The sequence below is a fragment of the Pollachius pollachius genome (assembly GCF_949987615.1).
Source record: "Pollachius pollachius genome assembly, chromosome: 2".
Lineage (NCBI taxonomy): Eukaryota > Metazoa > Chordata > Actinopteri > Gadiformes > Gadidae > Pollachius > Pollachius pollachius.
Window position 1 is genome coordinate 4,501,618 of NC_136935.1, and position 72,089 is coordinate 4,573,706.

Sequence of the window (72,089 nt, forward strand, 5' to 3'; positions counted from 1 at the left end):
GCCTCCATCTGGAGACTTGAGAATCAGTAACGTATCATTCAAAGGCACTAATAGTTCCCCTCAACCACCAAACACGGACAATCCTCAACAGCCAAACCGTCACCTGGAGCTTGAATGGGATAAAGCTGACAGTTTCACCATGAGGACTTAATCCAAGTAAACAAGTTTGGAGCTCAGTAAATCTTTAACCATGTGCTGTTCCCTGGCCCTCTCGCTCAAGAAGGCCCCTCATGGAAGGAGAGGCCTCTTGCGCCATCTTCTCACCAACCCAGTGTTTTTATTGTCGGTCCCCACAGAAGGAGCTGGTTTACAGGCAAACATAGCCAGACACCAGGTCATCTGACGAGAATGTGGAAAATACGTGCTCATGTACCCAAGCTGTCTCATTAACACACTGAAGGAGATGGTAGACACGTCTGTGTGTGTGTGTGTGTGTATTTGCATGTGTGTGTGTGCGTGTGTGTGTGTGTGTGTGTGTGTGTGTGTGCGTGTGTGCGTGTGCGCGTGTGCGTGAGTGCATTTAGGATTTGCTAAACTGATGTCTCATTTCTCTGCTAATTACCTGCTAATGAACGTTTGTAGAAGCTATAATGTAGCTTAATCACTCAAGTGATGCAGGGCCCACATTAACTGTCCAACCACGGGATGGACGGCATGTCCAATAAAACGCCTCAATTGCTCCGAACAGGTTTCTTTAATTGTAACCGATTTAGAAGCTCAGCAATCAATAACATTAACCCCCGTCTGGCCCCGATATGATGGTTAAAAAAGGAACAACCAAATCAGAAGAAAAGGACAACACTTCGGGGATTGTCTTGAATGAGAGTCGACTGAAACAAAAGAGAGGGAGGGAGGGAGGGAGGGAGGGAGGGAGGGAGGAGGGAAGAGAGAGAGAGGGAGGGAGGGAAAGAAGGAGGGAGGGAGGGAGGGAGGGAGGGAGGGAGGGAGGGAAAGAAGGAGGGAGGAGGAGGGGAAACTGGGTTTGGAGCCCAAATCAAATCACATCAGTAACCGCTGTGCCCCGGGGCGAGGGCAGGCTCAGTCAGCCGTGCCGTGCAACTGGGATAATTAGTTTTGGAAAGGAATATCAACTGATATAATTGAGCATTCTCCTCTAATGAAGATCCTCCGTGTTGTCACTGGCGAGGCGCTAATAGACGGAAGGCCGGCCTGGGAGGGGGGGGGGGGGGGGGGGGGGGGGGGGGGAGAGAGAGAGAGAGGGGAAGGGGGGGAGAGAGGGGCGGAATGGGGGAGGGTACTGTTGGGTGGAAGACCTGGCGTGCAACCGAACGTTTTTATTTTTTTCCCCTCGCCAGCTTTGCCATACTCCATCAAGGAGATTTAATGTTATTTGTTGCCGGACGCGCTGTTATGTTTCGCTCGGCGAAAGAGAGAGAGAGAGAGAGAGAGAGAGAGAGAGAGAGAGAGAGAGAGAGAGAGAGAGAGAGAGAGCGGACTCAGCAGGAACGGCGCGGGAAGTGTGCTTACGACGCGCGTCTGCGCCGCCGCGCCTCACCACCTAGTTCCTGCGAGGCTACTTTGAAGTTTAGCGAGGAAATGAAAGGAGCGTCCGCGGTGCATTATGGGGGAAAAGCAAGATAAGTACAAAGAAGAAGGGAGAAAAAAATGCCATGTCTGAAACTGTCATGAGTGCAGGGGCGGTGGGGGTTAAGGGGGTGTACAGGTCGTGTTGGGTGGGTGGGTGGGTGGGGGAGGGAGGGAGGGAGGGAGGGAGGGAGGGAGAGGGGTGTTCAATTGAAGAAAGCAGAGGGTCGAGGATTTCTGAAGGCTGGGACGTCGGGGGGTAGGTGTGTGTGTGTGTGTGTGTGTGTGTGTGTGTGTGTGTGTGTGTGTGTGTGTGTGCGTGTGTGTGTGTGTGTGTGTGTGTGTTGCGGGGGGGGGGGGCGCCGTCATGGTGAAATGAGTTGAGGGGGATAATAGGAAAGCAAATTGGTTTTGACAAGTTTGCAGGGCTGGAAGTAATGCAGTCCTTTTAAAGAGGAGATGAGGAATATACAGAGCAGCCATGAGATAATCAGGGCCCATTCAGCGGTTGGAGTGAGGGCGGAACATTGAGCTCGCTGATCAACCCCGTTGGTCCTGCTGCGCACTGGCCACTCCCGGCACCCGCCTGTAGGGGGCGACAGGTTGGAATGTGCTGCTTCACCGTCCAAACCGTCCCGTTGCAATTTGCCTTGATTGGGACCGTCGGGAATCGTCGCAATGAGTTCCAGCCACTTGTTTTCATTCAGAATAGCCTGGCTACAGCGTGCACCTTCTCCCGTGCTCATCACGCCAGCATGGGCTGGCCCTATGCCATTTCATTAAGTACCCGATCAACGTGAATGAGACAGCACAATGTCACATGATCAGAAATGATACTTTTCATATAAGACAGAATCGAGACAGAAATAGACGTGAACTCCGTGCACATTGATGAATTCTGGAATGACCCACATTCTCCCACAGCCCTCCTTTGCTGGAAGGTTTCACTGGAAACCCTGTTTGGATAGGACCAAACCCCCATCCCACATGGTGACAGAATGACACGGAGCAACAGGCTAAAATGTGTGTGGGCTCAAACGGAAGACTGAACCAATTTTAGAGTTCTGGGCATGGAAACGATGTTGAGTAAACCCCAAACGGGCCACGCTCCACAGGGTAGCGAAGTACTGAATGGACAGACACCGCCTGTTACCAAGCCATTTCACCACAGTGAAATGAATGTTGGTTGGTGAGGGACCTGTGAGCTCAGCTCAACCTTGTTAGGCCTGTTTTATTGTGGAGGAATTGAATGCAACTTTTACGTGAATTCTTTTCGAATTCTCATAACTTCATTTAATTGCTTAGAGCGGTTGAAGGTGACAGAGACAATACTACAGACAGACACTCTACCTGCTAATGTCATGCCCTGACCAGGGGTGGAAAATGCAACCGATCAATGATTGTGTATTTAATAAAGAGAAGTGTTTGCCTGAAGACACAATCCCCGGGTGTGTCAAGTGGACAAAGGGAAGTATGGAAAATTAAACTGGTAAACCCAATTAAAAAATGAACAGGTGGTTATTATTAACGAGATGCTGATAACTGGAATACAGTCGATGTCGTGAGCATTGGTCACATGCAGACCTTTCCTTTTAAAATCAATAAAAAAATAAATAATGACTGGCACATGAAAAAAATATAATTGGACGAACAGGCAATTTGTCTGCGAGTTAATTGACCCTCTGATTAGCTTGTTTAATTATGAGCAGGCAGGTGGATTTGGGGACAGGCGTGGATGTATCCTCCGTCTGTCATTGGAGTCTGTCTGGCTGAAAAAAACGATTGCAAAAAAATCAATCATAAAAACAAATAATTGCTTCTCATCAGCCCTTATCCACAAGCCATTGATTGTTTTTGTCTACTTCCGACTGCTGTGTGTCATAATATATATCTAATAAATGTAGCAAGCCAAACAGAAGAGCAGAAAGTTGCAATTATAAGCCAGGTTGACCCAGGTCTGCTCCCAGTCTACCGGTTCAATATATATCGCTGGTGTACCAAAGCCTTTATTATGAAAAGGCCCCAGCTCCCTTAATCTCTACCGAGAACTTTTGCTAATTGCACCTATCGGGTAGTCTAAAGTTCTGCCTTCTCCACTAGAATAAACTCTAGACAAAAACACCATATCTTATTTTAAAGAGAAAAATGTATTTTTTTTCCAGTATAACGGCTCCATTTCCTTTAGAGTCTCTGTGTCCATGGCAAAAATGTGGAATTCTTATAAAGGCGTACTTTGTTTTTTTTTTATAAAATGGCTTTTAAGTCAGTTTGTCCTTGAGGCGCTGTACGCATTATTCAATTCCGCGACAAAGTAGCTGAAACAAAATCAGTGTGTGGTCAACTGTGGTTGAGGTGAACGAAATAGAAATGAGAAAACATTTAAGGTCTGGTTCCTCTTTCATCTTCTATATCCTTTCACCTCTCGCTTAAATCCTTACCTTGTGTGTGTGTGTGTGTTTGTTTGCATTCATGTTTGCGCGTGTTTGTGCGTGTGCGTCCCCTTTTTGGATGGAAGTGTATTTCATCCGAAGAGCAGCCGACTTTGTTATTTTGTTCATCATTTCTCTAAATCCTGCCCACGCCTGCATTATTTCAGTCACGTTAGTCTCGATTCCTCTGTCTCTGTTTAACAGCAAAGTTGGCGTATGCTAGCAGCGAGACCATTGCCGTATCGTGGCTTCCCCCACCCCGCCGGGACGAAGGCCTCCTCTGATCACGAGGGCCTGACACGACATTACAGAGAGCCCCTCTCCTCAGGGAACCAGGAGCCAGGCCCGGTCTCTATATGAGATAAGGGATCTCACCAGCCTTAACCCTGCCCCCCGTTATTCCAATCAAGTAGATAAATAAAGGTTTAATTAAGAGACGCGGCTTCTCTCCGGGGTTATGAAGGTTGAACATTGGGGATAAGCTGATGTGGGAGGGGGGTGGGGGTTGCTTCCCCCTGCCGAGGGAAGCAATATTTGAGCTTTGTCTATAGGAAGAAGACAAACATGTAGGATAAAATTACATTTACCAGATAGCCATCTACAGTGAGCCCTTGCGCTCTACGCGTTTTCAAAACATCCTGGCGGTTCATATGTTAAAAAAATCGGTTTAAAAGCAGAAACCATTAAGTATCACGCTTTACAAGACAACGTATAATGTTGATAATCAATATCATTATATTCTGTTTTGTCGTTTCTCTTGTGGATGGCTCAACGCGACTTCAGGTGAAGCCTCCTGATTAATTGCCAGTGGAAAATTAATTTGGAAAGTAAATCTTCATCAACAAAATATTAATTTGCTTTATCGTAACCAGGCGAGAGTGGTTGTGTTTGCCTTGCCTGGGAGCTGTCCACACCTCACTTCAAGATAGATCAATGGTTGGTGTTTTAAATGGTTCAGAATGTTATGGATTTGAGAGGAACACACAGGAAATTTATTTTGTGATTTAGCCCGGTCAATAACCATAATATTGCAATAACGCAATCATATCTACGATAAGACCCATGTATCTCAAATCAGGAGGTTGTAGGTTGTAGGTTACGAAGCAAAACTAAAGAAATACTTGTTGAAATGTTGGAGACGATTGGTGGAAAGAACTAAGTCTTTTAACTTTCATTGCCACCTACAGTCAAACCATGTTCCATGAAAACCAAAAACCAAATAAAACTGAACACAGAGAAGCAAACGACATAAATCCATTAGCAAGGGCGTAGATCTCGCAGGGAGACAATAACTTGCAACAACAACTTACCTGGCAACAAAGCCCCTTCTGATTCTGGAAAAACGCTGGCATATCGGAAAACAAAACAATAGAGGACAAATGGAATTAGATGAAATCTGGCTGACTGCTGACACGGTTTGGTTATACGTTCTACTCAATGTCGATGTTAACTGGGTGGTATTGTTGCCGCCGCTGTAAGTGTTCGTATGGATACAGCCCTTTTCAAAACATAATGGTATACTTTTCCGGGACCACTGCAGTCATTATCCCCCACATGCCTTCGAGAATTGAAACTCCGGCATTGTGTTCTGTGATTGCAATGAAGGAAGGTAAATGGTGTTTTCTTTTCCACAGTTAATAATTGGCCTCTGGGCACAAATAGCAACTGAAATGGTGTTATTCCTCTATATAGTTCAATAATACAGAACTTCACTTATGACCCCACTGGTTCAGAAGTCTGACATTTCTGATTTTCTTTTTTTGACTTTTTTTTGACTTTGAAACTATTGAGACCAAATCCTTAACCAATATTTGAGTTTCTCCTTAACCGTCGTTGTTTCGACGGTTAACAATAAATAAAAATATGCATCCTCAACACACACACACACACACACACACACACTCACACACACACACACACACACCCCCACACACACATTAATTAATTCATCCTTTCATTCATTTTTACAAAGATACAAACGTACGTTCATACAAAGACACACGCACACACCCCCCTGCCTGCGAGAAGCCTCCCGAATGTCCAGCACAACCTTTCAGTTGCTCAAAGCTCAGAGTGTTGGGCTTAGAGCCGTGGCCAAATTGCCCTCCTCAGTTTCACATTTTTTTTATGTCTCTTCTGGCTCCTAAGTGGCCTTTCAAGATGTTCTGCTAGGCCATTAGCAGCACTTCACCATAAAACTGCAACATTTAGGGAGCTCAAGCACCCAGAGTTATTCCTGTGTGCTCTAAGACTGCTGGGCTGCTGCAGGGACCCAAAGTAGGTCTGCTCTTAGAGACAAGCATGTCACCAGTGCTGTGCGTGTGTGTGTGTGTGTGTGTGTGTGTGTGTGTATTAGAGAGAGAGAGAGACATACGGAGCGATTGTGTGTGTTTGAGTTGGTGTGTGTGCGACGGTGTGTTAGAGTGAGAGCAAGAGACAGGCAGAGTGTGTGTGTGTGTGTGTGTGTGGTTGTATGTGTGTGTGTGTGTTTATGATTCTGTGTGTTAGAGCGAGAGAGAGACAGGCAGAGTGTGTGTGTGTGTGGGGGGGTGTTTGTGTGCGTGTGTGTTTGTGTGAGATGTGTGTGTGTGACATTGTGTTAAAGAGAGCGAGAGACAGGCAGAGAAAGTGTGTGTGTGTGCGTGAATGGGCATTTATGCAAAATGGTGTATGACTTCATGCATAATGCACATCATTGCTCAGAGTGTGTGCGTGTGTATGTGTGCATATGTGTGTGTGTGTGTGTGTGGGGGGGGGGGGGGGGGGGGGGGGGGTCGGAACGACACAACCAGCGGGACAGCGGCTATTGCTGTGAAGGGTGCATATTAGGGGTCTGGCCGGCCTTGAGTCCCATGTGGCCGCAGACCTCAAACACTCGGTTAGCTGGGCCCTGATTGCCTCGGGCCCCGTGGCGTTGTCTCCACCGATAGCCCCCCAGAGACCCCCGGGTCCTGGTGACCCTCACCCCCCCCGTCTCTCCTCCGTCGTCCTTCCGACCCGGAGTCAGGCGTTCACACTGCAGAACCCCAGAGCTCCGGGCCATGGTTGACTTTCTCCGCAGTTGGCCGCAATGTAGAGCGCAACAGCCAGACCGAGGCTGCTGCCCGCCTCCCCGTCTCCTCCATGCCTCCTCTCCCCTCCTCCTCATCCCTCTCCTCCTCCATGTCTCTCTACCCCTCTCCTCCACGCCTCCCCTCCTCCCCTCCCAGTCTCCTCCACTCCTCCTCTCCTCTCCTTCTCTCCTCCAGGCCTCCCCTCCTCTTCTCCTGTCCTCCCCTTCTCTCCTCCTCCCCTCCCATCGTCTCCTCTCTTCTCCTCGTCTCCTTCTTCTCTCCCCCTTATCCTCCCCTCCTCTTCTCCTGTCCTCCCCTTCTCTCCTCCTCCCCTCCCATCGTCTCCCCTCTTCTCCTCGTCTCCTCCTTCTCTCCCCCTTATCCTCCCCTCCTCTTCTCCTGTCCTCTCCTTTTCTCCTCCTCCCCTCCCATCGTCTCCCCTCTTCTCCTCGTCTCCTCCTTCTCTCCTCCTTATCCTCCCCTCCTCTTCTCCTGTCTCCCCTTCTCTCCTCCTCCCCTCCCATCGTATCCCCTCTTCTCCTCGTCTCCTCCTTCTCTCCTCCTTATCCTCCCCTTCTTTTCTCCCCTCTTTCTTGGAGCATGAGAGAGAGGGGAGTCGGAGAGGGAGAGAGGGAGAGAGAGACAGAGGGGGAGAGGGAGGGGGTAGGGGGTGGGGGCCATTGAGAGAGAGGGGGGGGGGAGGGGGAGGGAGCGAGAGAGAGAGAGAGAGGAGAAAGAGAGAGTGAGTGAGTGGGAGAGATCTAGGGTTGACCGATTTAACAGCTGCTGGGCAGCGTACTTAGAAAGTAATATGTTAAAATCTAATTGATCGCTCCATTTCCACCTCCACGCACTGTGACAGCTCGGCCGGCACACGGCTGAACACCGGCAGATGCTTGTTCCTATAGAGAGAGAGGGGGAGAGGGAGAGAGAGAGAGAGAGAGAGAGAGAGAGAGAGAGAGATAGAGAGAGAGAGACGGTAGTGTGGAGGTGCAGACTTCATAAGATCAGGCCAGTAGAGGATGTACTCCTGAAGAGCTACAACTCCTGGGCTGTTTATATACACTGAGTGTGTTCCTACCTCGGGACCGAACCGCTAACCTGTGTCAGTTGAAAAGTCATAATTGTGTCCCGTGCAAAAGTGCTGGAACAGCATCATTTCATTTTTGGATCATTTCTGAGATTCTTTACATGTTTTCTTTCCCGTATTATTATCCTATTAATCTTCCAAACTTCCACTCTGACATGAAAGTGACATTCCCCCCCCCCACCCCCCCTGAATGGATTTAGTAAAGGTGCCCTTGCTGTATTTGTGTGTATGCCTGTGTGTGTGTGTGTGTGGGTGTGTTTGCCTGTGTGTGTGTGTGTGTGTGTGTGTGTGTGTGTGTGTCTGTGTGTGTCTGTGTCTGTGTCTGTGTCTGTGTGCGTGTGTGTGTGTGTGTGTGTGCGCGTGCATGCCCCTCTGACGAGACCTCTGGCTCCCTGTTTCATTTTCACTTCCCTACAAGGTCCGGGCTTCCATTACCCCGAGGCGGTACAGAGAGGTCCCACCTGCCACAGCCTATGTACCAGAGCATATGTACCAGCGTCCACCTCTGGCCTTGCGCGCCCCCCCCGACTCCACCTTACCCCTTAACACACCTCACACACCCTCCAGGCTTCCCCAGGGATGGCGATGGTGTTTGTACCGGCGGAGAAGGTGTGTTTGTGTGTGTGTGTGTGTGTGTGTGTACTAGCAAATGTGTATGTTTGTGTGTGTGTATGTCTGTGCGTTTGTGTGTGTGTGTGTGTGTGTGTGTGTAAGAGAGGGGGAGTGTGTACTACCATGAGTGTGTGCGTTTGTGTGTGGTGCGTTTGTGTGTGTGTGTGTGTGTGCGTGTGCGTGCGTGTGTGTGTGTGTGTGTGTGTGTGTACGTTGCCTTTGCCGCGTGACGGCGTGGCAGCATGGGGTCTTCCTGCGCCGGGAGGCACTTAATGCACAAATCATTTCACAGCAGAGCAATCATCCGGCCACCGGCCCCGCCCGGGTGCCCCCACCCGCTGGGTGGCGGGACGGGGACGGGGACACCGTCACCCCGCTCCTCCCTGCCCCACGCAAACACGGGCGCAGCAGCCTGGCCGCGGCGCGACGCCCTACAGCGCGCATTATCATCAGCGCCGCGGCCGGGAACACTTGAGGGCTAGCCAAGACTGTACGCTCGCGCCCACGTCGAGAGGCTGGCGCGCGCCCTCACTGTACATTAGCGACGCGGAGCTAAGGAGCTAATTATAAAACCACTCTGGGTGGCATGCCGTCGCCCGGCGGAACTGCGGCGCTGCGCCACGCAGAGACGGGGAAATGAGCCTGTCACGGCGGCCCCGGGGCGCTGAGACGGGTGCAAATGAGGTAAGGCCGCGGCCCACGCCGTGGGGGAGCTCCGCGCCGAGAGGTGTCGCGCACAGCTCGCGTTTTGGACAGGCAGGGATGCGCACACGTCCATCTGTGCCCACTCGCTCACACACATCGTGCAGGGCATGCACGTGTAGACGCACACACTCAGACACATGCAGGCATGCACGTACGCATACAGACACTCACACACACGTGCAGGCATGCACGTACACACACACACACACACTCACGCACACACATGCAGGCATGCACGTACACACACACAGACACACACACACACACACACACACACACACACACACAGTCGGTGACGGATGGCTCCGACCGAGGGGCTGTCAGACCCAACTGGGTCAGTGTGTGCCAGAGAACACGCGGCGGCCCACGAGTGGCGTTTGACCAGCGGGTCACGCGACCCGAGGGTTGATCAACACCCTACGCTGTGTGACGAAGCCCCAGGTCTCGTCCACCGCTGAGCCCTCCTCTTCCTGCCGTATGTCTATGACGTTACCACCAGGCCTCTCAGAGAGTTGGGGGGGGGGGGGGGATGGTTAGTACAGGCCAGGGGAGACAGACAGACAGACGAGGTGGAGAGACGCGCTCCAGTCATTAGTCAGGGTTGGAGCTTGTTCCACAAAGACTACTGGCACCGACTGCCCCTGGTCACGTCCTCGCACACAAACTCGCACACACGTGCACGCATGCCCACACACACAAACGTGCACACACACACACACATGCACACACTTACTCACTTACACATGCACGCATACACACACACACGGGCACACGCACACGCGCACACACAGAGGCCAGCGGGCTCTGATTCCACACGGTTTTAATATCTTCTCTCTGTTCTCTTTTTACCCTTTTTCTTTTTCCTCCTCGACGAGCTTCATCTTACCCCCCCCCCCCCCCCCCCCCCCCCCCAACTCCCCACCCCTCCGGCAGGCTATCATTAGCGTCGGCGTGCAACGTAATCTTTTCTTTTTTCCCGCCATCCTGGTGATTGACAGCAGACAACGCCACAATTTAAAACCAATTTGCATATGCGGCCGTTTACACTCCGCCGGCTAATGGTCCCGGCTGATTCCCAGTGCCCGCCTGTTCCCAAATTAGCATGCTAGCTACATGCCTGGCTCTGGTCGTCGGGGGGGCTGCTAATCAGCAGTGGCGGCGGCGGCGGCGGCGGTAGCGGCTGTGTGAAGGGAGGGTGAGAGAGGAAAGACGGGGGGGGGGCGGCGCTGGCTTCACTTTACTTCCTCGGCTAGTCAACAGCTTCACCTCGGAACGCCGGGAACGCCGGGCACCCCGCTGCCTGCATGGCCGCCAGCGCAGGAAGCGTCTGCGAGATTGACAGCGACGGAGGCCCGGCTTACCTCCGAGACCGCACCCCAACACGTCTTCAATTAAAAGCCTTCCACCACTCCTTCTATTAATAATAGATGCCTCCGAGCTCGGAGGAGACACACAAACACACACACACACACACACACACTGGCCGATCGGTGCATTAGAGGTGTGTGTGCGTGTTTTGAGACCCTGTCTTTGAGCCCGGCTCGTCTTTCACATGCGCAGGTGTGTGTGTCTTCAGAGTGTGTGTGCGTGCGTGTGTGTCTCCTCCAAGCTCGGAGGAGACACACACACACACACACACACACACACTGGCCGGTCGGCACATTAGGTGTGTGTACGTGTTTTGAGACCCTGTCTTTGGTCCGTCTCATCTTTCACACGCACAGGTATTATTTTACTTTCGCTTCAGTGTGTGTGTGTGTGTGGGTGTGTGTGTGTGTGTTTGCTCTTGTTTACGCGTGTGTGCGTGCGTGCGCGTATGAGAGAGAGCGCGTTCCAAACACCACGCGTGTCGGGCCGCATGTCGCCCCCCCCCTCATCAGAGAGGACGCCACGCCGCGTTCCGTTCCGTGCGCGGGGCGGCGCGGTGTCCGGTTCCCTGCGGTCGCCCACCTCCTGTCTGGGGCCGCGGTTACCTCATCAGGAGGACCGGCAGCAGAGAGCTTCCAGAGCCACGCCGTGGAAACTGAAGAGGACCACATTGGATTTCCGCTGGAAATCCGACGAGAGACGCTCCTTTCGCCGGCCCGTTGCTGGGCTGGATGCCGGGAAGCCAGACCCCCTGTTCGGGGAAGTGTGTGTGGCTGGCGGCTAGCGGCCTGCCGGCCCCCTGACCTCCTGTATAATGAGCAGCGGACCCAGAATGCCGTCGGAGGCGCTTTATTAAAGTGGGCGAGCGCTTTTGTTATGATCACGGGCTCAGAACACGAGCCTCCTATAAAAAGAAAACGATAAAAAAATAAAGCATAATGGCATGAAGAGTGTACTGGACGGGGGAGGAGGGGGGAGGAGAGGGGGAGGGGGAGGGGGGGTACATACGCCTCATCATAATCACAATACTCAAGACACATTGCCTTTTCAAGGAGAAGGTCAACGCTCTTTCAGAACAATTTGATTGTAAAAACTGAAATGCAAATGCAGCGGGACAATTGAGCGGACAAAACACACAACGCCTAATTTGTCTTGTTAGAAATGTGCGCGTAAAAGACGACCGCGGAAAAGGGCATGACTTGAAAAAATGTTAAAACGTGTTTGCCTGGTCACGGGATTTCTGTTTCGTTTCGGGAGACACACACACACACTCTCTCTGTGGAGCATTAAGGAGGGAGCAGCTCTTTGATGCTGGTTACGGAATCCGCTGACTTGAAGGAGTTCTGTCCTCTCATCCTCGTAGCGCACGACGCTGCGTGAGGGAGTCCGTCGTGTTTCCTTCTAGTCACACACCTCCGTGTTTAAGCCACGTCTCCACAATGGAGGTTCAAGTGATTCCCCCCCCCCCCCCCGACCCCGTGCACGGCCTCGATCGATACACTGGGCTCAGGGTGTCGCTGATCACCACACGAACGGACCCCAGGAGCCGCTCGTCTTCACCTGCTTCTGGTTTCGGTACCTTGGAGACCGCGGGTTAGTTCTCTCTGCTGGGGGGGGGGGCGTCGCCTGGTGGTCTGCGGCCAGACGGAGGCTCTGCCACCCCGAGAGACGGGAAGACAGGGCCCGGGATGGGGTGGGCGACGTGACCCAGGGAGACCCGAGCAGTCGGAGTGATGAATGGGGGCCGTTTGACTTTGAGAACGGTCCCCCCCCACCTCTCATGGTATTCTCCATGTCTCCAGAACCTGAAGCCTTTTGTGTTTTACACATTCATACATTGGCATTCTTTCAGACGTGCAAATGGACAAGATTACGATTTTAATAATTAGATCAAAAATATTGAAATTAATATCAATATTAATAAAACAACAATGATTGTATTATTAATATTGAAGTATTTATAACAGTATTATTAACAGTATTCATATTAACATTAATATAAGTATTTATATTAATGGCATCATTAAATAATATTAATAAAATCACTAATATTATCACGATAATTATGAAATTAAAGATTGTACAAATTGTAGATTTATATCCATTGATCTATGGTCCATCTACTATATTGCAACAATTAGCAATTTAATTAACTATAAATACTAATCAATACCTATCTTTGTCCTTGTTTTTATTTATTCTACCTTCATTCTCTTCTCTGCAGTGTGACTTGGCGTGCTACTCTCTGTCTACATGCCTATATATCCAGCTGTATAGATATATATATACTGTATATATATATCCAGCTGTATATATTACTTTGACTCTATCGGTTACTCCATCATTCCTTGGTTGTTATAGTTATTCCAAAACCCCAATATTCTGCTCCTTTTCTGATGTAATCTTGCAGGTCACTACCACTCAAAACCAACCCTCCCCAACCCGACACACACACACACACACACACACACACACACACACGCACACACACACGCACACACACACACACACACACACACACACACACACACACACACACACACGGTAGCCCAAGGTGCACTGGAGGTTGGGTGGGTTTTGTGTTGAAACATATTCAGTGAAATCAGTCGATGCAGACTTTAGATATGTCTGGAATTACCCGGCATCCCAGCCTGTATTAAGCCTGCCACACCAGGGACGTTAGAGGGCTAATTATTATATGGCAGACATAATGGAGCTCTGATGTGTCTGAATGAAATTATGCAGTGATGAAAAAAGACATTTGTGACATGACCTGCCACTTTGGCATATCTCGCTCCGAGGAAGGGGATACGGCTTGTTTTAATGTCCCATTTCAGGGCTTTTCAATGAAGAGAAATGACCTGTTGAGCTGTTAATGCTTTACTAATTGAACCCTATTTAAGTCATTAGTTGGGAAAGCGAGCTTGAAATCTCTCTGGCTGTGCAGACACGCACAGTTGCAGGAATACACATGAGCAAGCGTGCATGTGGCCACATGCATATGACACAATTGCACATGCACACACACGCACGCACGCACGCACGCACGCACGCACGCACACACACACACACACACACACTCTTATCTGTCATCAATGCTTAATCAAATAGGCTTCACAATGTCAAATAAAACTGCACATTGTGGATGTGTGTTTGTGTGTGTGTATGCGTTTCTAGCTGGGGGGTAGGAGGGCTGATCTGAGTCAATCATTTCTAATAAAGCCCCGTGAGGAAAACTACATTTGTCTTGATTCAGTGTAATCAACATGAACATGAATCAGGATAATCTTCCGATAGTGTGGACTGCGAGTCTTTCTAGTGTTTACAGTGTTGCTGTGCTGACACATGCTGTATAACAACATAAGCCAACGCTTACAAATCGATGCCCTTAGTAAACATAAGGGTCTTTGCTAGACCAAACATTATTCATATGTTTTGATTCATTAGCTTCCCTTTTCCTTGGACACAATACTGTGCAATAATGGGCAAGGTCTGCTAGTTTGTGCATAACCATGTACTGAAGAATGTACGTATGCAATACAGTGTATTAAACGAAGTAAACTGGGACATTTACAATAGGATGACGTATGAGTCATGCGTCAAGAATTACATCGTGAAGGTAAGACAACCGGTGAGGGGTTAGGGTGGGATGTTAAGAGGGAGAATGATGTTTGTTGAAATGTTTAATTCAACAAATAAACCCAATAATAATAATTTAATATGTACAAGGTTTCAGATTTAGGACATATTCTGTTGTGCAATGCAATGCTCTTATCCTGGCTTACCTCTCTTAGCATCATTGGGAAGCTGGCACCACCAACCCCACTCTAGAAATTGCAACATTAATTTTCACCTATTGGATGGGACAACACAATATAAAGTGTTCGCAATTATCAATCGTCATATAGGTTAAAACACTCAGAGTTCACAGTCTGTTGTGTCTGTTGTTGCTACTTCACACATGGTGAACTAACGTTGAGATTATTTGGGCTTTGTCCTCATCGGCATGCCAGTGCAAGGACATTTCTGCACATCACGTCTAACGTTGATTAGATTTTGTTTTTCTGGCCAAACAAACAACTGCCAATAAAGTATGGCTTTGCTGTAGGGGGAAACTTGGCCTACTTAAGAAAGGCAGTAGACACAGAAATATGCATGAATGTTCATCATAAACAGCAGCCCTGGGTGACCGGTTTAGCTTATGTGTAGCAATCATCCGTCTACAGCGTGTGAGGTCTATAGGACGAACAATTGTGCCTTTCAACATGGCGTCCTTTTGCCATATTTTCCATGTGGTCGTCGGTGAAGTTGTGTGACGTGACCTTTAATGCCTGGCAGGCCATAGAGGAGCGCACAGGACATAAGAAATGCCAGATCCGCGGGTGACCTTTAAAGAAAACCCTCTCATATTGCATGAAGAGTCTTTGATCACATGGATTATATCGGGCTCTCCCGCCGGAGCCACTGTGTCCCATTAAAGGTGACGCTGCTGAACCCTGATGTGTTGAATGAACTCCTGTCTTAAATCAGGAACCATGGCCATGCACCATTAGACTGTGCCGTTACATTACACCCACTTAGTGTATTGGTGTTATTTGCAAACACAGTTTTGTTTTCAATTTTTATAATGCAATTAATACAAAAAGATAATGCAATTTTGAGACAGATGCTGAAGTTAAACCTCATCGGATCGCATACAACCACTGCACCATCGACCAAGGTGTGATCCTCTTTCTTTTTCTCTTTCTTTCTGTTGGTGGGGATTTAAGAACAATCTCGTCCGGGTCACTGGGCCTTTCTCGGTGGGAAGGGTACTTCTATTTAAAACCAATTCTGTCCATGACTGTGAGCATGTGAGAGCAAGCCCTGGCTGGCAGCCCATGGATCCTGACAGTCCTTCGTGAAGACAGCCGGGTGGCAATAACAGTGACACCAGAGACACAGTATGTGTGGTTGCAGCCGCTGCTGTCGTTCAGATAATTGGACATTATGTAGAAAGCTAAAGTAAAAGGGCGCTTGCAGAGACCGCCGCATCAAATGCTCCGCTTTCATTCCAAACTAATCAATTACACTTTAGGTCTGACAGCTTTTTTTTTCGAGCTTCTTCTACTGATGTATGCACACAAATCTATATATACACATCGACAACCATACACATTCGCACATGCCTGCACATGCTCATGCACACGCACACACACACACACACACACACACACACACACACACACACACACACACGCATAAGTGCATCCACACACACACACACATATACACATACACACACACACACCCTACTCAAAGCCTATACCAAACTATATGCAATTATATAGAAGCATGGTTTTCATATTCTACTGCCTTGAATAGAACGTTTATCAGTGAATTGTCAACTGCATTTTAATTATTATTTCCACCTATGTTATAATTTAAACCCCAACCCCCCCCCCCCCCCCCCCCACATACACACACACCTACCCCTGCCTTCATTATAACTATAACGTTAACACATTTCACAATGGTAATGAGAATGAGATTGCAATCTCGATCACCGGCATAAAGCTTTATTTATTTCAAGCCTCTAGGAATACATTTGTGTAGATTACATCCTGCAGAACAATAAAACCTCTCCATGCGCTCTGTCTTCGCTTTGTCCCGGTCCTTCTTAGATGTCTTTGTGTGAGTGTGCTGCTGGTGACGTAGATCCCATATGGCTCTGGAGAGCTCTTTTCACAGCAGGTTCTTTTCACCCAAGAAGCGGACGACATCACTGAACTGTGCTCCCTGTTTTCCAGAGAATGTTGTTCAAAATATCCCGAGTTTATAAAGCACTCCATGGATTGGGATGGAGATCCATCTCTGATCTGCGTGTGCGTTGTGAGCCCACCGGAGCTCTAAGGGAACGGCCTGCTCTCTGTGTCCAGGGTTCCTGCCAAGCTTGGTGAATCAGCTGCATATTTCTGGACAAAACCTCCAGAGCCTATGAGGTTTGCCCAAAACACTTTATTATTTTACACCAGGGCTGAAAATAATTCAGTTGGTCGCAGCTTTAAATTAAAATCAGTATCTGAATTATTCTTTTTTTCTACACCTTAAATTGTGATCATTTCTATCCCTCCGTTTTTTCATTACTCCTTTTCTTTTTGCATTATCTTCGAACGATTGTTCTTGTAATGTTTCTCCATGTGTTTTTCGTCCTTTGTTAAGCACAATATGCCTTGCTTTACACCGGCTCACCCCCCCAGTCAGGCCCTACACGCCCCAGTGACCAACTACCCAGCCCCACCCCCAACACGGGCCTATCACTCCCCAACACAGCTTCTTAATCAGAACCTGCTCCAGTCAGGTGTTCATAAGTATTGCCACGAGGGGTCCCAGGACAGCCAGGGGAAAGAGTTCCTTTGATACCGCTTCGCCCCCCCCCCCCCCCCCCCCCACACACACACACACACACTCTCAACTCTACACCCCTCCTAAATATCCCACTCACCACTGTCAGATATGGGCCAGGTAATTGACTCGGTGATTTAAACCACCTCCATTCTCTGCATGCGTCTCGGAGATAAAGCATAAAAGAAAGTGCTGGTGGTTAATCTAGGGCCAGACCCTCTCTCTCTCTCTTTCGCTCTCTTTCTCTCTCTATCTCTCACTGGCTGGTTGAATCCAGTGACCCAGCAGCAATTTTCCTAATGTGGAAACCTTTCCCATCTGCTGTAATTACCCAAAGTAGCAGAGGACTGTCTGGAATCACATCAGAAATAATGGCTGTGTCCCAGAGATTCTGGTTCTAAGCCTATACTGTTTGTTTTAATTTCTGTGTGTGTGTGTGTGTGTGTGTGGGTGTGTGTGTGTGTGTGTGTGTGTGTGTGTGTGTGTGTGTGTGCAGGTGTTTGTGTGTTATTGCGGAATTATTATTTATTCCGTGCTTTAGGATATTACATTTACAGATCATTTCCTGTTATTCTCAGTGCGACTCAAAGCAATGCATTTCAATTACCTGTCTCATCTTGCAGGTATATTGCCTCTACATCAAATAGTCATCGAGTTCAAGTAATGTATCAGACGCTAATTAATCATTGGCTAAAGGACTGTAGTTATATGTGGTTACAAATGTGTGTGTGTGTGTGTGTGTGTGTGTGTGTGTGTGTGTGTGTGTGTGTCTGTGTGTGTGATGCGCGCTCGAGTGCAGACGTGTGTGTGAGTGCATTTCTGTCTGTGAATTGATGGGGGACATGTTGTTATGTGACCACACAATTATTTATAATAAAAAAAATGTATTGCAAATTACCAGACAAACGAGAAAAAAAACACGGGAAATATGCTCTTCTAGTGCTTAGAACGTGCTGCTGCTCTGACGAATATCTCTGACAGTTTGAAAGGAAGCAACTGCCACTTTCATGACTCATAACTGACAGTTTGAAGTGTCAAGGGCTTAGTTAAGAAGACAGGAAATATTATTTCTAAGCACTTGAGAATGTATTGTTCAGAAGAAGCAAAACAACGACACAAAATGCTAACGATTATGGGTCTTAATACCTCACAGCCAAGAAGAGTGCTCAACCTACCTCTTAAAATTCAATCACATTCATTTAGATGACACTCTTATCCAAAGCGACTCTCAATAAGTGCATTCAACCATTAACATACAATTGAGACATTGCAAGAAAAAGACAGAAAATAAGAAATTAACAAATTCGCAAGCTGCGTCGGGTGCTGCATTACACAAACCAGAGATAGAGCTTTTTTTTGGTTAGTTGCAATTTGCCATCTCATCGCTAGATGTCGCAAAATACTACCCACCGCACCTTTAAGGGAGTATGCATTTAACTTTAACATGTTTCTTTCTATGTCTGGGTGTTTTTCCTATCAACCAGAAGGATTGCACTGCAGGAGCCTGAGCTAACCTAATGCTATATCATCTATTCATATCAAAGTCACGACTCTTCTCTGTTTTGGCACCGCAATGTTGGATCCCTGCCGATGTCAGGACTGCAGGATCTGTCACCAGCCTCCGCAGGACACTCAAGACTAACTTTGAGTTCACCTAAACCCAGCAGCCCCGCCTTCCTCTCCTAAAAGCACACCTCTTACGCACTTATTGTATGTTTGTACGTCCTGGCACTTAATGTACGCACTTATTGTATGTTGTACGTCCTGGCACTTAAAAATAGCACTTAGCATCGTACATCTTATCCTAGCAATTTTAGTTGTATATGGGGGAATGGCTTAACCTAGCAATTGTAAGTGCTTGGCACTTGTTCTATGAACATTGTTGCTGTACCGACTACGATGTATTGTTGTTTCTCTTTCTTCTCACAAATGTACTTATTGCCTTGGATAAAAGCCTCTGCCAAATGCCCCCAATGTAAATGTAAATGTAAATATCACTAATGACATACTGTGTTCTAAAGACAAACATGGTAAACATATGTTGCTGTATTGTTTAAAGAGCCAGCGAACCCAAACCCCATTTTTTTGGGTTTAAACATGGTCATTTTGTCTCACAGGATTGTCAACATGCCCTTTTATCACCAATGCTGAAAGAAGTCACCAATTTAGAGAAAAAAAGGGGTTACATCCTTTGTTTTCGCCATTCTCCCGGAAACACTATGTGAATGTTCCACTCTGCTGTGAAAGCAGGTGGCAGTCTTTTCGTGACGTCAGACTACCCTTCCCGAGGTCAGTCTCATGGCACGCCCAAAAGGAAGCCCGCGGCGTGGTTTGGGTGGACGCGTGAAGCGTCCACGCATGTCCACGTCCAAGTGAGGGTTAGGCTTCCCATACACCTATAGTATAATGCTACGGTGTGTGGTGGATTTCATATGCAACATCCCGTATTATAACGCTCATAACAGTTACACAACAACGCTACTAAAAAAGTATCGTAAAGTTGGCGTGGGTTGTAACCATGGGGATAACAGCCCCCACAATTTCTTAAAAACTCTCAGGCAAAAACAAATTACTCTAAATACCATTGTGTTCCAATTGACTTGAGCAGGAGCTGGACATTCATAGTGTACATGTTCACCCTCCACTACACCAGTGGTGCCCACCAAATCCCGGAGCTTTGGAGCGAGCTGCAATCCTGGAAGCTACATAGATACAATACCAAAAAAAAGGAATATCAGGGACCCTAACGCTCATTGGGCAGGACAGTTATAACACTGTTCCGTGAACGGGTGCAATATCTTTTCATAGGCCTTCCCTTGCATAAAGAAATTGCAATTCATCTCAGCTAATACAAGCATCTAATCCATCCGCTGTCTGTTCACATCCGTCTGGGTCCCCCCCCCCCCCCCGCAGTAGGCAATAAAGCCAGCAGATCTCTTCTTCGAGGCTGCACGGATCAATCACCGCGGGAACCCAAACAGTTACCAGCCTTACTTACACCCAGGGCTAGGGGTAAGACGCTGAAGGGTACTTTATGTGTCTCTGTGTTCCCCTGTTTCTGCAGCCGCCATCTGACTCGGACGCGTCAATGGAGACTCTCTTTGCGGCCGCACAAAGAGCCGCGGGCAGGAATTAGAGACGTTTCTGTTGACCCCGCTGATATGCGCTCCCAGCTGCCGGCCGTCCCCTACAATTACACAGAGTGTGTGCGGCGCAACACGATCAATGGCCGTCATAGTTCATTCCCTGTCTTGTTGTTTATTTTTCCCGACTTCGTGAAATGGCTTTTTTCTCTGACGGACACGCCCCAGAACGATATCCCCACCACCACACACCCCCCCTCTCCCCCCAGCACCCAGGTTTCAAGGGATATATGGGCTGAGCTTCTGGACGGTTTGTTGATCCCCAACGATGGGTTATTGGATCGATTGGCTGCCTCTCTTTCCCCGTAACGTTCTTCTTTTTCCATCGCCTCCTCCTCCTCCTCCTCCCTCTCCTCCTCCTCCTCCCTCTCCTCCTCCTCCTCCCCCTCCTCCTCCCTCTCCTCCTCCTCCTCCTCCCTCTCCTCCTCCTCCTCCTCCTCCCTCTCCTTGTCCTCCTCCTCCTCCTCTTCCTCCTGCCTGTCTGCATCGCCCTTATAATGGGTGAGCAAGTTTGTCCCCCTGCAAATGTTATAGACAGATGGCCCGGATCAATACATCAATCCACAATCGATCGCGACCCCCGGAGGGGTCGTGCAGGATAGAGTCCCGGTAAGTCACGTCCCCCAGCGAGACTACGTGTGGGTGGGCCGCTACTGAGCGTCTCGCTCTCTGAGACGGCCACAGACCGCACAGCACTGGGGCACTGCCCATAAAGAAGGCAAAGTCAAACTGGTTGTGCAGTCCAGAATATTAAAATAGAACATCAAAATATCAGGTTGCGCTGACCTGACTTGAGGAATTTGAATAAAGAAGTTTTCCGATGTTGGGGCTGAGCATCTCTTGGCAGTGTCAGAGAGGCTAGGAGGTGGCACGGAGAGAAAGTGATGGGATGTGTGAAAGTGACATTGACGCATAAATAGGCAGAGCTGGCGTGACCTTGACCCCTGGCCAAGTCCCCTGGTAGCGAGCCCTGCAGTATCCGATACCAAAAGGCCCATAAATACAATATTTCACTGTTTATCCATGCAGCGCTCAATGTTACTTTCACCAAGAGGAGCAGGATAGTCTTCCAGTGTTTAGGATGTCTGGCTCCCAGCAAAGAGGATCTGTGTTTGAGCCCCGATGTCCACACTCTGCCTGTAGGCATTATCTATTTACAATGCATATTTTAAATGTACTCTTTAATACTATAAGTCTTCTTTAACAAGATGCCTGAACCCTACCTGCTTCACAATGATCTTCATCTCATTGTAACTGTTTATTCAATAGTAGTAGTAGTAGTAGTAGTAGTAGTAGTAGTAGTAGGTGTAGTAGGTGTAGTAGTAGGTTTATTAAAGGAGTAGTTAAGGAGTAGAAGTAGTATTATGAGAACTGTTAGTAGTAGTTGTAGCAAAGGATTAGCAGTAGTATTATGAGTAGTACTAGTGTGTGTAGTAAAGGCGTAGTAGTATTATGAGTAGTACTTATAGTGGTAGTAGTAGAAGTAGTAGTAGATGCACTAAAGTAGTAGTAGTAGTAGTAGTAGTAGATGCACTAAAGTAGTAGTAGTAGTTGGCTCCGTGACTAGGATGAATATTTCTAGCACCTCTATATGAATAGAGGTAATAGAATGAATACGTTGGAATGGAGTGTAAAAGTGTGCCACTTTGTCTCATTCCACTGGGACGTGGTACACAGTGGCTCCGTAAACACACCATAACCTATATTTGGTTCACTAAACCAAAACGGTCCACGCAACACGGAAAGGAGTCCCTAGGAAAAATGGTATATGGAGATGAAGGCTACACACCTTCCCGTGTTTACCGATTTGTATATATTTAACTGAGGCTCCATCAAGGTGACATCGCACCGTGATTGACACCGTCTGGTAATGAACTGCCTTCCTTCCCACTGCTCACATCCAAGCGCATATCTTGGGCAATCTCTAAACGGAACATGGTGCGTCAGCAGATGTCTCCGTGTTAATAGTGACTCATTACACATGCAAACGGGAGGGGCGGGGGGGGGTTCTAATGTGCAACAGATTTGTTGTGCCTTTTGTGTCTCTACAAGACATTATTTATTTATGTACGGCATCTTATTAGCACTTTGTTTTTTGTTTTCCTTAGAAAAAATTGAATCACAGTTGTGAAGTCTCTGAAGGATTCCACTTGGAATCGTGTTCCATGTTGGACCTCCACGACGGCACAGAGCTGCTTTGATTGGACATACAAGGAGATTGTATCGCGTGTGTTCACGTGCGTACCTTGGAGTGTGTGTGTGTGTGTGTGTTTGTGCGTACGTGTCTCTCTGTGTGTGCCGTGATTGCGTGTGTGCGTACCTGTATTTGTCTGTTCGTGTGTGTGGGTGTACCTACGCACACGCGCGTGCGTGTGTGCGTGTGTGTGTGTGTGTGTGGGCCGGGGTGTGTGTGTGTGTGTGGCCCTTCCCGTGTGCTCCACCTAGCTGCTATACGCGCTTTACAGTCAAGCGGCTGCTTAGCAGAATCAGCTCAGTGAAACAGAACCACCACAGGGCCTGACAGCTCAATAAATGTTTTGTTCTCACAGACACACAAGTAGACCCTATTAGGCTCCTACGTCTCTGGCGCGCCCCAGTACAGCGCCACTGTAATTCCCTCTTATTATCATCCTGAAGGATTAGCATATGTCATGCTGAATTTTACTCTTGGTGACAAAACGAAAACCGCCGCCCGTCAAATACCTGGGCATTTGTCATGTGTCAATGCGTTAACCTGCATACAGTGTTGTTGTGTGTGTGTGTGTGCGTGTGCGCCTGTGGGTGTGTTTGTGTGTGTGCAGTGGCGCTCATGTGCACACACACACACACACACACACACACACACACACACACACACACACACAGACACAAATCTCGCGGTGAACTCATTAGATCGTCTGTTTGTGTCTTTCCAAACCCCCCCCCCCCCCCCCCCCCCTCGTGCACACCATCGTGCACGGCGTCATAGAAGCGCACGTAACACGTGCACGCCCGCGTGTGTGTGGTCAGCCCTCCCCTCCCCTCGCAGAGTTCTCAGTGTCAGTGCTGCAGTCACTCTGGCTCCCAGAATCCCATCGCTGCGGTGGACTTACCGGCAAGGTGCCCCCCTCTTCCCCCCCCCCTCCCTTCCCAGCCATCTCTTTAATTACCCTGGCCTATTGATCCATCCAGGGACACGACACGCCGGAGCTGGGGCTGGGGCTGTACCAGTTAATGACTGATTATTCCTGCCTGGGCCCCAGGGACAGGGCCAGGCGGCCATGGGGACGGCAGCAGCAGCAGCAGCAGCAGCAGCAGCATCAGAGCCGGTCCCTGGGCTCCAGAACGGTTGGAGAGAGGCAGCCTAGTGCGTTCAGCTCCGGGAGCTGACCCAAGGGGGGGGGGGGGGGGGAGTCGAAATCGATTGGAGGAAAAGTATTGCCAACCGTGTTCCATATAGGGCTGGCGGTGGGGCCGGCTCGGTGTAGAACTGAGAGGCAAAGTCACAGTTTGGGTGATATGAGGGGATGGTTGGTGTAATGATCGCGCTGCATAAATATTAATGCTGGTTCGGTGACATGACACTTTGAGTCCCCAAACTTGTATTCATACGCTTTTCTTAGCTGATTAAGACTTTCGTTCTATTCCACAAAGGAAGGGTGTAATTGTGCCTAATCTGGATTGTGAAAAATGTCATTTCAAGTGCAGATTCACAATACACCAGATTATTGGATTCAAGTATGTAATATTGTGATTCACGTAGAGAGCAGGCTGAATAATGAATAGCGATGAGAGGCAACATCCTGAGATACAAAGGGGTCGCTCCGGCTCTGATCAACCCTCGACCCTTTGCTCAGAGCTTAGCACAGATCACACGTCCTCATCCACAGTCGTCCAGAGGAGCATCAACAAACACTCCTCTTCCTGCTCCCGATCCCGGGACGTCCAGCAGTGTGTAGTCTGTGTGCTCCCAACTGATCAGCAGGCAGAAAAGCCTCGAAAGCCTGCAACATCACAACACTTCCCGTAGCCAATCCTAGTATTTTGGTCGACTTCCTCCCATGTACTTGCCTTCCAATCCCTCCTTTATTCCCCACACGGATGAGTCAATTCAATTCATAACGAACAATAAACTGCTTCGTAGCTTTTGGCGGTCATGTGACACCTCAAAGTTGTTGGGGGTTATTTTCGGTTATGAGTCGTGTGTGCACTTACATTCGCAGCCACCATTCAGGTGTTCAACTGAATAGGCCTGCCAATTTATTTCCTTTTTTCCCCCCAATCCAGCTTCTAACAAAAGCAATTTATTTTCAGTGTTGGTGGAAGGGCTTGCCTTTGTCGACAGCTGAGAACATGTTTTCTGCCACTGCCTGTGAAGATGTATTTTTGATTCTTTTATCGGTTAATTGTGCCAGTTATAGCGGCATTAGGCAGCTGTTGAAGCAGCGCGTCTATTTCAACTCGGGGGATATTTATTTAGCCTCCATCAACATCAACATCAGAATCAAAAGGCTTGTTTTGTTGGATTGTGTTCGTGTGACAAGGGTAATTCCTGCCTTACAAGAGGGGGTTTGCAGGATTTGGAAGACCATTATTGCTAGGATGGGTCATGACCTTCGGGCTCTTATGCTGTTGGGCCTCTTCCTGACAGATATGCTTACACACAAACACACACACATACACACTCACACACATGCTCGTACACGCCTGCACACACAAACACACACACACACACATACTCGTACACACACACACAAACACCTACAAACCTACTCAGACACACAAACAACCACACATCGATGCTCGTACATACATATGTACATAAATACATGCATACAACACACAAACACATACAGATACACACACACACACACACTTGCACTCGCACACATATGCACACACAACCTCACCGAGGCAACGAGAGCCGAGGACGAGGTGAGAGGAAGTAGCGGCTCCGGCTCCGGGTAGGAGTGGGGGGGTCTAGGAGAGGTGCGACGTACGCCAACTCCCCCCCCCCGTCGATTCGCCAGCAACACCCCTCTGACAAAACACCGCTCAATCGTCAGCTCCGAAACCCCGACACACCGACAGCTTCTCAGGCCCTGTCCACACGGAGCCGAAACGGGCGAACACGATCCGGTTTCGTTTTATGCGGTTCAGGAATATCTCTGTAAAGATGGAGTCATTGCGAAACCGCATCGATCTGTAGAAACGCTGTAGTACACATTCCAGGCCCATAAGGGGCGCTGTTTCTGCAGAAATCAAGAAAAAAGAAGAAGAGGCGAGCATGCGCATAAAGGCTGCCTGCTGTTTACAAACATACAGTCCGAGAAGAACCAGTAACGCGAACAGCTCCTCTACGAAGATTGATCTAAATAGATTGGGTGTATTTGTCTGTCCGTAATCCTTTTTCGCTCTTTTTGGTCGTGGATTCTCATTAAAGATCTCCTATTATGCTACTTTTCTGGTCTTAATTATTTATTAATGACTCCTATAGAGAAACCTGACACGAATCACAGCACAAAAAACAATGTAGATTTTCGGGAAACTCTTCCTCTCATCTGGGCGCTTTCAGCATTCTCTGTCAACACTCGGCTTCGTCCTTCTCCGCCCCCTCTCCCCCCTCCTGCCAATCCCACTCCGTTGTGATTGGTTACCTTCCGGAAGAGCATGTTGAAGCATTACCATACATGGAAAATCCGGATTGTTCTACGTAGATAAATCCCGGAAATTTGAACAAGTGAATCGCGACCGGCGTCCCTAGTGTTTTGCGCTCTGCACAGCCACCCCAGACGGGGGTTGCCCTAGCAACCCAACAAGGGACATTATCTGCTGCAGAATCATCACCCCCCCCCACCCACACACACACACACACACACACACACAGGAAGTGCTGTGTGCCGCCGCCGCTGGGACCTGGAACGCCGCTGGGACCTGGACGCCGCCCGGACACTGGGGGTAGTACGCGAGGGTAATCAGGGAAGCATCTCCGGCGTTTCCACGCGATGAGGAAGCTCCTACCCCCCCCCCCCCCCCCCCCCCCCTCCTCTTCCCCACCTCCTCCCGTCCTCTTCCTCCTCCCCTCTTTCGCCTCCTCCTCCCTGCTCCACCCCCCCTCCTACACCTCCTCCGCCATTCCCTCCTCAATCCCCCCCGCCCCCCACCATTGATGAGCGGTGCCAGCGCCCCAATGCCCTCATAAATTGATGTGATGAAATAAAAGGAGAAGTAGAGGAGCGTGGTTTTCTGTCCCTTTTTTTCCCCCTCGTTTTAAGAGCCGGCGCTAATGACACGCCTGTAGGGTGGGGGGGGTGGGGGTGGGGACCCTTCCTGTGGCTTTGAAGTCGGTTTTAGGATGAGCCGTTAGTGGGATGGAGCTGACGGCCCAGGGGAGAGCTCCTGGGAGGGGAATGACAGACTGACAGAGCAGAGATAAAGTCCCTACTTGACTCTCTCTCGCACTCCCTCTCTGTCTGTCTCTCTTTCTCTCTCTCTCTATCTCTCTCTCCCTCTCTCTCTCTCTCTCTCTCTCTCTCTCTCTGTCTCTCTTTCTCTCTCTCTCTCTCTCTTGTTCTCTCTCTCTCTCGCTCTCTCTCTCACTCTCCCTCCCCCCCCCTCTCTCTCTCTCTCTCTCTCTCTTTCTCTTTCTCGTGTTCTCTCTCTCTCGCTCGCTCTCTCTCACTGTCCCTCCCCCTCTCTCTCTCTCTCTCTCTTTTTCTCTCTCTCTTGTTCTCTCTGTCTCGCTCTCTCTCTCTCTCCCTCCCCCTCTCTCTCTCTCTCTCTCTCCCTCCCTCCCACCCTGTCTCATCAACAGCTACGTCTATTCTTTGACTTGGCGAGAACACCTTTGGGGAAATAAGGTGGTGTTTATGAGGAGTGATCTTTGCTCAGTGCTCCCACGGTGAACCGAGGAGGGGAGAAGTGTTGAATATTTTAGAGGAGGGGAGGAAGGGGACGGGGACACGGCCCGGGCAGGGGCGGGGCCGGAGCCCTTTGACTGAAAAAGTTCTCTCTCTCTCTCGCCTCACTCTATCTCTTGCTCTCTCTTGCTCTCTCTCGCCCTCTCTCTCTCTTTCTTTCTCTCTCTCTCTCTCTCACCTCACTCTATCTCTTGCTCTCTCTTGCTCTCTCTCGCCCTCTCTCTCTCTTTCTTTCTCTCTCTCGCTCTCTCTCTCTCTCTCTCTTTCTCTCTTGCTCTCTCAAGCTCTATCTAGCTCTATCTAGCTCTCCGTCTCTCTCTCTCTCTCGCTCTCTCTATCTCGCACTCCCGCTCTTGCCCTCTCTCACCCTCTCTCTCTCTCTCTCCCTCCCTCTCGCCCTCTCTCTCTCCCTCTCGCCCTCTCTCGCTCTCGCCCTCTTTTTGCTCTTTGTCATTGAACACATTGCAGTATGACCAGGGATCAGGAGCCTTAATGCCAGAACCCAAGAGGTCAGAGCTCAAGACCTCAGGAGAGCTGGTCAATAATAGGCTAGAATACGAATATCCTGCTTCTTTCCACTTTGTCTTCATTATTGTTTTTGTTCATTATGTGTATTGGAGTGAGTTAAACATTAATAACAAAGCACCACTGCAAATCATCACAAAGTTTGATCAACAAAGAATCTGCCCAGAATCTGAAGGGGGCCATCAACATGAATTAGGCTGCAAACCCAGACGAATCTGCTAGCTCCTGCTTTATTGGCTCTGGCTCATGTGTGTCTGGCCCTCCTTCTGTTCAGACAGAACTCCAGCAGACCTGGCCCTGGTCAGGGCCAATCACAACGTTTTATCTAATATGGCGCGAGTCTGATGCGATGACTATACAAATGAACACCGAAGTTTGAGACATTTTTATACACAACCAAGATGGCTGCCGCTGTGTCACCCCTTCGTTGCTCTGATTGGCTTTAAGCCGACCCAATGGGGTCCAGAGGCATTTTTGTCTGCGCCCTGTTTATGAAGCCACTTGGAAATTGGCAATGACCTGATAGGTTCATAATAATAATAATAACAATAATAATAATAATAATAATAATAATAATAATAATAATAATACATATTGGTGAAGAGGTCCAGCGATGTCTGGCTACACTGGAATAGTGCAAACCGTTGACGGTTAGGTCGGTGGGATGATGTATGTTCATCTTCTAACAAGCTAAAGAGTTTTTCCGGGCCGTTAGATACATACTTAAGAGTCCTGCAGTGCTCAGCGGTGGTCTTACAAACAGAAGATCACTCTCGAAGAACTGTTGGCTTTCACGTTGTTTGCGTAATATTTGCCTCCCGCTATCCCGTAGATTCAGTCCAAGTGTCTCTTAGTCTGCCATTATCTCCATGAAGCCAGAAGCCCCGCGTTCCAACCCAAACAGTTCTCATTGTAATTGGGAGTGTGATTACCTTTTTATTTTCTTTGCTGCGTCGTTGGCCATGAGCTCACACAACAACAACTGGAACATGAAAGGAAAATTATGCAAGTGTAACTTTAGCGCAAAGTTTCACTTAGAGGGAACCTTGTCAACACACTATAATTATATTGTGTATTTCCAGTCATGATAACTTAAATAGCCAAGGCACATGAACAATTATTTGTCAGTCTTGTACGTTTCTCCCCTTGTGCTTACACTGTTTGTTGTGTTTTTGGCAGAAGGCTTGATTAAACATTGTCAGGTGCGGTTGCCAATGGTTAATTATGTGGAAATCTTCCAGCGTGTCCTCGTAATTATTCGACATTACCTGCCTCAGGGATTTGTTTTTGAGAATTGTATTACGCCTCTCAAGTAATGTCCTTAGCCACAGGTTTATATTTAGTGCGTTATGATAATTTTAGACATCACACTGCAATTGAGTCTCTTGTTGCCTTGGTAACCACTCTCTGCATGGTGCCTACTGAATGTCAGAGACCTGCAATGAACATTTGCTGCTTCTTGAGCCGCAATGAATTCTCAAGCAAAGTCTGTGTGTTATCGTGAGATGCTCAGTTACATCATGCAAACCCATCCAAGTTTTTTTATTTGAACTCCAATGACGACAAGATAACTATTAGTCAGCCTCTCTGTCTGTCTGCCTGTCATTTAGCTAATTAAACATGCATCTACTTAATTAAGATTTGAGACTCCAATATTCTCAAATATTTCGACATTCATCTTGTATTTGCCTTGCACTCTCTTCAAGTGTCTTTGTATTACGTGTGTGTGTGAGTGTGTGTGTGTGTGTGTGTGTGTGTGTGTGTGTGTCTGTCTGTGTTTTTGTGTGTGTGTCTGTGTGTGTCTGTGTGTGTGATTGCTGTTTGTGTTTGTGCATACGTGCATGTACCAAATGTTTACCTTGGCCCTCTCTCTGCAAGTATTTGCGTGCCTATGTGTGTGAGTGTGTGTGTCCATGTGTGCACGTGCATGTGCATGTGCATGTGCATGTGCAAATGCACCAGGATACAAAAAACTCCACCAAACCCCCAAAAAAGAGAGCGTTTTGCAAACGCATGCAAATGATTTATGTTCCACAGCATTTCATGCATCCCTGCCACCGACAACAACCTCTGCAACATCTCTAAAACTAACCACACCACCAACACACAGAGAGATGCATTAACACATCCTTAACCACACTGACAGAAGTCGAGTGAGAAAACCCGACCAATTAATGACTTAAGCACTCAAAGATTCATAACGTTAGTATTTATATTGGGGGCTGTGAAGTGTGTGTCTTTTTCTCAGGACAGCAATGTGAATTATGTGATAAGACTTTCAATGGTCGTTTACTGCTCCGCTAATTAGGCCACATCCTTGTTGATTGCTAGGTATATACTGCTGTGCTAATAGAGTTTGTTTGCTTCCATGTCTGTGAATTTGTAATTAATGTTCTCTGTTCCTAATTATCGTTAGTCACAAACAACAATGTAGATGGAATAATTGGTCCTATGGTTTCTTTATTCTCTTCCTCTCCCTCCCTCCCTCTTTCTCTCTCTCTCTCCCTATCCCTCCCACTATCCCTCCCTCTTTCTTTGTCTCTGCCTTTCTCCCTCTTTATTTATCCCTGGCCACCTTTCTTCTCTGTGCCTTTAAACATATCTTTTGTTACTTCCTCTGGACCAAAATAAAATCGTTCAAAAAAAGAAATAAAAACAGCTTATCTCCAATCGGTTAAGGCACGTATTTTAGCTGTTTAAACATGCCTCCATTTCACACATTGCAGATGGGTTGAATTACCAAGTCACAGATGGGGTGTTTAAGATCCGACATGAAGAAAAATCCCTGAGCCATATTGGCTGTTTTTCCTCTCGCCTCTACCTTCAGCGCCCTGCCCAGCAAGACTCCAAATTTCACCCTAAAAGTAGGACACTAATATTGGCATCCGGGCCACTGATTGACAGACAGCCCGACATCAAGTGCTCTGATCTTGGTGTTAGTCCGCTGACTCATGCCTGCCTCCATTTCCCTCAGGGCGACATAACAGGCTCTCTGAACACTTTAAAACTTCACCACGGCATCTTTGTTTACCTAGCATTTGGATCAGGTGAATTGCAACGTGTTTTGCCGTTGACTTTGTGGTTAGCGTTGTGGACGCGTGTAGAGCATTAGATAATGTCAGTTCAGGGAAAGAATCCTGTTCGGTTTAAACTGCTCTTAAATGGACCCAGAAAAGGAACCATCTGTCTCCATTTAAACAACGTGAGCCACTTGAATAGCAGTTGGACAGCTATAAAGGAGCGGTGTATAACACACATATAAAAACTCCTGTGTGGCACTCCCAACCCAGTAAATCAACATATGAACTGCCTTTACCGTCAACCTCCTCCTGGTGCCGTATAAATAAGAGAAGAAAACTTGTAATGTTAACTAACGCTATCGATTCACTAAATGCCGAGATCAGTGGAAACAGTTTTACAGTGCTCAATCTTTCTCTCTCTCTCTCTCTCTCTCTCTTGCCCGAGCTCTCTCTTTCTTTCTCTCTCTCCCTCCCGCTCTCTCTCCATCTCCTACTCTATCCATCTCTCTTTCCCTCCCTCCCTTCCTCTCTCTCTCTCTCTCTCTCTCTCTTTCTCTCTCTCACTCTCTCTCACTCTCTCTCTCACCCTCTCTCTCTCCTCTCTCTCTCTCCCTCTCTTTCTCTCTCTCTCTGTCTCTTTCTCTCTCTATCTCTCTCTCTCACTCTCTCTCTCTCACTCTGTCTCTCTTTCTCTCTCTCTCTCTCCTCTCTATCCCTCTCTTTCTCTCTCTCTGTCTCTCTCTCTCTCTTTCTCTCCCTCTCACTCTCTCAGACTCTCGCTCTCCCCCTCCCTCCCCTCCCTCCCCTCCCTCCCTCTATCTCCCCCTACCCCTCCCTCCCCTCCCTCCCTCCCTCCCTCCCTCCCTCTCCGTCTCGTCCGTCCGTGATTCACGGTGACCTGTGGGGGTTAGCGGCGCAGACAGTGGCCTCAGACGGATGGAGCTTTAATGATGCTGGGCGTCTGCAGTCTGAGGACTGATGTGCTGCTTGTCAGCGTTGTACAGATGACCTCACAGCGGGCTAACTGGCCTGGTCTGGCCAGAGCTCATCCCTCAATGGCTTCCTGCAGGAGCGCCCGCCCGCCCGCCCGCTTAGACCCAGGGACAATGGATGAGATGAACTACATTGCGTGAAAAGGATGTTACAGCGAGCAGGTGCTGGGGGTGGGGGGGATTGATCAGAAAGCAGAAGAACAAATGCTTGCTTTACGGTTGTTATTGATCCGTGGCTGTTGGCTATGCATGCCACAATGTTGGCGATGCCGGGAAAAGCGTTCCCCCTCCCCCCAGAGCTTCGGCCTCAATGGGTGTCTGGTGGCCAGGTACACTTGATTTATGGTTGAGGGAGGTCTGTTTGTGGCCTTAATGCTACACAGGTGCGCTTCTTTATTTTCCTTTAGATCCGCCTATTTTCTCCTCTGCGTAATGTAGCTCATTTTCTGTGTGGGAACCTGGATAACCATGGCAATAGCAAAAGCAAGCATTTTGGTTTAAGGTTTAATTTTCGCATTTTAAATTGTTAGAATAATCAATGGCGGTATAACCACTTTGAAGAATAAACGTCTATAGTCGGAGCAAAAATAAATTGCTACCGAGGCCAGGTCCCTTGGACACCCGGTAGTGCCAAGCTACACACCGAACGCTGCCGCGCCAAGCTGAGAAGAGTAGTGCAGTGTTTACCAGAAAGCCTTGGCTCCTCGCTCCCCAGACGAGGGCTGTTCTCACACGAGGCTGTCTGACGCAACGGCTGAAGGCAGCAGAGACAGCGCGTCCTTGGCAGCTCCGCCCCAGAACAGCAGCTCACTGTTAACTCTACCTACTGCCTCAAACTGTAACATCAACCTACTAACTCAACCCATCCACCTCGACCAACCTATCCATCGGGCACCACCCATCCGCGGGTGGGTGGTGCACGATGGATAGGGTTGGTTATGAGGGAGGGTGCATGAGGTAACGGGGTTGAGGTAGCAGATTGAGGTAGCAGGTTAGGTAACAGGTTGAGTTAGTAGGTTGAAGTAAGAGGTTGAGTTAACAGGTTAGGCAACAGGTTGAGTTAGTAGGTTGAGGTAAGAGGTTGAGTTAACAGGTTAGGTAACAGGTTGAGATGGTAGGCTGAGGTAAGAGGTTGAGTTAAATGGTTTGGGGTACCAGGTTGAGTTAGCACGTTGAGTTAGCACGTTGAGGTAGCCGGGTTTAGTTAGCAGGTTGAGTTTGCAGGGTGAGTTTGCAGGTTGGGGTAAGAGGTTGAGTTTGCAGGTTGAGGTATTAGGTTGATTTAGCAGATTGTGTTAACAGGTTGAGTTAGCAGGATAAGGTAAAAAGTTGAGGCAACAGGTTGAGTTAGTAGGTTAAAGAGACAGGGTTGATGTAACAGGGTTGAGGTAACAGGGTTGAGTTAGGAGGTTGAAGTAAGAGGTTGAGTTAACAGGTTGAAGTAACAGGGTAGATGTAACAGGGTTGAAGTAGCAGAGTTTATGTAACATGTTAAAGTAGCACACTGCATCTTTATTGTGATGGTCGGTTCAAGCATGGCATCTCATCATCCGCATCTCCCATAGAGATACCAAGTTTCCCTCGCCCCAACCCAGACTAATGAGGGCTCACGCTGTCCCCTGATTGGCATAGAGGGAATTTGGAGACAATGCCAAGGTGCTGGGTTTTGTCGTGCTCGCGAGGAGCTGGGTTTTTGAGACGGGGTACTGGTGGTGGTGACGGTGAGAGTGCTGGGATGTAATGTCAGAGATGGGCATAATTAGACTGTGGGGAGCTATGGTGATAATGGCTGAGCTCAGAGCTGGAGGCCTGGCACTTTAATTGAGATATAAGAGACATGGTTGCCAAGGGCACTTTGGAAGGAAGAGAGATGCCAACTCCTGGGCAACAAACGCTGGCTCTGTGTAAATACTGAACCGTGACACACCTTATGTTATGTGTGTTTTGCAGCTAAGTGTCCAATTAATTTTCCGAGCGACATACAGTTGGGTTTCGTTGCGAAGCAGAGACGGAGGCCAAACAAAGAAACTGTGGTTAATAGAAGCTGTTTTGCATGAGGACATTTGCGTGCCGCCACAAACCATAACATTTATTTCCAGTGGCGTAGGATCCTTGTTTGCATCTTCACTCGTGCGTGATCATTCTTTGCATCTCTGCTCGGCTTTTGACTCTGAATGCCATACGTGCGACGGTTGTCTGGCGGCGGAGGCGGGATGAAGGTGAGATACGTTTGTGTCACATACCATTTTGTTCGAGTGCGTGCTGAGCTGAGAGGAGATGTGAAGCTAGGCCATATAGGGAACAAAGTGAGCCACAATCTGATGAACACATACGCCTCAAACAATAGAAACCTTTGTGGGAAAAGGTAAAAGACAGGAAAGTGTAATCCACGTACAAAAAAGGAAGGAATTTGTCAATACTAGTAGACTGAGAACTGTAATTTGCATCTCTAATTATGTTTACATTGACCTGCAAGCATTGAGAAATATAGCATCAGCAGGATGCATTGTCTGCTGGTTTAATGTTTGATGTGCTTTTTGTAAGGTATGGAAACAATGGTAGTGGATATTAGCTTTAGAGTATATGTACTGTAAAGCTATAGATATACTAGATACTGTAAAGCTATGACAGATGACCTAAATTGCCTTGTAAAAAGCAACAGCAGAATGAATTCTATGAGGTACACTCACGCACACACACACACAGACACACAAACACACACACACACACACACTCTCACCCGTACACACAGATACATGCACACACACAGACACACACACACACGCACACAACTACATTAACACACGCACACACACACACACACACACACACACACACACACACACACACACACACACACACACACACACACACACACACACACACACACAGCATACCTGCAAATACATATCTATGCACACGAAGCAATTAACACATTGGCTATGATGTTGTTCCATAATGCCTACGTATGTGTATAAACATACTTTAATCACACACTTAAATATAGTCCAACACTAAACAAATTGTTATCATGGACGCTGACACACACACACACACACTCTCTCTCTCTCTCTCTTCGTGTCTCTCCATCTCTCTCTCTCTCTCTCTCTCTCTCTCTCTCTCTCTCTCTCTGTCTCTCATGCTTGGTGGCTCTCTCTCTGAAACACAAACATACATACACACGCACGAAACGCACACCAGAAAGCGCACGCCTTTGTACCCACACTGTTCTCTTGAGTCACTTTGGTTCACTTGACAAATTCACACGTGGGGCGTCCCGGTGGTTCACCGGGTAGAGCGTGTACCACGTAGGCTCGGTCCTGAACGCAGCGACCCAGGTTTGAACCCGGTCCTTTGCTGCACGTCCGACCCTCTATCCTCCATACCCTGCTCTCTATCTCACTCTATAATAAAGCATCAAAATGCAAAAACAACAAAAAATCTAAAATGTGTAATCATGGAACACTGACACACTCTCTCTCTTTCTCCACCTCCCTCCCCCCCCCTCTCTCTCTGACACACAAACATACATGCCCACGCACACGGACGCCTACTGACCCACACCCTCCTCTTAACCCGCTTCGGTCAGGACTTTGTTGTTGCATTGATTGAACGAGGCCGTCAATGTCAAACATGGGGACCTGTGTGAGGCAGCGCTGTGGAGCGTGAACGCCCCGCGCCTCAACAGATTTCCTGCTAATGCTGCACTTCCCCAGGTAAACCGCGACGCCCCTGCTATTGTTCCCCGGCTTTTTCCCGCCCTCCGGCTCCTCTCTCTCTCTCTGTTCTCGGGGTCGAGAGGGCTTTGTCAACACGAGATCGCCCCGTGCCGCAGAGGCGTCGAGCAAAACAGTCGCACTTGGATGTGTTTCCATGGCAGCCCCGTTCAAGGTCACCGGGACGATATTAAATGAGCTCTCACAGGATCCGAACCTCACCTGACACCTCGCTTGTTCTCCGGTCCCTTTTCGCCCGACAGTGTACTTTTCTTTTCTCTTTCCCACTCCTAGCGCCACTTGGGACCGGTGGTGGTGTTGGAGGTGAGGGTGGTGGGGGGTGGTGGTGGAGGTTTGGGGGAGGTGGGGGTGCTGTAGTGGGGCGCGGCCAGGTGCTGAACTGGATGTATTTCTCAGTGTTCTCTGAAGGGAGTCGACCAAATAGAAGCAGAGGTCCCAACCGCCTCCCCTCCCTCCCCTCTTCTCCCCTCCCCTTGCTCTCTCTCTCTCTCTCTCTCGCTCTCAAAGGGGGGTGCGAGTGGGTGGGGGACCTGCGGTGCCTGGGCATATGGGAGGGGGGCCTCAGGTAGAAAGAGCAGTTGGAGCTTGAAGGGGACCGGAGTGACTCCCTGCCTCGGTCTCTGCGGTTCGGGCTTATTGGCCCCGGATGGTCGGAGCCGCCGGAGCCGCTGGTCAAATGGCCGGCAGCAGCGCACCGGCGAGCTGACAAGGCCACGGCCGCGACTCCGCTTTCACTTTCACTTCAACCAGTTTCCGTATCAAAGACATTCAATGACGTTCCCGAAAAGGTGCCGATGGGAATTCGACCGTAGGAGAGAAAAAAGGCGAGGGAGAGAGAGCGAGAGAGAGAGCCGGAGAGAGAGAGAGAGAGAGAGAGAGAGAGAGAGAGAGAGAGAGCGAGAGAGAGAGAAAGAGAGAGAGAGAGAGAGCGACAGAAAGAGGGGGGATTTTGTTTCTAGAATAAAGGGCGAGATAAAAGGCGAGTTTGAGTACAGCGGGGGCAGGGAGAACCATATGGCGGTTTGACTGCTCTCACTGCGGCGCCCCGTCTTCCCCCCCCCCCCTTCATCCCCTCGGTCGGGCCGTTCACTTTACAACCAGCGCCCTGCCCTACAAACGGTGAGGGCGGCCGGTGGAGCGGCTGGCGGCGGGGATAGCGGTAAGGCCGGTCACGGTCTACGGCGCGGTCGGCTCGCCGGACGAAACACAGGCAGATAAGCCCGGGCCGTGCTTAAGCCAATCACAGGACAACGCCGCGGCCCGCTGTTGCCGTGGCTACCGCCGGGGCCCTTCAGCGGCGCCGGTGCGAGACGTCTGACATTCGGCGGCGGCCCAGCGGGCGGCGTTTATCTGTGTGCCGCAGGTCCCAGCCCCGAGATGGTGCGGAGTACACCTCGCTGGCGACCATGGGTTAACTTTGCCCCCCTCTTCCTCCTCTTCCCCCCCCCCCCCTCTCCCTGATGTACCAGAGAGACCCCCCCATGGAGCTCGGCCAGCCCTGCACCCCCCCGCCCCCCACAGCAAGAGGATGATAATTGTTAGAACTCCCAGCAGGCAGTGGTAATCTAGTGTGGGTGTAATCTTGCCAGCCTATCTGCCATAGATAGACCCACACCGCACCTGCAGCACCCTGGGGTGTTTGTGACGAAAGGCAGGCTTTTCATGGGAGCCCAGGCTGTGAGTCTTTCTTGCGTGTGTGTGTGGGTGGGTGGTTTGGTGTTGGTGTGTGTGTTCGGGAGGGGAGGGGTGGGTTGGGGGGGGGGTGGTTTAGTGTTGGTGTGTGTGTATGTGTGCGTGTGTATGTGTTGGGGTGGATGGCGCTGGGTGGTTCGGTATGGGTGTGTGTTTGAGCGTGTGTGTGTGTGTGTGTGTGTGTGTGGGTGTGTGTGTGTGTGTGTGTGTGTGTGTGTGCGTTTGTGTGTTTGTGCATGTGCATGTGTGTGTGTGTGTGTGCTTATGTGCGTATGTGTGTGTGACAGACAAGAGAACATAAGGAAAAGGAGACATTTAGAAATGGTGGAGAAAGAGGAAGAGAATAAATGTAGTTTAGCCTGAGGGCATGGGAGATGGGATGTGACCAGCGTGTCCCGACTCCATATCCCATGATGCTCGGAGCCAAAGCTCCCAAGGCACCGACCAGCCCTACCCACCCCCCCCTGAGGGCCAGATAAACGCTATATTTCCTCAGCGCCCAGGGAGAGAATTATCCAGGGTCTCTCTGGTTAATGAATGGCAATATGCTCTCATTATCATAATCCATCGCAGGCATTCTTCATTCTGTGCGTTCCACCGGTGTTACAGTGCAGACGGCACATTAAAGTCGGAGACTAAATTGGTTTCTGGCAGGCACGGAAAGGAACCCTCCCAAGTTTCACTCGGATACACCGGCAGCACGCAGCCGCCTCCTTCATCTCGCATGTGTTTCCTCCTCAAGCCCAATTCATTCGGTGTTCCCAAGCATGAGGGATCCCATCAGGGCTGCCCTCGCGCTGACTCCACGGAGCCCACGGAGCTCCTCCTTATCACATATTTTGGAGAGGTATCTCTCGCTTCTTTTCGTTTTGGGAGTTTCGCTTCCTGCTCCGACGTGGCGGTTCAACCTGGTTTTCCCGACCTTGGATTCTCGGGAAGATGACTGCGCGCCGCCATTGTCTCTGCGTGGCCAAACCACTCTTTTGGATGGCTTCCTGGATGCTGCTTTTCTAATGAGGGCTATCAGGGCCCTGGCACGGATTGCGGTTCGCTGGCAGGATCTGCGTGGAGATGGATGGCGTACGGGGAGGGCTCCAACAGAACGCTCCGACAGTGTTTGGCCCAGGAAAAATGAAAAAGTCTCCAGGAATTCCGATGGAAAAATACGCTTACCTTCACAGTTTTATTCATTGTTATTCATCTATTATAGATTTTGAGTGTATTTTCATCACCAAGCGTGATCACGTGCGATTCATTGTGACGACCGTTTAAGGGTGGTGACTGCTTGTTGCTCGTTAGTCGCAGGGCGGCCCTCCATCTTGTTTTTCCGTGTGCGTTTTTGTTTGTGTACTTTGCACAAACACGTGCGGTTTAGGAATAGCTTTACCGCTTGTAGCCGTCAGGGAAGCTAAACTGGATGTAGTGCTCTAGACTGTTCAGCACAGGGTGGGACGTTACAACCAGCAGGAATCCATAGCGTCGCTCCGGCGTCCAACGCAAAGCGGCGGGGATGCATTCTGGGGTCGCTGTAAAGAGTAGTCATCCTGTCATCCTGAGCGAGGTGCGTGGTGGGGTGGGGCGGGGTGAGCGTTCGTGGGTAGAGGAGGGGCGCTGCTGTGGCGGTGGGCTGGTGAATCACAAGTGGGGGCTTTAGTCGCACACCTTGGTGAGCGGTATTGATTGTCTACCCAGCACCTTCTGCTGAGAGGTCTCCTTCTGTCTGTCACCCTCCCACACTCACACTTGGTACCTCGCACCAGGCTGGGCTGAGACAGACACGTGCACACTCGTGCACCACACACACACACACAACACACACACTGGGCTGAGGCCAGGACATGCACACGCACACACACACACACGTTTACACACACACACACACACATACACACACACACACACACACACACACACAACACACACACTGAGCTGAGACTAGGACATGCACACGCACACACACAGACACCACACACACACACACACACTAGGGTGAGGCCAGGACACACAAAGCACGACATACACACACACACCCACACACTGTGTCACACATTTAACTTTTAACCGGGCACTCGCCGAAACACACATGTACACTTTCTCACAACATACACACACACACATACACACAATCACACACACACGCGCACACACACACACACACACACACACACACACACACAGAGAACCACCTTCCCATACACACGCGCACACGCAGACACACAGAACAAAACCCACTTGGTGAGCAGCGCGTGTGCCCCCCTGGAGGCCTGGGCTGCTTGACATCCTGCTCAATTAAAGAGGGAATATGTGTCGCTTATGTCGCCAACCATTATCAACGCTGGCCGCTGTCACACCGGAACCAGCTCCTCCAAAAACCCAGCGATCCGCTGCTCCGAAAACACTGAGCTCCCTGTCCTGAGTGCCTTTTTTTTTTGGACCACTTTCTAGTGCACCTCCTCCAAACCTTGAGTGTCTGTCAGACCTACAGCCAGAACTGGGTGCTAGCCACACACTGGATCCGCTGGAGTGTGCCGTTCGGATCCAATGCCCCACCCCGTTAAAGAACACAAACGGACGGAGGTGACTGAACGTTCGTCGTCCCGTTTCCCTCCTTCTCCTTTCATTGGGGACGGCGTTGAAGACTGCGGTCGACTTGGGTTCGGTGTGTGCCGTGCGATGATGAAGTCAATCTTTTTCATATTGACTTTAACCGTTTGAGACAGTTACGCTTCACTTGTTTTAAGAAGGATAGTCTAAAGCAGAGGTCACTAATAGGCGGACTGTGGTACGGATCACGACCCAGACGTTTTCCTATCCAGACCCGGACCTATAACGGGTAAATTATTGAGAATTATGCGATTTTTTTATTACAGGTTATATTTTCACTGGAGCAGCTTTTCTAGTCATTACATCAGTGGTTTAGCGGCCAGGAATCTTAGAGACCAATTTCATGCGTTGTAAGTCATCAAGCGTGATGCTAGACTCAAATCTGGGCATTCCGTGAAGCATTTTGACACGAGTTAGAGAGTGAGATACAGAAACAAAACAATGAGAGACGGACTGTGAGAGGAGAACTGTCAGAAAAAAGCAATTCAACATAACGTGCGCTAAACAGTAAAGATAGACAGCGAAAACAGCTTTTATTCAAGTATGGACAGACTCCTACATGTTCATTCTTCACACTGGCAGCTCAAAAGCAGTATGTCTCCCATGTTCCAAGACCGTGGTGATGGTACATGTGGACCGTGATGGGCTCCACATACAGCCGGGAGGCAGACTTCAGCAATATAAACAGCCCAGTGTTCCTCCAGCCTCACCAGTGAGCACCTATACATGTGTATGAGAACAGACAGGCCAGATTTAAAACCCTGGCAGGACAAGCGAGAGAGCGGAGTCTCAGTGAACCAGAGACAGCGGGGGTGTGGGATATAAGAGAGAAAGAAAGGGATCGGAGGCGCCGGAGCTGTTCCATTGTTACAATGTGTTTCTGTTGTTGATAAAATCGGTTGACTGTTAAGGTGTGAAATGGAGTTAGCAAAAAAGGAAATGTTTTTTGGTACTCCTTTTTTTTTAATTAAGCACTTTATTTTCACATTCACATTTTTCCAAAGCTCTGGCTGTTTTCATTTTTTTACTTGAAATGAGAGAATACCTATTATTTATAATGACAGTACTTACAGTACATTTCTAAAAACAATTATTGTTGAAAAATAAGTATTGTTGAAATATTATAAAATTGTACTCTTTAGTTGGATTTCAGTAAGCTGTTGACTGCATAGAGACAAGGGCACAACTACTAGGCTACTTCAATATATAACGCACCGAATCACAATGCAAGTTGGTCGACTTTTGCTCAACCAATACTCATCCGGTAATGACATGCATGATGCCTTCCTCCAGGACCGCGACAAAGGTGCAACACAAACAGCCGCACAACAGATTCAAACAAGTGTCTGAGGAAAAAGGTGCTAATTAACCCTCCTGCTAGGCAACTGTTGTTGGCTCACCTCATCGCGACTGCTGTGAGTCTCATTAGCATACTTACCAGCAGACAAGTATGTTGAGGACCTCGTGTGTTCCAACGGCGGCGGCGGCGGCGGCGGCGTTGCCTCAAACAATCAGCTAATAATCAAACTCACCCTTCGCCTTCACCACTACAGCAGGAGAAAAAACCGAAAGGAACGAATCTATTTCCCTTCTGTGTTGCTCCGAATTTGCATCTTATTACTAAAGAGTGACCCTACAGGCTGGGGCGAGTGAAAAAGATTATTGCCTGGATGTCATTAATCAGCCCGGCCGTACCGGCGGCGGGTGCGGACGTCCGTTGAAATTGAGAGAGACGCAGATTCCGGTTCCCGCTCACAACAATGCACCTCAGCAGTGAACGGGGCGCGGCGGGTTTCACCGGTCTTCGTAACTGTCGGCAGAACGGCCCGTTAACGGCAAGTGAGATACGACTCAATCAGTGCATAAAACGGATGGCTCCGTCCCCGAGTCATTTATTTCTGCTAGAGGGGCTTTAGGGCGTTGGCGAGGGGGGGGGGGGCGATGTGTGTGAGCGGGGCAGGGTTTCGGCTGTGTGGGATGAAGATAGCAACGCCAGTGGAGGGGGGGGGGGGTGAGGTTACAGTGTGTTTGCCCGTGAGATTATTAGCCTTAACCTCCCCCACCACGCCGACCCACACACACACACATGGACAAACACACACATGGTCACACACACACACGGACAAACACACACAAACACATACACACACACACACGCGCACGCACGCACGCTCACGCGCACACAGGCACACATACACATGGACACACATGCACATGGACAAACACACACACATACACACACACACACACACACGCACACACGCACGCACGCACACACACACACACACACACACACACACACACACACGCACGCACGCACACACGCACACCCACACACACACACACACACACACACACACACACACACAAACAACCACATGCCCATGTACTCCCCAGGGATAAACACAGGCCTGACAGCGTTTTAATAATGTTTCACTTTTATCTGGAGGTCCAAACGTGCACTTGGTGTCCGTTTGCTTTCCAAAGCGCGGGACAAATCACAAACCAAGACAAACATCAAGTGCTGCAGTAAATTGGAAAAATTCCCCCCCTTTTTTTTTTTTTCGCCCCTCTTCCCACCTATCTGAATCCTTTGAATTCTCCAGGTCCCTAAAGTAATTAGAGACTCGGGCGAGTGGGGGCTCGTAGGGGTGGGTGTGGGGACCCCCCGTTCCCCCACACTGACCCCCCCTCGTCTCGAATAGAGCGAGTGCCCTACGTCGCGGTGGTTTGTAAAAATGATGTCCCGGCCTTCCTCCATCAATAACCCCCCCTCCCGACTGGAACCCGGCGTGCCGGGGCCATGCATCTACGCGGCGTACACACACACACACACACACACACACACACACACCCACACACACACACACACACACACACACACACACACACACACAAACACGCGCCATGCCTTCAGGCCTGGCTGCACAGAATAGACGCCGGTGTTTGCGGAGAGACAGGGCCGGGGCGCGGCAGCTCGTTCCTCACCGCGCGATACTGATGTACCTGGTGTGTGGGGCGCGCTGATGGCGATAACACACACCGCTGTGGGGGCTCACGGATGTGTGTGCCGGGGGGGGGGGCTCGGCTAATGCCGGAGCCGGTGTTGACAAGGGCCCCGGCTTGGGGGCCCGCAGGGCTGGGGGTTATCTGGTAAATAGTGGGGACGGCTGTAGGAACAGGGGCTCCCATGGCCTGCTCTCCCCACCGGCCCTCAGGAGCCGTCGGTAAAGGGAGCCTGTCACCGAGAGATGGAAGTCGAGTTAGCCTATCTGGGATCCGTTAATAGAGCCGGCGGCGGGGTCAGGACTTCCATTAGGAGGCGGGGGTCCTTATCAAAGTCTGAGCAGTCACTCGTCAATCTTCCGACGTTTACCTGCCACGCGTCCGGTCAAGGCCTCAATTAGAACTGACGATCGTTCTACAAAAGGAGCACTGTATCCGAAAGTCGCGGCCAGTATTTTATTTATTTTGTGATTTTTGAAGGACGTGCGATGTGACGAACAGGGCGCGCGGTTCCATAGGAAAGAACCGTCGGGCCCCTGGCTTCCGAGGGCCCTGTGGAGTCCTGTATGCCCTGGCTTTCTCTCCTCGAGTCTCTGCCCTGCTCCTCTCTTGTCCTAGAACCACTTCTCGCGCCCTCCCTCCCTCCCTCCCTCCCTCCCTCCCTCCTTGCTCTCGGCCTCTCCCTTTTGTTTCTCAGCACTCCTCGCCTGCTATCACCTCATTGATACCTCCTTTGAGGCGCCCATGCACCCTCGTCCCCCCCGTATTGTCCTCAGCCCATCCATAAGAGGATAGCTCAATGTACTTTCAAGAGGGACCACAGTACTATTTGCCCTTTTTCACCCCTTTCTCCCTCTCTCTCTCTCTCTCTCTCTCTCTCTCTCTCTTTCAACCTCCAGTCTAATCTCCTTGTATTCTTCTCAGCCCCCTCTTTGTCTTTCTTTCTCTTTGTTTTTTTTATACTCTCCTCCCTGCCACCTCCACTTCCACCCTCCCTTCTCCCCCTTCTGCCCCTCTCCCCTCCCCTTCTCCCCCTCCCTTCTCCCTATTTTCCAGTCAATGCACTGATTTCTTTTTAGCCGTGAGCAGTGCAGCAGATTAACAGATATTGTATCATGGCCAAGACAGGCAAAGTCCCCCCTCTGTCCCTGACATCTAATTAATGGTAATCCTTTAATCTGCTGCTTGTGCCGCAGACCCTGTTGGTCGCTGTCCCGTTTGCAGTATAGTGATGTCGGGTTGGTGGGATGGGGGGCTTGGTATGGGGGTGGGCTATATGGTCAGAAGAGGTGGGTCTGCATGCTCAGCGTGTTGGAATACTGCTGGGTCTCTGGAGAAATGGCACCAAGAGAGAGAGAGGGAGAGAAAGGGTGAGAGAGAGAGCAAGAGAGAGAGAGAGAGAGATGTCTTTTCATTTCCAGGGATTACGCATATTTAATTTTAATAACTTTTTGGCCGTCTGCCCGCCGTCAAAGTCTGTTATGCGAGCGAATGGTTTTCCACGCAGCGCAGGGCATTGCGGCGTGGTTACTATGGGTACCGTGGGTTCTCAAACCTGCTACTGAGTCAGTCCACACACAAACGCACACACACACACACACACACACACACACATACACACACACACACACACACACACACACACACACACACACGCACCAACACACACATACACACACACACACACACACACACACACACACACACACACACAGAAATAAACCAACGCAACCAGAGAGAGAGAGAGAGAGGGAGAGAGAGAAAGAGACCCACTAATACATTTAAGCTCGCCCCAACACATGCTGGATTTAATCTCCAGAAGAGACAGCAGCGAGATGACATCTGTATGTACGGCCTACACGCGCCAATGTGGATGTAATTAACAACAAGCGCGCACGAAGCAAATCCTCCCATCTTAATTAACTTAATTAATGGATATAAATAATCACCTTCAGTCTGTCTTCATTTGTCGAGCAATAAAACCTCATTGTAAAAATGTAAATCTCCTCTCTGCCCTGTCATAAACATAATGCCTTCCTCCTCCTCCCGACGGCAACGCCCCTGATGGCGCTCGGACAACAGCCTAATCAATTTGTAGCATTACCTTTCACGACGAAAACAATATTTTAGCCCGCTCTGACAGGGCGACAGTCCGCAACGCCTTGATTTATACAACACATTTATATATAACACAGGCGGCAATGAGTAATAGTTTGCAGGGGGAGAATACACTCTGGAAATAAATATAAAACGCTTGCTCCATCTGCATTGTGTTATTAATTTGCTCAGCAGAAAACGAGGGGGGGGGGGGGGGGGGGGGCGGGGGGGAGACGCTTCAGCAAGGCCGACTGTGCGGTTGGAGGTTTGGAGCATTTATAAGCGGGGAGCTAGACGTTATTAATCATGGAGGATTTGTAATCATTAACCCAAGGTGATCCGCGGGACTATAGGTTTTTTCAGCAGGTATTGATATCCAAATCAGGTTTGTTTGTTACTTTGTACGGGCAGCGCCCAGGAGTTGCTGGAGCATGTGTGCAAGGACGAATGCTGCGCCTTCTTTGTGCATGCACCCGCGTCATTACTTACAAAGACACAATACGCACGCACGCGCGCGCACAAACACGCACACACACACGCACACACACACACGCACACACACACACACACACACACGCACGCACACACATACACACACACACTGGTATATACACATACACTCACAACTGATGCATTTGCACAACCAAAGCACAAAGAGACAAACCACACACACACACACACACACGCACACATGCACACACAATTTGCACATATATTGTCTTTAACAGATGCATACACCTATACACATTCGATTGCACACACGGACACACGCACACACACGGACACACGCACACACGCGCACACACACGCACACACACACACACACACACACACACACACACACACACACACACACCTGCACCTCATCACATCTTCAACCCCAAGCAGAGGGAGGTGATACCCGCCGACAGCGGCTGTGATTAATGCATTAAGGCCAGGGGCCCGCTGTAGTAGGTGTCTGCGTCCTAATCACTCTCCCGGCGTGTTTCATTAGCTCCACGTGATTGGCTGACGGATGAGGCCGCCCTGCAACCCCCTCAGATCTCCTGCTCAGGCACCTTCACCACCCCCCCCCCCCCCCCCCCCCACACACAAAACAACCAGCAGGTGTTGATGGCGCCACCACCTCCCCACTGACCCCAAGACCCCCCATCACCACCACCACCACCTGCACATGGCGGTTTCTGTCCTGTGACACGTGTCTTCTTTGAGGGGAAGTTACGCATCCGGTGGAGGATGAATCTCTCCCCCCCCCCCCCCCACACAACCCCTTCGAAAATTCATTAACGGTCATCTTAAGACGGGATAATCCCAGACGCCGGCAGCACCAGCATATGTGTGCTGATCACCGTCTGCCCGCCCAGCGAAGGGCTTTAAGAGGCAACACATGCAGATGGCCTCTGGTGTGTCTTTATTCTAACTGTTAGTGCCCCCCCCCCCTCCCATCCCCCCCGCGACATCCCAGAACGCTGAAGACCTGTCAACTGTTTTGTCTATTAAGCCAATTGTTTGACACCTTAATAGACACTTGAATCCAGCTCCGTGTCATTAAGGAGCAGGGGGCTAAGGTTGTCGTCCCGTCGGGATCGAGCCCAGTACCCTTACAGGCTGGGAGCCAAAGCGCCTCACCTCATCACTGTGTGCCCTTGCGTTGTGCCCTTGTGTTGTTTTGCACGCAAACGCTACTAAGACACCGCGCTTCGCTGATCTCTGCTGCATTTGTTACAGTGGCTGTTCAAACAAAGCCATGATGCTTCCAATTACACACACACACACATAAACACACACTCACAAATCTAATACCCCCACGGTTCCCTCTCCATTGCTCAATTATGTAACAGCAGTTAAAGTTCATTGCTATTCAAGGTGGATGAGGGAAATGTGGAAGAGTAAAATCGTTTTCTTTGTTGAGCGGAGTCCAAATAGTACATTTTCTCATCTCCATTTTATTCCACCTCAGCCACGTCGTGAAGTTGCGTGTGATATTGCCTCGCCGTCTCTGCCTAATTATAAGCCCAGCGCCCGGGGCTGCGTCAGACAAAGCACTTATGGACCCGAGGGTTGGATCTAAATGGAGGAGACGCAGCGAGCCGCAGTCTGCTGGACATATAAAAGGACATGGACATGTTGTGTTGTGTGGTTTTAGCTGCTGCTCAACTGGACCTGACTTGGCAGATACCTGCGTGATTTTACTCAACTCAGCGGTCGGTGGGGGAGCGACCCTTGCTGTTTGAGGTGCAGTGGGCGGGCATCGGAACATGATGACCAGCACAACCCCCATACCTCTGGCTCAAGGCGATCCCTCGCTACCATCTCCCTCCCTCTCTCGTTCTCTATCGCTACCATCTCTCTCTGTTTCGTGCTCTCTCTCTCTAGCACTCTGTCTCTCTCTTGCTCTCTCTCTCTTGCTACCATCTCTCTCCCTCTCTTTCTCTCTCTCTCTGTTTCTCTCTCTCTCTCCCTCTGTTTCTTTCTCTCTCTATCTCCCTCTCCCTCTCTCTCTCTCTCTCTCTCTCTCTCTCTCTCTCTCTACTTCCCCCTTTGACAGCAGGCATCGCGGTCCGACAGCCTCGAGTGAACCATGTCCGTCCCAGCACTTCAGAAGGTATCGAATGCATGACACCAGCTGAACGCCACTCTGCTCGCTTTTTGGAGTTTTCCATCGGGGAAAGAGCTGTGGATAGTAGCTGGTACCTGGTTCTTTCTGTGGCATCGCGTCCGTTGAGTTTCCAGGCGAGCTGAGGCAACACTAAAAGTGGATGAGAAAAAACGACAGACTACTGATTGATCAGAGAGAAGAGTCACCAGAATGCTCATCGCGTCTTAGCGTCTCTGCAGCATCATTAAGGTCAACATGACGTATCCTCCACAAATCCACCTTCTTCTAAATAACCAAGCTACTATAGTGGCCGCCATCCTTTTTTAAGTCACAGTGCTTGCTCACAGTCCTTACTCATTCTGTGAATTAACAACACAATCCCCTCGAAATCCACCATTGTTCCTGTGTGTTGAAGAGGATGTCAGGACGGCTTCATGTGCCGTCGCGATGACAACCTTGACATTAAGGGGATACTATCTGCAGTGGAAAACGAGGTAGGGCTGATCAGAGTACAGTAAAGTAGAGCTTTCATGGAAAAATGCCTTCAGCTGGTTTCACACCGCTGCGCGGCAACTCGCCGCCTCCATTCATTTCAATGAGGGAAGGGCGGCAGAAGGGAGGCGGTTACAAAAGCGGCTGTTGACCAGGAAGCGGTTGCCGCCCACGTGAACGCGCACAGATTTTGCCCTACCGCTCAGCTTTCGCCGTGTTGAAACTTTTGGCGGCCGCCGCCCGGCAGCAGCGGCAAAAGCAGCCACTTTTGAAAACGCCCGGCCCTTCACACCGCCGTGCTGAACCCTCCGACGGCGAGGCGGTTATCAGGGCGGTTGCCGCGCGGCGGTGTGCAAGCACCTTTAATACCGCTATTACCTGACGTGAAACTACATTCCCGTCTCTTAGGGAATGGTTGAACATTCCCGACCACATCCGCCTAAATTCAATCGTAGCCTCCTCAACAACGATTTTATTTGTTGTTTGTGTGAATTTAAACTCTAAATTTAAACCTGCCTCCTCTTTCAGACTGTTGAGGGCAAATTAAGAAGGAACTAATTTGTTTTTCCGTGGAAACAGATGTTCGAGTGTTACAATCTGCAGTTTATTCAATTTGAACTCCCTTACTTTGGAATTCTTTGTATACACCAATTCGCATTTGAACAGTTTAAAGTTATTTGGCACTTCATTTTGACACAATCTAGCACTTTTTTAGCTTTAGTTCTCCTTTCACAATTTCAGTGTGAAGTTTCATGGAAGTGCGATTCCTCTGCCAACCATTCAGTTAAATGGCAACAAAACAAAATCATTACATGCCTTTTCTATTTTCTACCCGGTATGAGATGAGCAAACACAAAAAAAAGATCTGCTTATATGAGAGAAATCATTAAATGACGAGAACAAAACATGGTTACACTTGTCATACTGGTACCCGTACAATATTGTATGGCAGATAATACTTGATCTCTTTACATGGAACATTCTAGACCACATCATTTCTAGTTTTTCCCTTCTTAACCTCTCTCTCTCTCTCTCTCCCTCTCTCTCTCTCTCTCTCTCCCTCTCTCTTCCTCTCTCTCTCTCTCTCTCTCTCTCTCTCTCTCTCTCTCTTGTCCTCCCACACCCTGTCCCCACCTATTCCCCAGTGTCTTTTCACACCATTCCTTGGAAAATAAAGAAACAAAAGAACATATATATATATATGTCTTTTTCTGTGTGAGGCTACTAAGCTCTGTGTGTGCGGTTGTGGGTGCATATTTGTGCGTGTGTGTGTGTGTGTGTGTGTGTGTGTGTGTGTGTGTGTGTGTGTGTGTGTCTGTGTCTGTGTCTATGAAGCTGTGTGTGTGCGCGTGTGCGTGCTTATTTGTGTGCGTGCGTGTGTGAAGGTGTGCGTGTGCGTGTGTGTGTTTCTGCCTGGAGCAAAAGTACCCTTTCGAGAGCAGCAGCAGAGAGCAAGGAGGTTCAGACTGTTCCTAGCAGAGAGGAAGAAAGAAATCAGAAAGAGAGATATTATGAGAGAGAGAGAGACAGTAGAGAGAGAGAGACAATAGACAGAGAGAGAGAGAGAGAGAGAGAGAGAGAGAGACAGAGAGAGAGAGAGAGAGAGAGAGAGAGAGAGAGGATGTCGCGGCAAGAGCTTCCGTTGCCACACTGGAGAACATTATTAGCGGATTATTGATTTGCAGCACACAGTGGATGCAACATAAGTCGGTTTAAGATCATTAATCCCATTCTGTTCCCTTCTGTATGAAAACTGGGGATCTTATCTGTGATTATTCTAATGGCTTGTCATGATCAAAGACCCAGAGACCCGGCCTGTTAGGGCAATACTACAGCGTCAGAGACACAAGGGGTATCAATAGTGGGGTATATACCCAGAACCACAGACGACTATAGGCTTCTGGAACTGTATATGCATCCAGCGATGCCCATGGGAGAGATGATGACATTTTTTTTATAACATATAAGAAAGAAAAAAAGCTCCAAACACTGACAGTGGGATAGCTGACATTCCGGTGACATTTGCTGCACCGGTGGCATTTCACAAGACGTATTGCGCCACTTTTCACAGCTCACACACCTCCCCTGCTGAAGCCACCGGGACGGCCATCAGCAGAGCGGTCGTCTCGTGACGCATCCCATCTGTCGGGATCCCCTCTGAATCCACGGGCGCCATGAGAGCCACCACGCTCTGATGCCGCGCCCACAGCCGACCCCCTTCACGTCGGCTGACGACGACCGCGGCCCTCTCTGTCGCATCGACAAACGTTTTACTTTTCGGAGACACCTGTAGCGCCTCCGCGCTGTGGAGGCGCTTACAGAGCAGTGCAGACAGAGGAACACCGAGCAATTACAGTGGAGAAGAAGACCGAGAGACACCCGCTGCTCATTCCAATCCACTCTCTCCCTCTCTCTCTCTCTCTCTCCGCTCTCTCTCTCTCTCTCTCTCTCTCCTTCTCTCTCTCTCTCTCTCCCTCCCTCCCTCACTCCCTCCCTCTCTCTTTCTCTCTCTCTCTCTCTCTCTCTCTCTCTCTCTCTCTCTCTCTCTCCAGTCTCTCCGGAGCTCTCTCTGTCATTCTCCCCCCTGGTTGGGCGTTCCATCCATCAGGGGGGGGCTCCAGTGGAGCACGGCGGGCTCAGGATTGTCCTCATAAATTGCGTGTGTGTCAGGGCGCGGAGAGGATAAGTGGGCACTAAATAACACACGGAGAAAAAAAAAAACGAAACAGGGGTTCCGAGCGCCGCCGACTGTGTGCCGGGCCGCTCTTCCGGGGCCGCGCAAGATTACCCATGATGCCCCTGGAGGGTTTGTCCGTGTCCTTTGTGTGATGAATGGAGCAGGGCCCGGGGTGGAGGGACGCCTGCGAGGACGTCGTCGTCGCCGTCGGCAACGCGGCTGTACCTGGCGAACGCCGGGGGGGGGGGGGAGGGAGGCGGGACCCAGGACGGCTGCCAATTCAAATTGATGACTGTCTTCACCTCTCTGTGAGAGGAGGCTGTTTCTCTGTCTGCCTCCGTCTGTAATAACCGATGACTTGAAGTGCGGCCATCCTTCATTGTCACTCTATTCCCCGCTATTTTCCTCCTCCTCCTGTCCAGCTCTATCGCTCTTGTCGCCACACGCGTGCGCGCGCACACACACACACACACAAACACATCTATATATATGCGGAGTCACAAACACACACACACACACAAACACACACACACACATACACACGTGCATGCGCACATGCACACACACACACGCACAGGTGCGAGCGTACACATACGCACACACGCTCACATACATACATAACCACACGTGCACACGCACGCACACACACAGACAAAGGCATAATAAAAAAGCATCTATATCTCCATTGAATATGCATCCATAACTGGTGTCAGACACTTATTCCTTTTTCTTTCCATTCTTCCTTCCTAAATAGGTTTTTCTCCTCCTGCGTCATTCCTTTTCAGCTCTCTTGGCCTCACCTTCCCACTGTTCACTGCACACATATCACAGGTCTCGGCACCAGAATTGTATTTTTTGGACAATTCACTAACTTTGATTCAAAAGAGACTTTTCTCTCTCTGTTTCTCTCTCTCTCGCTCTCTGTCTGTCTCTCTCTCTCTCTCTCTCTCTCTCTCTCTCTCTCTCTCTCTCTCTTTTTCTCTCTCTCTCTCTCCCTCCCTCTCTCTCTCTCTTCATAGTTCTTCCATAACTCTTTTCTACCTATTACCTCAAACCACTTTTTGTGCCTTTCTTTTCTGTCTAAAGGCAGACCTTCTCAGGGCAGAGAAAGTAATTTTCTGTGAATTTCAGCCTAACTTCTGAAAGGCCTCTTTTCTTATACTCTCTTCCTCTTTCTAGCTTTGAAATTTGTGCATAATCACTGTCTGCACCAGTCGATGTTATTCCTCAGGTTCACCTCCCCTTCAACCTTACAAACCTCCCACCCTCTGTCCCTGCCTCCACCTCCCCTCCCTCCCTCTCTCCTCCCTCCCTCCCTCTCTCCTCCCTCCCTTCCTCCATACACCTCCTCTCCCTCCCTCCCCCTCTCCTCCCTCCCTCCCCCCTCCCTCCCTCCCTCTCTCCTCCCTCCCTCCCTCTCTCCTCCCTCCCATCCTCCATACACCTCATCTCCCTCCCTTTTCTTCATACACCTCATCTCCCTCCCTCCACCTCCTCTTCCTCCTCCTTTCCATCCTCCCCACCCCTCAACACCCTCACCCCCCTCCCCCCCTCTCTCCCCCCCCCCCCCTCCCCCCTCCTCCCAGCCCCTTTCTTGCTCTGCACCGTCTCACATGTTTTGAGTAGGCGCGGTGGGATTTACACCTGGTAAACCAGCGCCACGTCACCTCCAACAACACCTGCCTTTGTTTTCCTCCCCCCCCCCCCACCCTCCACCCCACTAACACCCAGACCGCGACAGCTTTTCCTTCATACAGGCTGTAATTGCATGGCGTCCGTTTTGCAAAAAAAAAACAAAAACAGGGTGACATGTTGACGTGTGCGGGGCAGATAGAAGAGAGACGGCGGGGGTCTGTGAAGAGGAGAGCCGCGTTTGACATCGTCTGGGTGGGAGGGGGGGGGATGAGTTCTCTCTGTGCGCGGCCGCCCTGGCCTTTGAGCCTGAAGGAATATTGTTGAATAAAGGTTGACAGCCGAGTTGGGGAAAATTAATAGATTCTATATTCAGAATGTGAGTCTTGGCAGACGTATTCCATGAATAGATTGTGTTGAGGTCCCAAAGTACAGGTTGGCTTGGAGAGTGTTTTCTCTTTGTTTTGGATAAATGTTAAAAGTTGACGTTGTTATTTTCGGGTAAACATAACTTGGAGAATGGACGCTTTAAATGGGGTTTATGTCCATGTCTAAATAATAATAATTTATAATCATAACATTTATCATAATAATACTATCAACATGTATTCTAACAATATTTATGATAATGTGCATTATTATAATTATAGCTAGAATCATTATTTTAATGATAATAATTATAGATTACCAAGGATCGCTGCACACGACATCATCCCATGGAACCAAATTAATCAATATCTAGTTTTAGTATGTGAACGCCGCACAATCAGTACTTTACAAAAACACAAACCGATGTCCCTAAACCACGCCATCTCAGTCGTGTGGCCCACTGACCCAGGGATAAGCCATCTATAGATATCTGTATAAGTGATGCAGATCACAGACGGGTCAATACAGTATTTAATAGTTTGACGTGTAACCTTTTTAAGTTCATCGATTCCCACTGCGTTCTCCATGAGGTCTCAATCTGGAGTGTATTGACCGGGAGGTTGTTGTGATACCGACAGCTGGGGCCGGAGGCTCCGTGCAGACGCCGTCCTGCCCGCAAATATTGACCCTCTTGACCTTCTGGTGACAAAGACATCGCGCGCCACTGCATCATGTGCTTCCAGTATATAAGCATGCATATATACGTATCTGAGGATTGCAGGCGACACTTAAAACCTCTTGTTCTGGGATAAGACCGCCCTTAACTAGAATCTACAATCTCTCGATTGTCTAAACTTGTCCCTCTAGAGCACTGGTTTGAGATTATTTTGGGCTATGGCCCACCATGATCTAAACCAGAGTTTTGAATTACACCAACATCAAATAGAGTGGCGAAGTCACGCCCCTTCCAGTAGAACCCATGGGGCCTATGATATCGAAAAAAATGAATGGGTTTCAATGGAGAGAAAATAATTATCTTCTGGTCCCAGTCTTCATATGCCCCGGATTACACACATGTTGTTTGTGGATTTGAATGATAATTTTTCATGTCAAGAGTTTGACCGTTTATTGTGCAATTTTTCAGTTAAAGGCAGTAGAGAAAACACAATGAGAAAGACTACGCGGCTCGTATGTGACGTCACGCTCCCTGCGACTGGCGTGGACAAGAGCGACAATCTCCCCATCGGCATAACTGAAACTCTCCACATGCCCCGACTTATAATGGTTTTCATCTCTTTCGTTGCTTTTATCCTCCCCTTGGAAAAAAGCGGTGAAGTTGAGCAGAGAGATCCCCATGTCTGTTCCTGAGTTCCAAGTGCGGGTGGTGACGTATATCATTCGCGTCGAGAGCAGCGAAGAGCTGTAGTTCACAAAGCGGGCTCACACAAAACCTAACGTTATCAAACTTTTTCGCGACATTTTTTAGTTTTCTTTGCATGGCAAATTATAAATTAAATCCACAAACAACATATGTGTAATCCAGGGCATATAAAGACTGGGACCAGAAAATAATTACTTTCTCTCCATTGAAACCCATTCATATTTTTCAAACTCATAGGTCCCATGGGCTCTACCGGAAGGGGCGTGACTTCGCCACTATCATAGGGAGTGATTATGAAAAATGTCTGCATTATTTCACACTTTGGACTGTCAAACAGTGCAAAAAGTACATGGATACAGGTTCATAAATACTGCAAGTGCATTATGAGTCAGAAGTGTATTCAAATGAAGCATGAACTTGTTTTTTCGTGGAACAATGACTCAATCACCGAGCAAATCATGAATAGTACCAATTATTTGAGTCACCTATGTCATGATTATATATTCAATTCAACGAAATCTCCCGGCCAACCTCGTCTTGCCCCTAGGCCCACGGCTAAACCAGTGGGGAGTGGTACTAGTGAATGGCAGGGAAAGGGCTCCTCATGCTACCTTTGTTTTCCAGCAGCTTTCCATACAGCTCAAACTCGTCATTTAGAGAAGTCCTGCTGCTTTGCTCCATTGAGTCGGCCATTTGGTAATTGATGGTCTAATTTCAAGTTTAATCCTTTCGGATTCATTCTGGCATATTTATTTTTCCGAGGCAAAAGGTAATGTGCGTATTTCAGAGGCACCATGCATTTTTAAGCAAAGGTTTGAGAAAATGCTATGCGACCAAATTAAAGGGTTTGGTGTAGTCTCGTCTACACCGTCGCTACACGACAACTCGGTGGGGCGTTTTAGTCATTTTGTAAACACATACGGGGAGTCCACGTTTATACACCATTTATCTGCTGTTCCAGAAACCATCTTTTGTATATTTGCGATTCTGGTTGTTTTATTGCCAGCATGTTTACAAATGACACCAGCCTTTTCCATTAACAGAAACCAACTGTATTAAATGACATATATTTGTCATTTTCTCTCATTACAACACAGCAGTCCCGCAAGCGAGGCAGCAATGGAAGACATTCGCTGATCTTCTGTGCTGGTGTGATCAGTGGGGGAAGATTGGGACCAGATGAGGGATATCATTTCATGCCGGATAGCCCTCAATCATTAAATAAGTGTGTGTGTGTGTGTGTGTGTGTGTGTGTGTGTGTGTGCGTGCGTGCGTGCGTGCGTGCGTGTGTGTGTGTGTGTGTGTGTGTGTGTGTGTGTGTGTGTGTGTGTGTGTGTGTGTGTGCGTGCGTGTTTGAGCGTGTGTTTGAGTGTGCAAGGGCGTGTCTGTGTGAGTGCAAGTATGGATGGAGACGGTGGAGACTCTGATGTAACGGTCGGACAAAAAAACAAGGCTCTATTACGCTATTGTGACTCGTGAGTTTGGATCAGAGCCGAACGAGACGTCATTACAGCTGGGGGCTTCTTGACTCAGTCAGCATGAGACACATCCCCCACTTAGCAGTGAGGTCACTCCATTATTAAATAGATCAATCTCATTAGATTAGCGGGATGTGTCACTGAGAGCCTTTACGACAGATATTACTATGTCTTTGCGAGTGGAATAACAAGCAACAGGTATTTTTGAGTTACTATGAATAGTGCTTTGTATTTAAATGAGAAGGGGAGAGGGAGAAAGGGGAGATGATGGTTTCTCTTCTTCATAGATGTGTCAGGCTTACAGCGGCCGTGTCCTGCAGGCCTTTGTTTCAGCCAGGGCACACCGGCATGGGGGACTTCAGAGTCTCCTCATACTTCATTTACATGTGAACCTCCGAAAATGGCGCAATTTGATTGGTTCGATATCTCGGGATATTGTTTTCAACACAAAATGTCGCTTGACGGTCGTCTCGTCACGCTAATTAAAACAAGTAAACCGCTAATAAAAACAAATAAATCCCGGCAAAAAGTGTTATCTTGGTTATTTTTGGAGTGTTAGTATATGTGTAGTATATACTAAGACAATGATTCACCTCAGGCTTCGTGAACAGTGGGGACTATTCCCCACTATTCACTTTGCCGAATAATTGTTAAATGGAAAACAACATGGTTTTAGTCTTCTGGTCGTTGCCTCGCCAAGAGAAGCCGTCTCTTTTTCTTCCAGCCACCATGTTTGGCATGAAAAGAGCACTAGGCCTGCAGGTGGCTGGGAGACAGGTGGGCTATCAGCTTCACCACGGCAACCAGATGCAGCCACCATCAGAGCGATGGAACTGGTACTAACAGCCCACCGGTGGCAGGCATCCATTTGGGTCTGTCGGAGCACGCTGTGCACCACAGCAGGTCCGGGTGAAGGAGGATAAGAGGCTCCCGGTGGTGCAGATGGACGTCAGGGAAGCGATTTATGGCTATGAGAGGACATCGTTGGACCGCATCGGCCACATGGACGACATCCATGAGATAAACAGCAGTGGCAAAGGCAACCGGTGATACAGATGTTTTCCGAGGTTGAAATCACTGTTATTTCCCACCTCGGTGGACAAACAAGTGCACGTACATGAATACATACAAACATACACGCATACATGCGTACATCCATCCATACGTTCATAGTATATCACCATATATACATGCATCAATCCATCCATCCATCCATGCATCCATCCATCCGTCCATTCTAAAGGTCGATACTATAGTTCTATAGTACCCCCCCCCCCCCCTTACATATACATTAAGCTGCCCAGGTGGAGCAGGGGGAGAAGGTGGCTAAACGTGCAGAACAGAGGTGAGTGAAGCCATTTCTGTACAGCGTTTTGATGACGGGGGCGCTTAGCTAATGGGCTAATGCCCGGGCTAATGGCCTGCAGCTGAGGGGTGTGTGTGGGCAGGGGGGTGTGACACAGACCCGGGAGAGTGTCGGATGACGCCCGCTGTTCAGCCATCAAAGCTAGGGAAGGGCTATTAGGTTAGCTTCCATACTGTGGCTAGGTGTAGCTGCCGGGGGGGTGCCGCGGCGTGCTAACGATGGCTGGTCTTCGGCGCAGGTCTGGGCTTCTCCACACGGAGAAGAAGAAGCTGAGTCTCCTTCAGAACATAACGTCTTCCTTCATTCGTAGTCCAGCCTTTTTTCTATTTCCATCCCTCTTCCTCCCGACACCAGCTTGGCCGTCGGTTCAAAGTCACACATCTCGTCGAGGCTAGAGGTCACCTTCCCCCCGGACCTTGTTAATTGCGCCCACATACTGGCCAATCTCTACCCTTCCCCACCCCCCACAAACACACCCCACCATATCCCTCTGCCACCCCAGTTGCCACGGCACACCGCTAGCAGAATTAGATTGCAAGCATTTTTTTCCCTTTTATTTTTTTTTTTACGGCTCTTAATGGTTTATAAATTGCTCGTAATGATTCCTCTTCTCCCCCCTCTGTGCTTTGCTCTTTATGGCCTCTCAGCCGTCGGATGAACAGGCGGGTCTGGGGATATGGGGGGTAGGGGCAGAATGATGGAGAGACCAAGACACCGAGTGGGAGAGGGAGCCAGCTACGAGAGCTAGGGGGCTCACCCCAGCTCCTGCCTTTAGTGTTTACCCCCCCATCGCCGTGGAGAAGGCTGGAGAGGGATGGAAGCCGAATCTGAAGCTCGACAGCATCACAGCTAGGATGGGGAACTATATAAATACATTCACTCAAGCTCTGTATAGCATAGCAGCAAGGATGTGGAAATGTGTATATATATATTGTATGTATATAATATATATATATATATTATAGCATGGATGTGGAAATGTATAATTTATATATATATATATACTAGCTTTGATACTGCATCATAGCAAGATAGTATGCATATGTATATTCATAACTATTCATAACATATTCATTGTTAACATATATTATATTTATATTTATTAATATGGAAATTGGAACACGCAAGAAGAGTGTTTGTTTAGTTCGACCATATGTCGTGTCTGAGAGTTATGAATTCATATTTTGATGGGAAAACGTTTCCCTGCACGGGTGTTGATAAATTTTTGCACCTTGCGTGGAAAATATGGGGGAACTCAGCCTGGCCTGTTAAGATGGAGGGCCTGATGGATGAGGACGGGAGCTCTCGTACATCTCTGAGTAAGGCCTTGTTCATACTACCTCCGTCCGTCGACGGCTCTCATTGACTTTGCATGGGGCGCTCGCGAAATGCATTGTGGGTCCGTCCGTCCATTAGGCTCCGTGGCCTGCGTCAAAAGAGAAATGTTCAACTTTTCAGGCAGCGGCGGATCCGTCGGCAAATCAGATCGCGGTTATACAAATGCACACCACGCGTTTCCTGGATCCATTTTGCAATAACAAGCAGGAAGAAGCAGGAATAATCCGGCCGTTAAATGTCTTTTAAAGAAATATGGAATGATAGGATTGTTTTTAGTCACCTGTTGTTGTGGTGTGTGTGTCATCTTTTGATTTATATCCACACATCGGCGTTGTAGCGGAAAGCGATTTGATCGGCTGCAGTATGCGTCTACAGAGACTAGTCCCCTATACGTCAGACACGCCCTCGGCCATCCGCCGACGGACGCATGTAGTGTGAACCAGGCGTAAGAGCACAGACACCCAACAGGGCAGTCGGTCGTCTGCCTGCGGTGGTCGAAACCACCTCATGACCTAGAGAGAGAGAGAGAGAAGGGGGGGGGGAGAGGGAGAGCGGGAGAGAAGGAAGGAGAGAGAGCGAGAGGGAGAGAGAGAGAGGGGGAGGGAGAGAGAGGGAGAGAGAGGGGGAGAGAGAGAGGGAGAGAGAGGGGGAGAGAGAGAGGGAGAGAGACCAATCATCATGACACTCGTAATTAGTGAAAATGTAGGCGTGGTTGCTCAACATTTACCATCACTGAACAACTCGAACGGCAGCCGCCAGCCGGCACAAAGTAAAAGTAAGTTGAAACCCAATTAACCGACCCGGATGTCTTCAGGGAGCTTTTGCGTGAGCTGTGAGCGCAGGCCACCTTGTCCCCCTCCTGTGCACTGACTCGACCGCACCATAATGTTGACCGTGGCGGTCCCTTCCTCGCTGCCCTCCCCGGTCGGTGTTCCCTCTGTGGACACATTCCCTCCGTCCAGCGCTGGGGGCGTAAACACACCCCTGCGTTCGCGCAGCGTGCTTTGCACCGCACATGCTCACCGCGATGTTCCTCGGACGGTCAGCGGTCCGTTCTACGTGCGGTCACGGAGAGGACGAATCGGAAGACTCGTTTGGGTCATTTATAGCGCGACGACCGTGGCGAGGCGCCTTGTAGTCCAATAAACATGAAACAACGGGTGGAAAGCGGAACACACTTTCCTACCCGGCCTCTTTCGTCCTTTAAAGACAAGGTGGAGGAGACGCTCGCTAAGTGCCCCATGCTGCGCGCTACAACACAGCATTTCCTCTCTTTCTCCTTCCTTTTTCTTTTTAAAAGGAAGCTGGGATCAAACGATCTGCCGAAGAGGGACCGTGCTTCCTGCCCCACTTTCCGCCGTTTCTCCTCGCTTGTTATTCCCCGAGACGGTGGAAGAGTCTATATAAATAAATACCCCTGTGTTTAGGTAATGCCCTGATTAGAGAAACAATCTTTAATCACAAACCCAGCGGTTCTGAGAGCTGTATGTAGTTGTAGTGGTAGTGGTACTGGGAGGAAGAGGAGAAGATACGAGGAGGCCAGCGGTTAAAGAGGGGGATGCAATATCAGGAGGATGTGGTTTCTTGAGGGCAGGAAGAGCTAAAGGTTAGCGAAAACAAGGGGGAGGTAAATATAAACACAAACACTATCTCACCGTCTCTCGCTCTGTGTCTGCGGCAGTGTGTTGTCTCTCCGTCTCTCTCCCTGATTCTCTCTGTCACACACACTTGCACAAAACAAACGCAAAGCATACACACACGTGCGCATGCACACGAATGCACCCATGCGAGTTCATATACACACAAACACATAAACAAACACACACACACACATACACACACACACACGTACACATTCAAACTAATGCACCCGTGCACATACACACGCACACACACACACACACAACACACACACATACACACACACAAGCACATAAACAAACACACACACCCACACACACACACAGAAACAAACACACACACAAACACACACACACACACACACGCACATACACACACTCACCGCACACACATACACACACACACACACACACACACACACACAAACACACACACACACACACACAGGGGGGTAATGGGGAAAGGCACATGGTGAAACATGGTCCCTGTCTTGGCTAGGGCAAAAACAGAACATCGATTGTGGAGCCACAAATGAAAAATCCATGGGCGTGGGAAGATCTTTGGCCCCGCGGCTGTGGCACGGCAGAGGAGGTCCGGCTCCAGTGTTCCCCCCCGCTGGGTCCAACTGACAACAGGCCCCTGGAGGGCCACCCCACCCAGGACCTTAGGCACGGCCAGGGACCCCCAACCTCCGTCACCAGGGGACAGGCTCGGAGGGGATGTGGTCAATCCCCCCCCCCCAAAAAGAGGATGACATGCATGAGAAGCAGCTACTAATAAATAAATAGAAAAAGGCCAGCATGAGAAGGAGGCAGCTGACTGCGTCTCACGCTCTAAGACATTGTTTTCTGGGGTCTTGGATTTCCATTGGATGGGATAAAACAACAAAGCAGCCGTTGTCTTCTCGTTTGTGGAATTGAGAGACTGCAGCTCGTTTACAAACGGACTCGATGAAAGTCCACCCCCGCCCCACGTTCAAACATGCAGCATGTAGATAAAGACAGGGTACGCTAGCGCTCCGTTTGAACTCACCCCTACTCACTGAGCAACCTGATTGGATTGGATTGAGGAGGTGGAGGTGGTGGAGGTGGTGGTGGTGGTGGAGGTGGTGGTGGTGGTGGTGGTGGAGGTGGTGGTGGTGGTGGTGGTGGGGGTGGTGGTGGTGGTGGTGGTGGTGGTGGAGGTGGTGGTGGTGGTGGAGGTGGTGGAGGTGGTGGTGGAGGTGGTGGTGGTGGTGGAGGTGGTGGTGGAGGTGGTGGTGGTGGTGGTGGTGGTGGTGGTAGTGGTGGGGCAGGGTTCAGGGGACTGGTTGGGGTGATGGGGTGTGGCGTCCATATTTTCTCATTAACCTCCCCTGACGATACACGGAAAGACCGCCGAGACTCTCCTCTTGGGTCTCTGATATGTTAATCTCTCTCCCTGTCTGTCTGCCTGTCTCACTGTCTGTACAGCCCTGCACCTGAATGCAGAGAGGCGCTGGGGCGTCATTAAAGCACAACCCACCTGGGGGAGAGAGAGAGAGGAAGAGAGAGAGAAAGAGAGAGAAAGATGGAGAGAAAATTAGAAAGAGAACGAGAGAGAGCGAGGGAGAGAGGGAGGAAGAAAGATAGCGAGAGAGAGAAACATGGAGAGAGAGATGGAGAGAGAGAGAGAACGAAAGAGGGCGGGGGGGTCCCAAGGGGAAGGCAGTCATTGGCTTCTGCCTCCCTGGGGCTCCCCCAGATCCCAACAGGACGGGATAACAATAAGCAACAAGGGGAATGGGAGAAGGGCCTATTGGGATCGTGTGTGTGCTCGCGTGTGTGTCTGTGATTAAAGGTAACACGCGTGAGTCCATTCGGACAACATCACCTGCTCCAATCTGCCACTAAAGCCGTCCAGCGAAGCATACAGCACCTGTCATTACTAAGTGACTGCACATCGTGTGTGTGCGCCCCTGTGTGTTTGTCTGTGTGTGTGCACACACATGTTCATCAAGTCTCAAGCGTAATACATGCGTTGTTCTGTCACATTTGCATCGACATGGGTGTTTTCCAAAAGAAGACGCGAAACGTGATTGAAAACATGTGATCCACCATCTGCTGCCACGGCGACGTCGCCACGCCGCCGCTGAAAACACCAGGAAATCAATCGTGCGTGTGAAACCAAGCGTGTTCGAGCCCATTGAAGTCATACCCCCTTTTTGTGTGGGCTCGGTGGCAGCTACTTCCAACGTCTACACATACCTACACCTTTGAAATATAAAGCTGTGTGCCGTGTGTGAGCCTGTTATGTGCGCTTGCATGCAATTGATGATGTTGCTCGCATTATTTACTCCCCCCGCGGCTTCAGAAGCCGCGGATTAACATACTTTTGAAAAATTATTTTGGGTGATGAAGAGAAGAGATGGGAGGAACAGAAGCGGGTGATGGTGCAGGGGCGAAGCAGAGGAGTCGTATTTCTCCGCCTGAACAACTTAACTCGTCATATATGTCTCCCATCAAACGCTATGAGCTGTTTTACAGTTAGAATATAACCTGTTCATTTGTCACAGGCAATAAGCACATTGTTACTCGGCTTTAATGGAGCCTTGAAAGCCCATGGTGTGAAATCATATTGATATGTATGTGTGCATCACTCTGTGTGTGTGTGTATTATTGTGTGTTTGTGTGTTTGTGTGCGAGTGCCTGCGTGTGTGTGTGTCTGTGTGTGTGCATGCATCTGTGCGAGTGGGCGTGTGTATCGGTGTGTGTGTATTTTTGTGTGTTTGTGTGTGAGTGCCTGCATGCGTGTGCGTCTGTGTGTGTGTGTGTATGCGTGCGTGTTTGTGTGTGGATGGGTGTGCGTGCGCACATTCGTCACAAAGCACATCGTTTCTGCACACCCATTAAATAAAATAGATAAAAACGCATTTCGCCTCCAAATGGTTTTCATCCCACAGGTTAGACACTATACAGTGGCTCAGCACCACCGTCTCCGGAGTGGCGCCTTCGCGTTGCTTTGTGTTTTCTCTGTTGTGTGACAGCGTTTCCTCACCGCCTTCGTCTTCTGTGAATCTTTGACAAGTTCAAGTCTCCAGCAAAAGAGTCTCATACAAGAACGCGGTGCAACAAGGAGATTCTGCAGTCAACGGTAATGAGCGAGTACAGGGAGGGCCAGCCCGGGCGCATCGCATTTCACATGCACGGAGCATTCGCATCAGTACTGCCATAACTTCATTTGTCGTAAATAAATATGAGCAATCAGTGGAGCCCGGCAGTAAAGAGTCCATAAAGCCCGCAGAGAAGACCCAACACATAATGATGCCGGGGAATTGCATTCCTTTACAGACGCGCAAAGAGAACCGCAGGGAACGCTGTAAAAGGAAAGACGACATACTTTGTCTTTAGCCTGACCTCTGATTATACAAAGTCAACAACCGAGTTGGAAGTTTTGAGTGGTGGTAAAAAAAACGAGGAAAGGTCATTGTTCCTACAAGCCTGGGCTCGACGTTAGAGACAGCTCGAGAGAGGGAGAGAGAGAGAGAGGGAGAGAGGGAGCGAGAGAGAGAGAGGGGGGGGGAGAGTGAGAGAGAGAGAGATGGAGAAAGAGAGAGAGAGAGAAAGAGAAAGAGAAAGACACAGAGAGAGAGAGAGAGAGGGGGGGTGGAGAGTGAGAGAGAGAGAGAGAGAAAGAGAGAGAGAGAGAGAGAGAGAGACAACGAGAGAGGGAGAGAAAGGCACAACAGCAGAACATTAGTACAACAGTTTCTTTTCCTTCCCTGAACAAAAGTCCGGAGGTAGACGCGAGGTTAGAGTGAAGCGTTGTGCATCCAAAAGTCCCTCAGCCCTGCGGCGTGGGGTCACCCCACCACATACCGGAATGACTGAATTACCCAGAAGCCCCTGCTGCTTGCGGGATCAGGCGGACAAGGGGAGAGGACGAGAGAAGTTAATGAAGGGAAGAGATGGTTCAGCCCCCCAGAGGGCCTCGGGGGCACCTGACTGGCCGGCTTCCATCGGGGCCGCCTCACTCTGATTCGCTAATTATCAGCGTGTATTTAGCCCTCAGAAAAAAGACATCACAAGAAGAAGAAAGAAATGACTGATTGATTGGATTCTGCGAAGAATTGGACATTTGCTGGACACTTTCCTTTCTCTGGGGAATCCTTTTTTGAAGAGTCTCGCTGTCTTCAGCTGTCTCTCTCTTTGCTCTGTGTCTCTCACTCTCTCTGTCTCCTCTCTCCTTCCCGTCCTCTCTCCAAACCCCTCTCTCACCCTCTACATTATCCTCTCTCATCCAGCTCTCCCTCCCACACTCCACATTCTCTCTCTCCCACTTTCTCTCTACTTCAAGTTCATCCACGTCTCTCTCTCTCTCTCTCTCTCTCTCTCTCTCTCTCTCTCTCTCTCTCTTCCCTTCTGCTCTTTCATCCTATTGCCTGCTCTCTGTCGCTGTCTCTCTGCCTCTTCTGTCTCTCTCTCTCTCTCTCTCTCTCTCTCTCTCTCTCTCTCTCTCTCTCTCTCTCTCTCTCTCTCTCTCTCTCTGGGAGCACCAGTCACTTGAGTCTCCCTCCACACACCAGAGCAGTGGTACCGGCGGGTTCTCCCCGTGGTGGCACTGTGCACCGCTGACACACTGACGTATACGGTGCCCGTGCCTTTCCTCCACGGACACCTAATTAATTTGTTAAGTACTTAAAGGTACGGAGAAAATCCACAGATAATTACTAATTACAGCCTAATACTTGACAGAAACATATTTCAGACGGAAGCTGTGGGAGGAGAGGTCGTGGGCTTAGTCATATATGGGGCAGCCGGATCCCGCTAATAGATGTTATTTGGCGTTAGGTGCGGGGGGGCCAGGGGTGTGTTTAAATATGTTTCTATGCCTGCGTTTGTTCATTTATCAACGATTAAGTGGCCGCTCACACGAGGCCCTTTGGAGTTTACTTTGAGCGGCGTGCGGGAATTAACGCGGCATAGTTAAGGACAGATAATATCGCTCACGACGCCTTAAGCGATCGCTCTTATTGTGTTATGATCCCATTCCACTGCTGCTGCCCCTACAGATACCACCGCACACAGGGAAACCCTTCCCCGTTCGCCTTTAATCCACACACGCATTCCCTTTACTCTTGATACGTTGTAGTGGTGACTGGGGAGCAGGTGAAGTGTTTGGAGGGTAACTTGTGGATTAGTCTATGTATTTTCCTGTTTTTTATCGTGATGTCTCTGGAAGACCATCAGCAACGGCTATTTCGACTGTTTACGATTGGGTCTTTTAGCTTTTAGCCACAGCTTCCTCTGAAGTTAGACATGGGACACCGTGGAGCAGGGGAAGGACTGTGCCGTCCAGTATCTGGCTCAGGGACACCTCCAGGCCAGGCTGTGGATATCGGGGGATCGAACCAAGTACCCCTCCCCCGCCCGCCCTGCCACATCATTAACCTTCCCCCCCCCCTTCCCTCAGACCCACTTCATGAAACGATAAGAGACAAAAACGCAGCTGACTCATACCTCTGCATAAAAGCATCAGGCTAATTAAGGACACCTGTCCCAGAGACGAACAGGCGCCTCCAAACAAGCAGCCTGTGCGTGTTGCGTCCAGGTAGATCTCACACCACATTAACATGCAGCACTGCTGTCAGAGCCTGTTCCCAGCTGTACGACAGGGGAAACGCGGTGAGAAGCAGTGCCCCTGCTCGCACCCCACCTCATGCAGCCCAGAATACATCAACCGGGAGGGAGAGAGAGAGAGAGAGAGAGAGAGAGAACGAGAGCCAGCGGAGGAGGGAGCTAGAGAATGAGAGGGCTCCGTGCAGAAGAGATTTAGTTGAATACTTACAGTGAGCGTGATCTTATGTATGGCCGTGTCTATCCATCTCGCGAGCTTGCCGTCATTGAGTCGGATTGGTTCTCAAACAAGATGCAGTTGTGTTAATGTATTTCAGAATGTAGAGAAAATAATGAAATGCATGTATACATCTTCAAAAACACATTTGACATTTAGTCTTTTTTGTTATTTACACATTGCAAATAATGTGTTGATTGATTTTCGAGACTTCAGGGCCGTGGGAAGGGAATGCGTCTTGGTTTGTTTTTGTAGAAATCATTTCTTACACATTCTTATTAAAGTATTTATTTTCTTATATATTTGTGCGAGCATCCAAAAAAAGAACTATTAAATGATGAAAAGCATTTCTGGATCTTGTTTTGGGCATCTGTGATTATTTAGAAACCAATCTGGCTCCAAACGACAAGGCTTATTTGTAAACCCACACCTAAATAAATGTGCAAGTTTGAACGTGCCTGCGGAAATAGCACCATCACGATCGGTAATGGTGCCACGGTGCGCGAAACACGATTTTGCTTGATTTTCGCAGTGCTACCCGTACTGCTGACAACTCTCCCGCACCACCTCCCAGGCAACCATTGAGCGTGAACTCACCAGTCCTTTGTGCAAACCCATAGCGAGTTGACGTCCGGCGTCAAACTGAGACGGGCCGTCAAAGAAAACACAGACTTGAATGTCTCCTTCTAATTTGCTGCAGTGCATCATGGGACAGGACATTTATAGGGGCCCTGGAAAGACCCCCCCAGGGGAGGCCAGGGTTTTAGATCCAGCCTATCTACAGAGCTTGAAGTTAATTAAGTAATTATGGGCGCCCGTCAGGACGATGAAATATGCATGAGACGTGATTGGGGCGTTTGTGATTGTGTAATCTAATTTCAAACGCCCGACTATCCCTGTCGGCCAGGTAACGGGGACACGCACATGCGCACGTACACACATACACACACACACACATACGTGTGCTCATGCACACACACATGCACACACAGGCGCATACACATGCACTCGTACAGAAATGCATATGCACACATTAACACACATTAACACAGACAGATACACTCACACATAAACACACACACACACACACACACACACACACCAAACACACACACACACACACACACACACACACACACACACATTACCTGCTCAAGCATTTCAACATTCACAGACAGGTACATTCACTCAACGGTACTTTTCCATGTCCATCAAACACACCTCTCCATTGCTGTTTTCCACTTTGAGTGCCTCGTTATATTAATTAAAATGAGGTTATCAGGGTGGACTAATCTGCTAAGCAGGCTAGAGCAGGGGATCCTGTCTTCTTATCTAATCCATATAATTGTATTTGTGGATGATTATGAGATGATTATGGCCGCGTTCCAATCGCTAAACACCGCGTGTGTCAGCTCAGAACACACATGAAAAATACTTGGTATTCATCCTATTTTGAACTGCGGCGAGACTTTTCGCCTACCTTTTTGCCTTTTCTGCATTCCATTTCCCCCCCCCCCCCCACTCCACTCCACCCCCTTGTATTGATGTGCTTTAAAATCTATATGGCAACAAAATCCCTCCCAGCTCCCTCGAAACGATACATCCTGCAGAGAACTTTGACTCAGTCGATAGCAAACAAGAGATCAGTGACCACAGGAATATACCACCAGAAAAACTGTCCATCTCCAACCTGCTTCCAGGCTGCTCCACTGGGTTCCAGAGCTCCACCGCAAGAAGAGGCACATGCTCTCTGCAGCACACACACCCACACACGCACACAAACACACACACACACACACACACACACACACACACACACACACACACACACAAAGACACACAGAGAAATCTACAAACGCACACAAATACTCTCATATCCTCTCCATCCCTAGCAATTCTATTGACCCAAATGCATTTGTCGCTTCCTTTTCATGTTTCTCTCTTGCTTTCTCGTTGGGTGTGTACGTGTTTATCGATTCAGACAGTATTAGGAGAGCTGAAATATCACGTTATACATTTGACCATTCATGTCCTTTTCCATGGGGCCGGCAAGACCTTTGCGAGTCTTTTTTCTCATCCATAATCATTTTATGGAATGGGACTCATCATTCCAAAATAACCTCAAGAATATTTTCAATTAATCATATTTATGCCAACCGTGAAAGAAGCATAACAACCAAATCTCAGCTCTTTTTAAGTCTGCTTTTTGTTTTTTCATTTCATCACTGGGGGAACTGGGAGCTACTCCAGTACTGAAACTGGTCCCAGTGCACCAGGAACCACATGAAGCAGAACGTGGAGAGAGAGAACAAGAGAGAGAGAGAGAGAGAGAGAGCGCACACGAGAGAGGCCGAGAGAGGGAGGAAGGAAAACTACTTTGTAAGAGATGAAGAGAGATTGAGGAGTGAGAGGAGAAGGTTGAAGAGAGGTAAAAAAAGAGGGGAGTGAGCGCGAGATAGGGACTGAGATTAAAGGGCTTGTGTGTGTCGCTCCAAAGGGAGCGAGGAAGCCCGGGAGCGTCCTGGCCCACCGTGTTCCCCGTGTGAACGCTCGCGCGTCTCCCCCTCTGCTTCCTGCTCATGTAAAAAAGCCTGAAGGAGCCCACACTACTAGGAACTGTCGCACAATGTTAGATCATGCGTTCACACGGGCCGTAAGGCTGTCATAATGGAGGACTAGAGGCCCGGTGCTGTCAATTACATGAAGACACTTCTAATTGATGGCTCATTATTTAAAAATATGTTTATATTATATATATGCTCAGTAGCATGTTGAGCCTTAATCTGCTTTCTATGATTGATTTTTTTATTAGTTCCGTTGCACTTTTTGTGATAAGACCTCGATAAGAAATGAAAGCATCAATTGTTTCGTGTTCGTCCTTCCCCAGACATCAGGTTATCTTTGATCTATCTTTTTATATCAGACGACTGGGTGCAGAGTGTAGGCGAGAAGCAGGTGTCTTGGCTTGGCAGCAGATGGCTGTCTTCCTGACCCCTTGTCTAGCTCCTTTAAAAGTCACACCTAGCCTGTGTGAAACAGCTCATTAATTTCATGTTTTGACCTATAGCACGGCAGAACACCGGCCTCTGTTCTGACCTGTCACTTCCCCACGAGTCATGTGAATCATGTGACACGGTTAAACACAGCGTGTTTCCACCGCGGAAAAAATAAGACTTCAAGACCTCCATTTTGCATCAGTTTTTTACGAAGAAAGTAAAAGAGAAAGTTGGGAATATTGTCAAATGGGCGATATAGCATGAATTGTACTTCATGGCGGTTGTTTTTGTCAATCAGAATGGGTAAATTTGGCATTCATTCAGATAACTGCTTTGTAAAACACTGGCCGATCGGTTGTGCTTGGACTGTATGTGTGTAGATGAGTGTGTAGGGTCGGCCTAGCTCTGGAACGTGTTGCCTTGGAACCGGAAGGTTGCTAGTTGGATCCCCGACTCCTCCTAGCTACGAGTGTCGAGGTGTCCCTGAGCAAGAAACCTGACCCTAACTGCTCCTGTCGAGCTGGCTGTCACCTTGCATGGTTGTCTCCACCGTTGATGAGTGAATGTGTATACCAACCGTTGTCAGTGGCATTTGGATAAAGTGTCTGCTAAATGCTGTAAATGTAATTGCAATGTACTCTAACCTTGAGAAGAGCACGACTGCAAATAGGTTTCAAATGTTTCTGCCTGCCGTTCTTTCGGAAGGTGTATTTCATGGGACCGACCGGAATAATGTGCATGTCATCTCCATGCTTTGTGATTTACATAACTCTGTCTAAGGCCTGGGAGGGTTGTTCACAGAGGGTAAACCCAGCTGAAACCGGAGCGCTTGCTTTGTATGAATTTGACTAACAATACATATTTGCATCCGTAAAACAAAAGACTAAAAGACAACTCAACCTGCCCACGTAGAAAGGGTCAGTGAAGACGACCTCTATTTAACTGGAAGCACGACAAAGCGACTCTTATCGTTCCTGACTGAATTTGACTAAACCAAGAAATGTATTCACGTCAATAGCCAATATTTTAGGCAATCTAAAGACCTCGGTAGTCCATCCATAGAGCTTATCATCACTTTTACACAACTACATTGTAAAACGGCAAGGATCGATAATTAATTACACACCGCCTGTCAGACAGGGCTCTGCGTGTTCAGAAATCAGAACGACTTCTTAGAAAACGGACTGCAATCCTCCATCTCTTCCCTCCACCCTGTTCTGTGCTGATTCCCATTCCTTCCTACGTCTCTTCCTCTACAGACACGGCTTACCATGCTGGACCGCAGTGTCTGCTTCCACCCCCGGAAATGAGGTGATATTGGTATAATGGAAGAGCACGTCCAGGCAAACAGAGCACGCCCACCGCTTGGCTTTTTATAGGCTCATAAGACAACTACACGTCTGCCGTGCTGTGCGTTCAGCCCCCGGTGATATCCACGTCTGGCTGGAGAAATCAAACCTATTATTATCGACACGATTGGCTGTCTAGCCGGTCACTTAATGATAGTGTCTGTTTTATTTCTCTTGTGCGAGGATGTCAGTTTTTGAGGAGTGATATTGGAAAATGTTAAAGAAAAAAGTTTCTTGTTGGACTTGTTGTATAGTTTTGGACCAAAGAGAACAAAAATAGCCCAGGCATTGGTGTACTTCAGACAGTAAGACTGGGAATGCTTGTGTGCAGATGGATACCCAATAGCTGTGTTCCTTTGCCAAATTTCCTTTTTCCGAAGTTTTTCTTGGGCATCACTCACAAAATTATTGATGGAGAAATGCAGCAACTCACTCTTCCTCGCCGGGCCCCCCATACGGTGATCTGGTTTATTTAGTTAGCAGTTAGTGCTGGCCTCACACATAACTCTGTTTGGTAACTGCAGCCACACTTCATCATTTACCATAGACCCAAGCTGGTGGGTCATGTTTACCTTATAACAAATATCTCACCGCGACAGCTTTGTGAGGGTGAGCGTGTTGGCTCCGTCCCTCGGCAACAGTACTTGGGCCTAAAGGAGAGGAGAGAGACAGGGGGTTGGGGGGCAAGGGGGCCGTCTGCAAACACTTGAGTATTATTTCTGTCCTGAAGCTGTCAGCGTTCGGTAGCAGATCGAGGCTGTGATTAATAAAAACGGTCCGAGCGCGTTCCCCCTCCAGTCTATTCTCACCCTCGCCTTCCTGACGCCACTGCCTTCCTCCTCCTCCTCCTCCTCCTCCTCTTCCTCCGACACGTTGAACTCTTGCCTGCCCCCCTGTCAACGAGTCTCCTTAATCGCGTCCTCTACTTCAAAAACACAAGAAAATAGAAATCCCTGTCACTGCCTTCCTTCCTTCCGTATCCCTCCGCCTGCGCCCACCTGCGTACATGAATACATCCCTCATGTTTGCTCTTTCTTCTGCAACTTTTTCCAACCCCTCCTCTCCCTATTCTCCCAACTCTCCCTCCTCTTCCTCCTTTTCATCCTCGCCCTGCTCTCACTTACTTCCCTCCCCTTCCTCCTCTCCCTTATTTCCCTCCTCTCCTTCCTTATCCTCCTCTTCTTCCTCTCCCTTATTTCCCTACTCTCCCTCTTCTCACTCCTCTTCCTCCTCTTCCTCCTCTTCCTCCTCTTCCTCCTCTCTCTTCTCTCCCGTGTTTCCCATCTCTCCCTACCCTCCCTCCCCCCCCTTGCCCTCCTCTCCCTCCTCTTCCTCCTCTCCCCCCTTGCCCTCCTCTTACTCCTCTCTCTCCTCTCCCTCCTCTCCCCCCTTGACCTCCTCTTACTCCTCTTCCTCCTCTTCCTCCTCTTCCTCCTCTCCCTCCTCTTCCTCCTCTCCCTCCTCTTCCTCCTCTTCCTCCTCTCCCTCCTCTTCCTCCTCTCTCTTCTCTCCCGTGTTTCCCATCTCTCCCTACCCTCCCTCGTCTCCCCCCTCTCCCCCCTTGCCCTCCTCTTCCTCCTCTCCCCCCTTGCCCTCCTCTTCCTCCTCTCCCCCCTTGCCCTCCTCTCCCTCCTCTCTCTCCTCTTCCTCCTCTCCCCCCTTGCCCTCCTCTTACTCCTCTCCCTACCCTCCCTCGTCTCCCCCTCTCCCTCCTCTCCCTCCCCCGTCGTCCCCTCTCTGGAGCTCATGGTAAATGATGCATGGAAGACTCGCGGCCGCTGAGCGATCATTAGTGGGGTGGCGCAGGTGAGCAGGAGCCAGATATGATGAAGAGAGGGAGGGACGAAGGGAGCAGCAGAGGACGGCAAAAAGTCACGTTTCCTCCCTGAAGCCGTTCCCCCCCCCGTGCCGTCACAAAGCCAGAAGTTGTTTGTGTAAAGTGCTGGTCATTGGCATTTCATATCCGAGTGGCCATTCATCTGTGGCCACACATAATGTACACAGTACACGTGCACACAGCGGAGGCATGGGAGCCATTTGCTTGTGTGTGTTGCCTACG